The following is a 72,089-nucleotide window of genomic DNA, read 5'->3' as shown; positions in this document are numbered from 1 at the left end:
AAACCTGATATTTCATACTCGCAAAATATATATTTAAATCGATTTTCATTTTGTTTGAGAAAAAATTATTTGTAAACAACTACTCATTCAGTACATTCCTATTAAAGATCAAGTGGTTGCTATTTTCATCAAAGATCTTACTTCTCATCGATTTGCTCTTTTACGTAGCAAATTCACGGTTTGTGCCTCACCTTTTCGCTTGAAAGGGAATGAGAAAATATTAAACAAATGATAGAAATCATTGATTTATTTCCTATTAATTAGGCTTATATGTTAATTAATTTCTAAGTTTTCTCGTATTAGTTATATCTTTTATTACTATTATAAATAGATAAACTATTATAATATTACTCACTCATTCAATCAATAATATTGTATTTGTCTTTCTCTTCCTGAACTCAATTCTGGTTTATATTATTAATTTTTAAAATCAAACTTTTTCCATAAATATTTAATAATGAAAATGTTAGGATCGGGATCGCCAAAGGAGACTAGGGTCTCACAAAGGTGAACGCTTACACACACGTCGGTTGATAATTACCCTGTTAGAGGTTAGTATCGGTCTCTATTCTTCGCAAGTTGTCACAAACTCTTGAATCGAGTTCAAGCGCGGAAGTGTTTGTTTCAACTTGAACAAGTAATCGGTTTAGAAAATAGTAAGGGAAAGATGACACAACACAAGATTTATGGATGTTCGGAGATAAACTCCTACGTCACCCCTTCTTCTCATGCCTTTGAGAAGGATATTCATTAGAATATTAAATCCGTTTACAACGCATACACAGACTTAGTCGAATAACCGAGGCTTAGTAGCTGCTCGTTTTCGACATCTCAATAAGCTCAATCTGTTGAATAGAAACAGATTCTGTCAACTTACAATACTCACCACTCACACAGAATATGTAATATTGTAATACACTTGGGTTTCTAGCACACACTAGTTTGAAAGTTTGAGCGATTTGATAACAAGGATTCGGGTTGCAAAAGTTGTAAGATTGAAAGGTTAGTTGGATAAAAACTGTAACGTGTGCAAGGTGAAAACCAAGGTGCTGAAGCGGATGACTTTTGTCTTCTTAAGTAGGCAAATACATCACCGAATATATTTTCTTTTTCAATGGATATATTTTCTTCTTTGTACTCATTTCTTGATCGTGATTGGTTGAGGTTCAAAGTGGTACAGTAGATGTGATATCCTTTGATCTTGTTTGTACTCTGATAATCAGTCAACATTACATTAATTGGATTAATGATTTCCGATGAGCAATCAGCATACAATTTTGTCTTCTAATGATTTGGTTGTCTGGAAAAATATGGCAGACAACTGCTCCCAATAGACTTCATCAGACTTACAACAAAATCGCAATTTAAATTAAGTTGGCAAACATTTGCTCCCAACAAGTTTTCAGCAGACTTGCACCGAAATGGCAATAAAACAGTTTAGACGCGTGAAGACTGCTCTCTACAATTACTAGATACGTTTTGCATAGCACTGATGTGGAAACTATCGGCTGCGCCTTGTATAAAACTATTTTAACATATTATCGATTCTGCTTCTTGAAGTAGAACCGAAATATACTACCGTTAGATAGATGTTACCGAACATATATCCGATATAGAGGAACTACCGATTCTGCATATGATGAAACCGATGTAAGGATACTATCGGTTGCGCTTCTTATATAAAATCGAAGACGCTACCGATCAGACCGGCTGTGCTTCTTTATAAATAATTGAGCAGACTACCGATCAGTCTACCGGTTGAACTATCGGTCAGACTACCAGTTGCGCTTCTTATAAATAACCGAATTGTGCTTCTTATAAATAACCAAAGATGATATCGATCAATCTACCGGTTGAACTACCGGTCAGACTACCAGTTCCGCTTCTTTATAAGTGTTTGCTGATTTTTAAAGACGTCTATAAGGAAAAACTAAATAGTTTTAATTCCCGATTTTCTTTATCCTACATAAAATTAACTTTGTTAAGTTCTTTATTAATAATTAATTAATCTTAATAATTGATTACCTATTTTATCTAACAGAAAATTAATATATTAAAATAATATATATAAATTATATATATAATCTTTATAGATTATAAAGATAATTATATAAAAAAAATTTAATAATTTAAATATGAATATATAATGATATAAATTATTTTCATTAAAAGTTTAATAATGAAAATGATAGTAAAATAATGAAAATTATTATAATATAATAATATTTTGATTATATAATAGTAATTTTTATTAAATTACTTAATAATTTTCATTATTAAGTTTTTATTATATTACAGTAACTTTTATTATTATGTTTTTAATAAGAAATAATTTATATTTATCTTTATACATTATTTCATTATCATACTATATTTTTTTTTATCTTTTACTATATAAATAAAGACAACCTTAGCCGAGATATACCAAGAAGATATTCAATTTTATATTTCATTTATCTAAAAAAAATTATGAGAAAGACTACTCTTACCATGGCATTCATATGGTTCTTCTAGGTAAATTCTTTTTTTTTCTCTAAGCTTGATAATTATTTCTCCTATGAATAAGTTTTTATATATTTTAGTTAGATGAATTTATTAAAATAGAATATGATTTAGAATAACATCTAATTAGTTATCTTAATCTAATTCATTTATAATTTTTCATATAATTACAGGACTTCTATTCTCATAGACATGTCAACAATCAAAGAATTGTCCTAGATATCAGGTTGGTTTTCCAATATGTTTTGATGGAAATTGTCAATGTCTTGATAAAATGAATGAGATATGTAACCCTAACGATTGTTTACCATGTGCTTCTGGTATTCCTATGTGTTTTGAAGGAACATGTGTATGTAATATAGGAGTGTAATTCAAAATATTATCTTGAAAAATGTGATTACTTTTTGTGGATTATGTACTTGATTTTAAGAGAATAAATTAGTACAAAAATAATTGATCCCACTGTTCCCATTTTGATGTGCTCCCCCGGTTCCCTCTCACATGAGTAGGGGCAATACCGTAATAAAAGAAAATACTCTCCCCAGATGAGAGGGAACAATGGAGCACATCAAAATAAGGATCTTCTTCCAAATAATTGACTAATTATTTTATTTTTTCTTTTAAATATTTTTATAAATTTACAAATCTTTTATATGTACATGTGCAATATTTGCTAATAGATCATAAATGATTTTAAAAAACCAATTATGAATTCAATTATAACTCATAACCATTTAAATTGAGTGGATATTAAGATGGTAGGGATATAATTGGATCTTATATAAAAAAAGATCAATAAGTGTAAATTTTAAATAGCCACAATGAAACTAAAATTCATTCACATGAAATTTATTGAGTTAAATAAATATATTTATAAACTTTTAAGAATTAAATGAAAAATAAAATCAACAATATTATTTATAAAAGTCTAATAATTATATATATATATATATATATATATATATAATAAACTATTACACAAAAGATATATTTTAAAATTAATATATATATATATATATATATATATATATATATATAATCTATTAATTTTTATTTATATATAAGGATAAGTGAGAAAAAATAATATTTATTAATATAATTTATATAAATCTTTATTTTTTAGTGTTATTATATATATATAAATTATATATATAAATATATATATATATATATATATATGAAATTATTGGTGAATAAATTAAGTTACGCAATTTAGTTAATTAGAAAAATAAAATAATTTTTATATATTTTTTATTGTCTCACATTTTTTCTTTCTATCAAAATATATATATATATATATAATAAAATAAATAACGATAAAAAAAATATTTATATGATAGAAAGATGGAATATATATTTTTATATATGACGAGGAAGAATACGTAAATATTTATATTTAGAGATAATTTATAGGATTTAAAATGATTATATTTATATATTATTGTTTGAATTATGACACACTATAAATATAAAATACACTAAAAGTTCAAAATGATTGTATATATAATATGCATAAAAATAAAAAATAAAATATATTATATATATATATATAATACAGTGTTATTATATATAAGAAATATAAATTAATAATAAACATAATATGTATTTATATATATATATATATATATATATATATATATATATATAAAATGAAATATAAAAATTATATATAAAAATGGAGAGAAAATATATTATAAATAAGAGAGAAAATATAAAAAAGAATTATGAAAGAATTTTTATAATAGTATGAAGGTAAAAAACTCTCTTTTCATATATATATATATATATATATATATATATAGAATTATATATAAATATATATGTCAATTAAAATAAAAAAAATTAATTAATATATATTGAATGATATATATATATATATATATATATATATATATTTCAGAGGATAAAATATATTTAAATATATATATATATATATATATAATATATTTAAATATATATATATATAATATATTTAAATATATATATATATATATTATAAGTATTATATTGATAAATAAAGAAAGAAAGATAATATTTATTAAATTATAAAATATCTATATATTTTATCCATAGATAAAATAAGTGAAAAAAAATACCATAGATCAGTGTAAGTTGAAAAAAACAATATATTTATATTATATCAATATTTAATATATTTATATTAATTAATTAAGAAAGAAAATTCACATTATTCTACTTCAATTCATATGGGCAGTCTCCGTATATATATATATATATATATTACCATACTACATTAATTTTCGTTATTAAATTTCTATTAAAAAATAATTTATATCCTTAAATATTTATACTTAAATTGATTAAAAAAGAATTTATATAATTATCTTTATAATCTATAATAAAAAATATGTTTATATATATATATATATATATATATATATATATATATATATATATATATATATATATATATATATATATATATATGTTTTTTATTTATTTATTACCATACTACATTAATTTTTATTATTAATTTTTTTTAAAACACATAATTTATATTATTATATTTTGAAAATTAAATGATTAAAAAAAAATATATAATTATCTTTATACTTTAGTTCATTACCCTATTATATCTTTATCTTAAACATGTTAATATTTTAATTTACCTAAAAAAAAATTATGAGGCATTCATTATGGTTCTTCTAGGTAAACTCTTATTTTCTCTTGGTTTAATACTATTTACATATAATACTAGAAATAAATTGTTTTGTATGTATTTTATTAAGATGCAATATTTTAAAATAGAATTTGATTTATATTAATTTCTAATTAGTTATTTTAATCTAATTCATTTATAATTTTATCTTATATGATATTTAAAGGATTTTTATTATCGGAGAAATTAGAATATCAAAAGTGAAATGATTGTTCTAGATATCAAAATTGATGTTCCAATATGTTTTGTTTTCTGTATTCGAATGTGCCTTGTAGGAAGATATATGTGTTTGATTTAGGAGTGTAATTCAAAATATTAGGCTTTGCTTGGATTGAAGTTATTTAAATAATTTAGAGAGGGAAAAAAATAATGATGAATGATGATTTTGAGGAAGTGATGATTATTTTTGGTAAAATGACTTAAAGGGCATTGATTTATATAAATAAAATAAAAATTAATAATTTTAAATAAAGGGTATTTTAATATTTTGGTTAATGAAATGAGTGATGTGATTGGTAGAAGTGATTGATTGAAAAATTGGTTTTGTATAAATTATTTAAAAAATCTAAGAAGAACAAGGCTTTATATTTCATGTGAAAAATGTGATCAACTTTTTGGGGATTATTTACTTGATTTGTGTGACAACTAATTAGCACAAAAATAATTGACTAGGTTTTATTTTCTTCATAGATGTTTTATAAATTTACCAAAGTTTTTATATGGTTAGTGTAAGCATTAAAAATTTATATACCTAATTTATAAAATTAAAATAATTATTTTAATTTATTTTTCGAATAAAAAAAAATTAAAATAATTAACTCAAGATCAAAATTTAATTATAATTAATTATATTAATTATTGTAATAATTAAAATGTAATTAATTAAGAAAAATGACCGAAACAAAAAAAAAATATTTAGAATAAATGTTGTACTAATTTTATCTTAAAATAATTTAAAAAACTTAAGGGATTAAAATAAATAATTAAAGATGAAATAAGGTACTCATTTCATTTCCAAAATTATTTATTTAAACATAAAATATACAAAAATAAAATAAAATAAATTGACAAAAATTGTCATATTTATCTTAATATTTTGTGTATTTGAAAAGATCAAAATTAAAGCAAAAAGGTTGAAAGAAAAATCAATTTCAAACAAACTCTTAAGGTTTTAATTTAAAAAATAAGTCAGTATTTGGGTGTAGTCGAAACTTGGAGAGAAAGGTACAGACGAAACCACATACGTTGGATGGGTGCTGGATTGTCATCCAACGCCTTAGATGCACCCGCATAACCCGTTGTAATCGAAGGAACGCGCGTTCGCACCTCACCATATCGGCTAACGCCCGTTAGCTAAAACGCTAACAAAGTGCCTGATCGCCAACATAATGCGATAGGGCGCTCACAGAACGTTTCGCATTCGTCAACAACACCCAAAACGACGTTTTTTTGTCCTCCATTATCTTCTTCGTCGTGATCGCCGAATAGATAAGGATGAAGTCTCATATTTGATTTCTTAAATATGGAATTCAGTTAATAGTCAACCAAATCAACTTATTCAAAATGTGAAATCATCACCCTACCACATTGATCATTTCCCCTAAATATTTAGGCATGGTCAATGCCTATTCCGGTAAGTTGATCCAAGAACAATCAAAACGCCATTAGTGTATGTTGGCTTATTCAAACCACTTGAGACCTCAACTAACTCAGGAAGGCTATAAATATCTTCCCTCGACACTTTCAAAGTCAAGAAATAACATCTCAAGCCTTAAATCGGAATAAATCAAAAGCCACCATTAAAGCACAAAGCTTCAGATTTTTTCAAAAGTTTTGTGTGAGGATCTAAAGCTTGGATCCATGCATCCCAAAAGTTATCTAAGGTCTAAGGAGTATTCTTCAATCCTTGGTATGCTTTCAATCATCCTTTAATTCATACTTCCAGTTTGAAATTGAAATTTTATGTTTTAATTTTCATAAGTTTGTATATTGACTAATTGTTGGATTTTAGAATTGGAAATAGATCATAGGATCATTTTCAAGATCTATGTTTATGTTAGAATACATCAATCAACCTTAAACAGAAGAACCCAAATTTTAATTTTAAAAATCCAAAAATTGAGTTTGTTGTTCTTGTGTTAATCCTCAATAATAGCAGCTCAAAAGGCTTCCCAACATTTTTCTAATGATGTTGGGTAATTATTTGAATCATGTTTGATCCATCCCGATCATGTATGATCAAAATAAAAAATTTCATAATAATTGAAATTTTTGAGTTATTGAATTGGTCCAAACAAACCGTTAGTGTTCTTATTTTAGTATCAATCAAGTATATGAAGCATAAGGAAGCTATTGACTAGCTCTTTACACTTCAAAACAGCTTTAAAACCAAAAACTCGATTTTTGGGTACAAACTATTTTGAATGAATTGATCATCACCCAGATCAGTTGATACATTGGGATGACGTTCTAAATGTTCCTAGGAGCCTTGTAAAGCTACATAGGCCCTTGGATCAAAGAATCCAAGCCCCTATCAAAATTGCAAAACCTACAATTTTGATGTTCTTGAGGACCGAGAAATCTAACCTAGGACCGACAAGTTCGATTAGTGTTCTTCATCGAGGACTGAGAGGTTCGACCGATGTTCTTCAGCTATGACTAATAGGTCCGACAAAGAATTATAGCACCCGACCAAGAATTTTAGCCCAAAACCGAGGGTCCTTAGCACTTAGACCGAGGCTTTTCAGCTAGGACCAATAGGTCCGAACGAGGATCTTGAGTCCCGACCGAAGGGTATAAACCTAAAACTGAGGGCCCTTAGCCCTCGGCCGATAAAATGAACCCAGGACCTAGGACATCGGTCCTAAGGCCTGTTTGGTTCTCATTTTCAAACTCCAAAATTAATTTTTGTAATTTTGGAACCTCGGAACATTTTTAAAAATTTAGAAAAATTAGAAAATGGTTTCAAAATATTTTTGGGATATTTTCACAAAAAATATTTCGAAAAAAGCTTCTTTATAATTTATTTTTAAATCCTAATGCCTTCTAAACCAATGTTCTTCAGATATTTTCCTCCATAGTCATCATTAGCAATAGGTACCAATATTTAAATAAATGTTATTAATATTCTTTAAATGACGTTAAAACATACGCATGCCTAGGACTGGTTGGTCAAAATAAAATGTTATATAATTGATTTTCAAAAAACAAATTTATAAGTAGAGACCATTTTCAAAATGGGTATAGAGGATGAAACGTAAAAGCCTTTCCAGAGTATCACCAAACTACGAACTAAAAAAAACTCTAGCTAAAAATATGTTTGTACACGTATGCCATTTTTATTGATTTTCAAAAAATTAATTGGCGACTCTGTTTCAAATAAATTATCTTTTAAATAAATAATTTTTAATTAATTTAAACAACGAATTTCTAAAAAAATCAAATTGTAATTTGATTATCGCAAATCCCAAGATTATTTAAATTTGTATCAAAATTGATTATTTTTATAACTAATTTCAAAAGTTGTAAAGAATTATTAAAAATATTTTTAAAAAATGTTTCATTTTATAAAAGATTCATGACCCACAAACTGAGGTTGAACTTCTCGAACCTCGAGCTTGCCACAGAACAAAAGGGTTTTTCAAGGGTTGCAGCCATAGTTGTTAATCATAATGGATTCTACCGATTATGATAATTACTAATCATAATGAATTATATCGGTTATGATGATTAATTATGTATATCATAACAATCTATGTATATGTTTCAAACTTGCAACCTAACAAAATAAGTAAATAAGTCCATGAACTTGAAACGATTTAAAATAAAATTAAAAATGTTATATGTATGTTTCAAACTTGCAACCTAAGAAAACAAGTACAACACTTTAACCAACTAAGCTAATAAGACTTTATATTTAAATTCAATATCAAATTTGATAAACGTGCGACATTCATAACAATATAAGTTCAAATTTTAACTAACTAATCTATATATATAATCATGCTTAATTTGAATTTGTTTAGTTTGCTGGGTCAAGAGCTGTGTGCTTAATTTGAATATATATGTAAGAGTAAATGGATATTTATGTTGGATTGTGAGTTGACCAGCCCATAAACTTGGAACGGTTAAAAATAAAAATACTAGGGCTGAAAACGAGTCGAGTCGAGCTCGAGTAGAGGTCTACTCGAACTCGAGCTCGAAAAAATTTCAACGGCTCGAACTCGAGCTCGAGCTCGATCGAGTATCAAAATTAAAGCTCGAGCTCGAACTCAAAACAAGTACTCGAGCTCGACTCGAACTCGACTCGATTAGCTTGAATTTTACCGAGCTCAAGAGCTCGGCTCGAGCTCGACTCGATTAGTTCGATTTATAGCTCGAACTCGACTCGAAACCTACAAAATTAAAACATATCAACTAAATAGTTTCACACTTTCAATATATCAAAAGATCACAACAAAATGAATAAACATATAGAATTATTCATTTCACCTAAAACATAAAAACATTCCATCAAAATCAAATAGAATACACAATATTACACATTAAAACATTCAACTTAAAACATAACCATTCTAACTAAAAATATCTAAAATCCAAAGTCTAAACATACAATATATTAAATTAGTTCAACATAAAACAACCAAACTTACTTAATCAAAACTCCAAAGTTCCCAACATTCCATATTGATAAAAAAAGACTTGTTTTTTATGCAGTTTGTACTGTGTCGCAAAAGACTTGTTGTAGACCCTTTACATATTGATAAAAAATAAGAGCAATGCTTGCACTTTGCCTTTTTACTTCCATCCGCCACTGTAACAGATTCAAAATCATTCCAAACACTTGAAGTTTTTCTTTTTTTATTGATACGGAAACCTTCTTTCTCATGTTCTTCTGGATCTTGATTTTTTTGTGATTCTTTCCCAGCATGCGAAACAATTGTTTCATCTTGTTGAAGTTCATCACCAATTTCATTGCTCTCAATTTCATCTACAGCTGCTACACCATCTACGGACATAATTGATCTAAAAGCCACCAAAAAATTCATAATATATGATGAGTTAGAATTATATCATATGACAAGGACGTAATGCAAAAACATACTTTCTAACTGTAAATATAAACGAAGCAGCATGAGAGATTACCTGTTGAAAGACCGAATATCTGTAAAAGGAACCTCACGAATGGTGTAAAGATTCTTATCTGCGTAATATTAGAAAATTTCATTAAATGCAGTATTACAGACATTAAATGCAGTATTAAATGTAGTATTACAGTATTCATATTAGCAAGATTCCTAAATGCAGACATTAAATTGAAGATAACTCATACCAATTTCGTTCAACCTTTGATTTGGGACAGTATTACAGTATTACAGAAGTGGTCTTTAGGGATTTAGGTATTACAGAGTACAGACTTAAATGCAGTATTACAGTATTCATATTAGCAAGATTCATAAATGCAGATATTAAATTGAAGAGAATCTAGTTCTTTGTTGACAGATCGGAAGTATAACATATCGAATCTATGCAAGATCGAAAGAGAATAAAGAAGAAATTGAAATGAAAATAAAAAAGGGGAAAACGATGAAAACCTTTCGGTGCTTTGCATTGAGCTCCTTGGTGACGTTTGCTTTCTCGTTTGATGAAAACCTAGTTCTTTGTTGGCGGCTGTCCGAATGAACTATGGAGGAGAAGAGGTTAGGGATTTTGGAGGAGAAAGGTTAGGGTTAGGGATTTTGGACTTTGGAGGAGAACTGGAGAAGAATGAAGAGGGAGGGTGCCCGTTAGGGATTTAGTCATTTAGGGTATAAATTTATATTTTATATTTTAATACTCATATTTTATATTTAATTAAAGTATTACAATTTTTTATATTATAAATATAAAATATAACATATAAAATATAAAATATAAATTAAAAAATATATATAAAATATAAATTATAAATTAAATATAAATTATATTAATATAAATTATATATATTCGAGTAGCTCGTCGAGTACTCGAGCCGAGTATATAACTACTCGAACTCGGCTCGATTATATAACGAGTCGAGCTCGAGCATGCTCAAGCTCGAGTTTGACCGAGCTCGAGTCGAGCTTTGACCGAGCTACTCGCGAGCAGCTCACGGGCAGCTCGTCTCATTTTCAGCCCTAAAAAATACTATATGTGTGTTTCGAACTTGAAAGCTAACAAAACAAGTACTACCCTTTAACCAAGTATGACTGGGGTGTGGTTTTCGAGAGATAATAGGTCGGTAACAAATGAGAGTGGTTAAAAAATATGAATCAAATATTTGATTGACCATAGTATAGTGTGAATTAATGAGGTTAAATGTCAATTTATATTGATATTTTATTTTCCTAGGGATAAGAGAGTGTGAAAGTGTGATTGGGATGTGGTTTGCCAAAGGATGAGAGATGAGTAACAAAGGATCATGAGGTCACAATATTAGAGGTCGATTGAGATTTGTGGTTGGTTTACTGAAGGAAAAGAGGCATATAAAACTGTGATTGAGATTGGTGGTTGGTTATTTAAGGAATAACAAACATTTAAAAATGTGATTGAGATTGTTGATTGATTTACCGAGAGATAAGAGGAAAAATATGATAAAGAGACATATAAAAATTATGAGTCATAAGATGGTGACTAATTAACTAATTGGTAATAAATATTAAATACAAAATATACACACATACACAAAATTATAAAATTAATTCAACAATCTCAAGTGGTCTAGCGGTTAAGGTGTTCACATTTCATGTTTAAGACTAAAGTTCGAATCCCAAAAGCTACAAATTTAAAAGTGAATATTATAAATATTTGAGAGATCGATGTTAAAGAATACATTCTTGAGTATAATATATATAGTGGCACAACTTTTAAACAAGGGATAAGAGGCATGTGAAAGTGTAAGATCACAATATGGAGGTCGGGTGGTGGGTGGTTTTTAGGTGAGGGGATAAAGTGGCATATAAAGAAGTGTGAGTCACAAGATGATAGTCAATTGAGGGTTAGTGGTTGGTTTAACGAGATATAAGAGGTGTGTGAACAATTGGTATTTGTATTAGTTGTTGATTTATTGAAGTGGGGTAAAATAGGTCGTCTAAGATTAGTGATTTATTTGTCGAGGGGCTAAAGAGGCATATGAGGGAATAAAGAGACATACGAAAAAATGTTAGTCGTAAGATGATGGTCAATTGGGGGATTAGTGGTTAGTTTGATGAGGGATAATATGTGTGTGATTGATTAGAATTGATTGTTGATTTGTTGAAGTGGGGGTAAAAGTGGTTGACTAAGAATGGTGGGTGGTTTACCGAGGGGATAAAAATGTATATGAAAAAGTGTGAGTCACAAGAGGTCGACTAAGATTGATGGGTAGTTACCGAGGGGATAAGAGGTGTGAGGTCACGAGATGAAATGTCGATTGGGATTTTGTGGTTGATTTGCCAAAGTGAGGGTAAATATAAGAGGTCTTTTTAACAAATTAGATATTAGTGGTTAAAAATATATGAATGAGATGTTGATTGACCAGAGTGGTCGATTAGGGGATTAGTTGTTGATTTATTGAAGTGGTTTGCCGAGGGGATTAAAAGGCATATGAAAAAGTATGAGTCACAAGAGATCGACTAAGATTTGGTGGGTGGTTTGTCGAGGGGATAAAGAGGCATAAAAAAAGTGTAAGATTTTGATGAATTGAAAACAAACAGAGAGTATAATATGTTTTTCACTACTGCTCTATTACAATTGCAACTTTCAATATATAGAGGTTATACATAGTGGGCAGTTAAACTAATTAGTGGGGAATAAATAGTGGGTAGTTAAACTAATTAGTGAGAAGTTAACATAATTAGTGGGAAATTACATTACCATTACTGATAACTACATAATATTTACACTCCCCCTCAAGTTGGGAGGTACAAGTTGTACATTCCTAACTTGTCACACAAGTCTTCAAATGTCGACTTCGGTAAGGCTTTAGTGAGTATATCGGCAATTTGAAGTCTTGACAGAATATGAGAGATTTCAACTATCCTGTTATTAAATTTTTCGGATATGAAATTTCTATCTATCTCAATATGTTTTGTTTTGTCATTTGATTTTTAGCGATACTAATGGCTACAAGATTATCACATAGAAGTTTGATTTTATCATTATCAATAAAGTCGAGTTCAATCAAAATTCTAGCAACCCATATTCCTTCACATAATCGAAGAGTAAGAGCTCTGAGTTTAGCTTCAGCACTACTTCTTGACACGACTGATTGTTTCTTACTTCTCCAAGTCACGAGATTACCCCACACATAGGTAAAATAGGATGAAGTAGATCGTATGTCTGTGATATCTCTAACCCAATCTGCATTGTATAAACTAATATATCTCGATTGTCGTTTTTTAGAAACATTAATCATTTCCCTAGAGTACCTTTTAAGTATCGTAAAATTTTATAAACGGCATTCATGTGAGTTTGAGTAGGACTATTTATGAACTAACTAACTACACTTACCGAGAAGCCAATATCCGGTCGTGTATAAGATAGATATATGAGACGAACCTTCAGTCGTTAATATCTCTCTTTATCAACTAAGATGTCCTTTCTAAAACCTATAACTTTCTAGGGATCCAAAAGGGTGTCAATTGGTTTACAACCTAACATCCCTATTTCTTTCAATAAATCTAAATAGTATTTACGTTGAGATATGAAAATACATTCAGACGAACGACCAATTTCCATTCCAAGGAAGAACTTGGGATGTCCAAGATCTTAGTCGTTCTAACTAAGTAAATAAGGCGGGAAGTCCATAGCCAAGCCATAGTCCTTTTTAAGTTGAGTAATTCCTTCTTGTCATCACATATGAGAATGATGTCATCAACATACACAATAAGAATAGATTTCTTATTTTCACAAGAACTCATAATAAACAATATGTTGTGTGATATGTTCGACTTTTAGAGTAGCCAGAGCTAATAACTGATTTCGTAAACTTGTAAAACCAAGCTCTTGAAGATTGTTTGAGCCCATACAATGACTTGTGAAGTTTGCAAACTTTACTTCTTTGTGACCCTGATTCTAAACTTAGAGGAATTTCCATATAGACTTCTTCTTATAAGTCTCTATTTAGGAATGTATTTTTCACATCGAGTTATTATAATGACCAATCCTTACTCGCAGCTAAAGAGAATAGTATTCTAGTGGTATTTAGTTTGGCCACTGGAGTAAAGTTTCTTGGTAATCAATACCATGTGACTAAGAATAACCTTTTACTACTAAGCGAGCTTTGAATCATTCAACAGACCCATCAGAATTGTGTTTCACTTTGAAAATCCACTTACACCCAATAGCTTTCTTATTGTTAGGTAGATCACAAACAGTCCATGTACTATTTTTTTGAAGAGCTTGTAATTCTTAAAAAAAAATGCTTCTTTCCAACCAGGATGTTATAAAGCTTCATCAACATCCTTGGGAACTTGAATGTTATCATGAGCTACAAGACATGCTCGATAATGTGAAGACAAACTTTTATATGAAACAAAGTTACCAATTGGATGTTGAGTACATTTCCTCCTTCCTTTTCTCCACGAAATAGGTAAAACATCAATATAACTAGGATCAAGTAAATTACCCGAGTGACCTTCTGAATTTGGTTCCGACAATGGCTTAAATGTATGGTGATGATGATGGGTCTTTAGGCGATTGAATCTTTAGATGATTGAAGTGGTGGTGATTGAGGTGAAGAATTATACTGAGGTGATTGAGGTAGAGATGGAGATGAAGATGAAAAGTGAACTCGATCGGAATTGAGAATTTGAGGATCGGATTGTGATGGAAGATCAGATTGTGATGGAGGATCAGATTATTGAACTAGGTTCATTCATAGTTTTAGTTAATATTTAACTTGTTAAATCTAATTTTTTATTTTGTTTATTTTAAATATAAAAATAAACATGTCAATAAATAATAAAAAGTAGGCTTAGTCTTGTTCCTTATATATTGGGTTATTGTCTTTAATTTATTCATACTTTCAATTACAAATTTATATAAATGCTTACCGGGTTGAGAGTTGTGATTAATTTAGATATATATATATATATATGTGAGAGTAATTGGATACTTAGGTCGAATTGTGGGTTGACCCACCCATAAACTTAAAACGGTTAAAAATAAAATTAAAAATGCTATGTGTATGTTTTGAACTTGCAGCCTTACAAAATAAGTACAACCATTTAACCAACTAAACTAATAAAACTTTATATTTTAAATTCAACACTAAATTTGATGAACGTGGGACATTCTTAACAATATAAGTTCAAATTTTTAACTAACTAATCTATATATATATATATATATTAATGATTAATTTCAAAATATCCGGTTTGTCGGGTCGAGAGCTGTGGTAAATTTGGATATATATGTGAGAGTAAATTGATACTTGGGTCGGATTTTGGGTTGACCCGCCTATAAATTTAAAACGATTAAAAATAAAATTAAAATTTTATATGTATGTTTTGAACTTGCAACCTAACAAAATAAGTACAATCATTTAACCAACTATGCTAACAAGACTTTATATTTTAAATTCAACACCAAATTTGATAAACGTGGGACATTCTTAGCAATATAAGTTCAACTTTTTAACTAACTAATCTATATATAATAATGCTTAATTTCAAAGTGTTCGGATTGTCAAGTCAAGAGTTATTATTAATTTGGATATATAAGTGAGAGTAAATTGATATTTGGGTCGGATTATAGGTTAACCCGCCAATAAACTTAAAACGGTTAAAAAGAAAATTAAAAATGATATATGTATGTTTCAAACTTGCAATCTAACAAAACAAGTGTAACCCTTTAACCAAGTGTGATTGAAATATAGTTTGTTGAGGAATAACACGCCGGTAACAATTGAAAGTGGTTAAAAAATATGAATCAAATATTTGATTAACCAAAGTGTGAGGTCATGATGTTAAATGTCAATTGAGATTGGTGGTTTGTTTTCTTAGGGATAAGAGACGTGTTAAAGTGTGATTGTGACGTGGTTTGTTAGGAGATTAGAGGTCGGTAACAAGGATCGTGAGGTTACGAGATTAGAGGTCTATTGAGATTGGTGATTGGTTTGTTGATGGATAAGAGACGTGTGACATTCTTAGTAATATAAGTTCAATTTTTTAACTAACTAATATATATATATATAATAATGCTTAATTTCAAAGTGTCTGGATTATCGGGTCAAGAGTTATGATTAATTTTGATATATATATATGAGATTAAATTGATACTTGGGTCGGATTGTGAGTTGACCCGCCCATAAAATTTAAAACGGTTAAAAATAAAATTAAAAATTCTATATGTATGTTTCGAACTTACAACCTAACAAAATAAGTACAACCATTTAACTAAGTGTGATTGGAATATGGTTTGTCGTGGAATAATACGTCGGTAACAATTTAAAGTGGTTAAAAAATACGAATCAAATATTTGATTGGCTAAGGTGTGAGGTCACGATGCTAAATGTCAATTGAGATTGGTGATTTATTTTCTTAGGGATAAGAGACGTGTTAAAGTGTGATTAGAATGTGGTTTGTCGAGAGATAAGAGGTCGGTAATAAAGGATTGTGAGGTTACGAGATTTATGAATGAGTGAAAAAGAGAATTTAGTTAATTAGGAAAGAAATTAACACATTTTTATTTTAATAATAAATTTAAATAAATAAAATTAATTATTCAAATTTTATTTAAAATAATATTGCAAAATCAACATTAATAATAATTTATTCATATATATATATATATATATAAAATAAACTTTGATAGTGAAAAAAAGAGTTGAGTTAATTAGGAAAGAAATTTACGTATTTCTTTATTTTCTATTTTATAATAAAAGTAAATAAATAAAATTAATAATTCAAAATTTATTTAAAATAATAATAAAAAATCAACATTAATAGTATAATAGTAATTCATGGATAAATTTTAAAAATAAAAATTAATTTAAATATTTTAAAATAAAAAGTATTTATTAAATATTTTAAAAATACAAATATATATATATATATAAGTATTTTTTTTAATTGTTAGACATATAAATTATGAGAAATGATAGAAAGTGAGAAATATATTAACAAGAAAGTGTAGAGAACGATGTGTTATCCCTTAATTTGTTTGAAAATCTAAAAATTATTTCTCCTATTAGATTTTTAATCCAATCAAAGGATGACACATCATTCCCTATACTTTCATATCAATATATTTCTCGCTCTTTATCATTACTCATAAATTATATATGCATACACAAAATTATAAATATAAATCAATAATCTTAAGTGGATGAAGTGTTAATGCTACATAATAGAGACCGTGGTTAAAATCCTGTTAGACACAATTTTTAAACTACTAAAAAAACATTGATGGTTAATATGTGAAATAAAAATATTGGTTTATTAAAGTGAGGAGATGGTTGGATGCGAATGATATTGGTTAAAATTTATGATGATATTGGTGGGTGGGTAAATAACATTCACAAAATTATAGGTCAATTGGGATGGATAGTTAAAATATATGATAGTGATTGGGTAAATGACATTCACGATATACAGTAGAAACTCTATAAAATAATACACTTGGAACGACCAAAATTTATTAATTAAAAGAGTTATTAAATAATCGATAAATTATTAATTAATATTTTATTAATTTATAGTAAAATACTTAGTTTACAAACACCTTTAAGTTTTCACTTAATTATTGTATACAATGCATGTATAGTATATCAAATGAATGACCCAATTTGAAAGAAACTTTCAATCTCCCACCTTATTATGTTTCTTGTGTTCAATGTATCACTTTATGGACATTAAAAATATTTTCTACATAAACAAGATCAAAATACTGTAGGTTAACACAAACAAATCATACACATAACATGGCTTCTCATCTTAAAGGTGTGAAAAAAGCAACAATGATAGACGAGATTCGAAGATCATTATGCAAGCACAACAAGGATAATTCAAGTCTCACTCAAAATCAATTGCAAGAATGGGTTCATAGTAACTATGGTTTGCAGGTGAGTCAAGCGATAATATCGAATACAATTAAGCGGTCTTTAGAGTATCTCTCACTTGCTCCCGAAAGAGGCGATGTTAAGCGACACGAACCGGCAAAATTTCCTGTAATGGATGTCGAAGATGTTCTGACTTACCTAGAAGAAAATGTAGTTGCACAGTTGTTGACTGATGAAGAAATTATTGAAAGCGTTATTGGAATTAATAAAGATGATATCGATGAAGAAGATGATAAAAGTTCTACAATGGAGCCCCCTTCGTGAAACGAAGCTATTAAAGCGGCAATCACATTGAACAATTTCTTGTTGAGCTATGAGAAAACAACACAAGAAGTTCTTACCATGCTAAGGAAAATTAGAGACGACATTCAAGGGGAAATTTATTTCAACAAAAAACAAAAGACAATTGAGTTATTTTTCAAGAAACCTTCATAAATCATTCAAGTAATATGTTATATATAAGGAATTATTAAATTTTATTTTATATGGGGTCCAAAGAAATTATCAAAAATTTATTATCTTATAATTTTAGCGAATTATTAATTTAGCACCATATCCCCGAGTCGGGACCGGCCAAAAATATTATCTTAGAGAGTTTATTAAGTAATAGAGTATTAATTTATCAAGTTTCTACTATAGTTTATTGTTTGTTGATTTGACTAAAATGAAAGTGTAAGGTCACAAGATTAGAGGTTAATTGAGGTGGATAAAAATATGGAATGAAATTGTTGGTTAGTCGAAGTGAGTATGCCACACAATGAGATGTCAATTGGGGATTGGTGGGCCAAAATAGGGGTAAAAGAGATTGGTAATGTACCAAAGTGAAAGTTTAAGGTCACAATATGAGATGTCCGATTAAGGTGGATAAATGTGAAATAAGATTGGTTGGTCAGTCGAAGTGAGAATAAGTAAGTCGGGTTGTTTATTGTAAAATATGTGAGGAGATAGATTATTTGACCGAAATGAATGTAAAGTCTCAAGATGAGAGGTCAATTAAGATTGGTGGGATCAAAATGTGGAATGAGATGGTTGGCTAATCGAAGTAAGTAAGGTCACGCTATGAGAAGATGATTGGAGGATTGATGGGTCAAAGTGAGGCTAAAAGAGATTGATAATGTTGGAGATGGTTGGTTTGACCTATAATGAGGTCACGTAATATAAGAGATTGATTAGGGTGTGAAATGTGGAATGAGATGGTTAGTTATCCGAAGTGAGGATAAAAAAGTCAAAGTGTATATTGTAAATATGTGAGGAGATGGGTCACGAGATAAGAGATCAGTTGGGGATTGGCAACCAAAGTGAAGATTAAAGATGGTTGATTTGACCGAAGTGAAAGTGTAAAGTCACATATGAGATGTCAAATATTGGGGTGGATAAATGTGGAATGAGATGGATGGTTAGCCGAATTGAGGATAAAGTAAGGTATTCGAGAGAATAGAGGTTGACTGTGATTATGGATAAATGTGGAATGAAATGATTTTTGATTAGTCGTAGTGAAAGTAAGGTAAAGAGATAGAGATCGATTGAGAAAGAAATTGATATTGATGGTTAAAATATGCGAAAATATTAGTTGTTTGACCGAAATGAAAGTTAAAGTCACGATATGAGAAGTCCAATTTGAATTGATAGATAAATCTGGAATGAGATGGTTGGTCAGTGGGAATGCTTTAAGGTCACGAGATAAGAGGTCGATTGAACATTGATGGGCTAAAGTGAAGGTCTAAAAAAGATTGATAATGTTTGAGATTTTTTATTTGAGCAAAGTGAAAGTGTAAGATCACGAGATGAGAGCTTCATTGAGAAAAAATATGTGAGAAGATGAGTTGTTTTACCGAAGTGAATAAAATATAGGATGAGAGTGTTCTATTTTTTTATTTTAATATATTATTTGTGATTTATTAAAAAATTTAAAAATTGAATACATATTTTAAAGTTATTATAAAAAAAATGTATGTGCATCGCATGAAAATCTTCATAGTTAAAGTAATGATAGAAAACGAGAATTTGGTGTCATGAAGGATGTAGCAATACGTGATTGAATTAATTTATCTTTCTTATTAAATTTAAGTTTAATCATATGCTGTCACATTATTTCTAACACTATTCATCCCACCAAATTTTCAAGCACTATTAATAACTTTATTAAGTTTGTATTTTTGTAATAACTAAAATTGGCAAACTAACGTTACATTTGATACATCTAATTAATTAAAATATATATATATATAACAACTTTTAATAAGGTATAAAATAGTATAGTAAAACGGTATTAATATTTAGACAAATAATTAAAAACAACCTTATTCTCAAACTCACCAATAAAATAGTATTTAATTTAGTTGGGTGACAACTAAATAACCAGTAATGAAGAGATCTACAAACTATTTCATAATAATCAAATAGTTGAATATGATCAAATTTGAGTGCATCCCAAACCCAAATTTATTTATAAAAATAATTAGCAAAGAAAGAAAATAAATAAATATTGCTTCATTCCCTTAATATTTCAAAAAACCCTATTTCCTAATTTCAAGTGAGAATGAAGTCGGTTTGAGATATTTAATCTTTACACAGAAATATCACTAAACTATTTATTGAATAACACACAATTATTATAGTTTAATTCAATAAACCACACTTTTTTTTAATATCAAATATATATGAATTTATATCTAAAATTTCATTGGGATTTAATAACAAGCCCAATATCAACATAGAAAAAAGAAAAACAAGTGTTGTGAAAGAGGAAAACTTGAGTTCTCATTCTGAAAAAAATTACAACAAACAGGACCAAGAACCCTAAATCAATTGGGCAAGAATGAAAAATACATGATAATTGCTATTAACTGGATTTGACATTTCTATCTTTACATAGAATATGCCATTCCTGTAAGACAGCCGTTTGAAGTGCGCGATGCTCCACTTCCTCCGGTGTTAACTCAAACAAAGTTGTAGGCCCCTTTGTCTTCTTCTCCTTCTCCTTCTTCTTTTCATCGTCTTCTTCTTCTTCTTCAAGTTCAGACTTGGGAGATTTTGGGGGCGGTTCTGCAGCTTTAAGAAGAGCAATTCGTTCCAATGAAATACGCAACCTTTCAGCAGCAGCAGACTTCACTTCGTCTTCAGGCATATATTGAACACCTCCATCTGTAAGATCATCAATCCAGGCCTGAGGGTCTGACTCTATTTCTCTGACGATTGATGCGTCAGAAGCCCGTACAACAAATTTGCATATCATTGCACTTGTCTCGTCTCCTAAATCCACATCTCTGCTCACTTCGCTTGCACCCGATATCATCAAACCAACAAAACCTCCAAACCATGTCTTTGCAGCAAAGCTAAGCTGTTTATATAGTTTAGTTTAGTTTAGTTTATCCCCATAAATAAAGACCTATTCAGAACAGCTAAAATGATAGTGTGTCAGATCTGGATCATTATCCAGAAAAATCTACATTTGTTCCCAAAACTAGTATACTAAATGAAGCATAAAATCACACTTCAATTTGGATCATAATCTAGAAAGCAATATACCAAAAAAAACGCTTTTAGTTTGAACTTTGGGGCGAATTTTCAATATGATTGAAATTTAGACAAAATACCAGTAAATAAGGTCAAAATGTAGTTAATTGAGCCCTCTTATACATTATGAGATAATGTACTGTACTGTACTGCTACATTTTCTTTTTCTTTTATTTATAGTTATCGCGAAGATGAGTTCTAATAATCCGATCAGTTTCTATACCATTGAAGCCACATTGAATTGATGCCCTTTCTAAGAAGTTAACACATAGGACTGGGCTCAAGGGTTAGCCAATCCGACGGTGGAGATAGATCAATTGTTACAAGTTGTTACAGAAAATATCAAATAAGCCCTTGAAGTTTATGATGTTAGTTATTATTTTATCATAGTTGTTAGTTTGTTAGAACAGGTGGTAACCTCTATAGCCTATAAAGGCTATAAACTATTTAAATTGTCATCTCTTTCTTTGAGTCAATCTCATTTCTATTGTACAACCCTACCCCTTTAAATCGAATCGTTCCAAATAAGGTTTATCTGGATAAAGACGAGAATGCACTAATATTTTTAATATGTGCCTGATTAAGTTCTGTTTTCAAATGTGATCTCGTTTGAATCCATATCTACATGAAATATTTGACACAAAAGGTGTTCCCAAAGTAACAGCAGAATTTGAAGTTTATGATGTTAGTTATTATTATATATTAGTTTGTTAGAATGTACGGCAACCTCGATAGGTCTATGGACTATGAAATTTCTCAATGGCTTTCTCACTAAGGGCCTAGGGCATTCGAATTCTCATCTCTTTCTTTGAGTCAAGCTCACTTCTATTTCAAAAAGTACAATTTCAAAAAGCTCACTTCTGTTTCTAAATACCCCTATTTAGAAACACTTTCTGTTTTTGGATCTGAATGCAGATTGAAATGAGAAACAGCAATGTTTTTTCCAAATGTGATCTCATCTGGATTAAAAAAAAAGTTTTACTGGGGAAGATCCAATGGAAAGAGAAAAACAACAGATTAAAATAAATCAAGACATGAAATAAAGGGAAACACTGACCTGAAAGCCAGCAACAGTGCGGATTATATGTGAGCAAACTTTATGGAAGGGCTTGTTTGACAAGGACTTGAGTCCACTTAAAAAGGGAGAAGACCCATATTGTTGTGCTGCAGTGGCTTGAAACCCACTTCCTTGGTATGTATATGTGCCCGTGTACTCAGCTACTGCAGGCAAGCTAGGCCATAAGCGGAAATATTCAACAGGAGAAATCTTGTGGGGTAGGAGGAGGTCAGTTAAAGGTATATTGTATGGCTGACATCTCAAGATCACTGGCTCTCCCAATTCTGGTCTTAGACTTCGTTTCTGCCTAATAATCTGCGGATCTTCATCTTCATAATCCCCAGTAAATTCAAGTTGACCGCCACTTCCATAGAAAGGGTAGTACAAGACTTGGACCCATAGGGCACACCTCTCAAAATGAGAGATACCCATTGTCACACTGGATAATACTGGATCCTGAAACAAACAAAAACAATTGTCAAAGTTCCTGCCCATACTCTTCTCAAAATGCTAAACAAAATGATGATTTGTTATTTCTATTTTCAGGGATATGTTTGTTCACCTAACAAAAAGATCATTATGCATTTCTCTTTTAACTGGATTATGAATCGGAAAAATCTACATCATCATCATCCAAAAAATCTCTATACCAAAATGAGACATAAAAATCACAGGATCATGATAAAAAAAAAAAATATGTATACCAAATGAAGCAAATAATTGCACACTATAATCTGAATCATTGTCGAGATAGAAGCTTATACCAAACCAAAAAAATATCACTTTCAATTTTAGCTTCGACGTTTTCCCAATGGAAACGTGATTGACAAAATAGCGTTTCCAAAATAGGCTCCACCATATACATAAATAATATAATAGGACATCATAATTTTCTTTTCTAGGAATTCTTTTAGTCAAACAGAAACAAATTTGAACTTGTGTGGGTGATAAAATAAATTGAGATCCAAAACTATAAAAGAAGCTTGAAAATAATTGAAACTTGAATTTGAGAACAATAAATTTTACCCAAACAAAACACAAATATCAAAGCCTTGTTTGATGTAACCCATGATCCAATCGATCATCCCATTATTCAAATCATAACCAAATATCAAATTACCCTTACTTTATTTTTCTAACAATTTTAAATATTAAGTAATAACATTTTGATCATTCTACGCAAATGAAACAAACCACCCAGTTCTTACACCAAAAAAGGTTATTTGGAAATAACGAGTTGATTATTCAAATAACCCCATATCAAACAATGCCCAAGTTATCTACAACTAGTGGTTACTTCTCTAATTTTCTTTACCTGAGAAAAGTTGACAAGGTGTGGTGATTCATGTTACCTACATTTTCTCAAATGTACAAAAATTTGAAGAAAATGGAACCTAATTACAAGATAAGGATTGAGAAGTCCGTGGAGTCGGTTGGGAAGCTCATCGACCTTCTTGAGGATCTTTGTGCTCGTTAATCTTTTGATTTTTGTGGCCTATTTTGGTCTTTATTTTTCTCTCTTGTTTATTTTTCATAGATTTTAATTTTCACTTTTTATGGTGTCATACGCTTAGTTTCGTTGTGCTTAAATGATTCTCATTTTTCATAATACATGGATCATTTTAAAAAATTACAAGATAAGGGAGATGGTTCACATAAATATGTTTTTATAATCTCAGATTGAGGTGGTGCAGCACTTAGTTATCTGAAATGAAAAGAAAGCTAAAATTAAGACAATAAATGATGCACTATTATTTAAATGGTTGGAATCAATCAATCTAGAAATATTAGTAGAAAGTTATTAAGAGAAACTAATGATCCTGAGACAAACGTAATTTATCCACACAAATTCAAATCGGTGCAAGTTCATCTTACTATGTTTATTCAGCATAGTTCATAGTAATGATGACTAGATCTGAAAGACCTCAGCATATGTTGCATTACATTTAATATAGTAGGAGGATATGGGTAAGTTTCTATCTCCTATCTTAATTGACTCATTTGCAAAAAAATGGAGGCTAGATTGCACGCTACTCATGTCTAATCCACCTTGAATGAATTTGCTTTTGTTTTTCCATGACTTGGCACATTGGATCTACAGAAATATCTAGTCATGTAGGCACTTTTGGTTTCCCTTTTTGTTGATAACTTATAGTTTTACTTCACTTTTGGATCTCAGCATGCCAAGTTTTTTCCATTATTACTTCCTCTTTTGTAAGTGTCATTGGGGAAATACCTTTCCCAAAAAACAGAAAATCAATGTCAAGAGAAACAACTAGGTTTGATCTTTGGTGTGGGTAATTTCTTATCTTTTGGCACAAGAAGAACAACTGGCGGACCTACATATATAAATTACAGCCACCTGATTGTTTCAGGTTAGCTCCTATAAAACATCTATTGATCAACAGTGGACAATGAATAGTGGATAATCATATAGAAACCAAAAAAAAAAAAAAGTCAGAGAAAAACAATTGAAACCTGTGAATTCACGTTACGCAACTGCCGCACTGCTTGGGGTAAACCATCCATGAAATATAACGCACCAGATAGCCCCACTCGAATATCTACCCGATTTAACTCAATTTCAGTTAGATTTGAAACCTGCAAGAAGCAACCAATATTCTGATGAGAAACTACTCAATCTAAATTACCATGTCACTTTCATCAGTAATAAAGAATGATAAAAGGAGACTCTAAGTTGGAAGAGACAGTAAAGGGAAAATGTGAGAATAAGGCTCCTAGTTTGGGCCGCTGATAGTCAAGGCACCAAACAACTGTAGTTAGAGGGAAGTAATGGCTGATGATGATCCTGTGAAAGATCTAATTCTTCTCGTTACACCTTGACTCCTTGTTCCAGGGACAATATCATGATTTCCATGAATAAATATGCATCCTGTTATATAAATCTACCACTCATCATGTACAGTGTCAACAAAACTGCTTTGTTGGTCATGGTAAGCAAACAATTTTCCATTAAATGAATAAGAAACCATTTATTGGATGAAGCAAGTTTCTTTGTCTGAATTTTCTTCCATATTTTCCACATTGACAAACACCAAGGCATGCTGGTTATTATTGCATTTGCTTCTTTTAGTAATATTTACCCAGCTGAACAACATCCAACTCTTGATGCAAGAATTCTAACTAAAACTTAACTACTCCAGGTTCATAAAAAAAAGGGAAAGAAGCCCATTTTGCTTTCTGAACTTAATCAAATGATAGTACTGTTTCTTGAACTAGCATTGGGCTCATTTTGTTTACCACTCAAATTACTTTGCACCGTCATTTCTGCAATAATTCATCTTTACATATTGTTGTTGCACCTTAATCCATTCATTGAATAATATATTATTCTCTTTCTATAGTGCATTGCGTTGTTAACCAATAAATAACAGCAGAAAGTAATTTGAGCCACTTTTTATAGTTCTGGAAGCAAAATGAGCTTATTTCCTAATAAACTATGCACTTCTCATATGAAGCGAAAAGGAAAATAGGTGTTGTACATATTTAACATGTAAAAAAAGACATTAAGAAAATAACTTTAACCTTCAAATGTAATGTGATCCTCCCATCACTTGAATCAGTCAAATGATATGCTTCAACATAACAAGGATCACTACTACCAGTCAAAGTGTAAGCATTGGGTGGGACTCTGAGTAGAGGAGAATCACTCCCATTTGTTAACAAAAGAGTTAATTCACTAGGCTTGGGCTTCCACAGTTCCAAAATGGCTTTGTGAACTAATCCTTCCAATTTTCGATCTTGAGCCGCAGATGCTTCATAAAACTGAACAGTCAACTTGTGGTGGCTAAAAGGATAATCACCTCGGGCTTCCCCAACACCAGGCCATCTGGAAGACAAACATTGATATAGTCATTTTGTGTAGAGTAGTGCTAGCATCTTGATAATCATAAGTTTAAGAACCAGAAACAAGATTGAGAAAGTATCTGAACTTCATACGTAATAAATGAAAGGAAAAAAAAAACATAATTATATGCTAAGCAAGGAAGATCGGGCCTTGTTTGACCTAGGGTTATTTGAATAACCAAGTGGTTATTTCCAAATAACTTGATTGATGTAGGTTATTGAAGATTAGGTTATTTAGAGTTGTTTGAGGCTATTTGGATCAGAAGACATTAGGGATATATAACGAATAACTTTTATTTAAATAGGGGGTATTTAGTATTTTGGTAGATTATTTGAATGACGTGATTCATGTGTATTTATTAGATAGTGGGTTATTTCAAATTATTCTCAGATAACCTGGATCACAATATTTGTCCTCAATATAAAAAGCTAAAATGAGGCAGGAAAAAAAATTGTTGTTACTTGCTATCTGGATGACTTGTGGTATATTTTATTCTCTGAAGTATCATTCTACATTGATGCTTGTTGACAGAATCTGCTAAACCGTTGTTTCTGAATTCCTCCAGCTCCTTAATTAGCAGCTGTCCTGCCCTAGCATGACGTGATCCCATACGCTGGGCACATAGAAGAACAGCCTGAACATCCTGAAGCCTATTTGTTGTAGTCGGAGATGCATCAATGTTGAACAAAGCTTTGTGCATATTTGACACAATAATATTCAGTTGATCGTCAGGATCATCAGCAAGAAGTGGGTCCAAACCTTCTAAATCAATGTGTTCCGAAATGGCCCAAATAAGGCGGGCAGAAATTCTAGGGGTGTTCACCTGAGACAAATTCAAATTGTACACATGATGAAGAAGAATATGGAAGAAGAACGAAAATCAGGTCAATTTATAACCTCTCGCAGATCCTTCACAAGTTGACGTTGCAAATTCTGTAGCCGTGTTTCATTAAGAATCTGATCTTGAGAGGCTCCATCTTTAACTCTTTTGACACCTCCTCTAGTATCATAAATGTGGCAAAGTCTCACCAACAATTTTAGATAACAATCAATTGCATATGTTCGACCCTCACAATCCCATTTAACACATGGTCTGCACACTTCCACAACCTCCAAAGCGGGTTCTGTCCAGTTCAATGCACCATAACCTGTTCCATAAGCCAATGCTCCAATGACTCTACTCTCCATGCCGGTATTCTTCTGTTCAGGCAACGGTAAGGACAACTGAAAACAGCTTTCCACCAATGTAGCAACTAACTCTTCTCTGAATAAACTTTTACTAGTCACGCTGTTTAGATCATCTTTTATCCTCACTTCTTCAAAAAGAGAAGCGATATCAGTTCCAGGAAGAGGTTTCTGTCCTCTACGAACACTTTCTTTTGCAAATAGGTCAACACACAGGGCAGTCCTGCAAATGCAGGCTAAAGCATGCATGCGGTCTGATTCAGCTCTTAAGTTTCTCACCATTAGAAGCAGCTTTTTAAACAATGAAACCTGTAAGAGGGAAAATATAGATTATTATGAAAATGAAACAAAATGTCAAAAGAAGATTATTAACATCCTACATTCAGACAAAAGAAGATGATTCTATTTCTAGAATACCAGCAGTGCGGCTCTAATAGTCTAAATATTTTATTGATAGGCATAACCGCTTTCTTTATCACTAATCACACAGAAGTAAGTTCGATGAAAGTTTCCATACCTGCATATTAAGATCAAGGAGATGTATATTTGTGACAACCGCTCTCACTATGCTTTCTCGAGCAGATGAAAACTCTTGCCTGTCCCATAACGTAAGCATTGCTATAATTGATTGTGAAGCCCATTCTGGTTTCCCTCCAGGAACATCTGCCAAGTAAAACATGTTAATTCCCACCTCAAAAATCAATGCTGGATCCAACGATGATGCCAAAAATGGTTCCAAATGCGAAACGACATCGGATACTCCAACAAACTTCTCAGCGTTGGCCGAATCCAATGTGCCACTACCAACAGATTTAGAAGATTTTGATAGTTTTCGAATGACCTCTACGGACCCTGAGGCTACTGCTTTCACTGCATACACAAGAGGAAACACAGTAGCTCTGAAATTCTCAACAGGTAGAATTAACGACCTGGCCATCAAAGCATTTCGTTTCTTCCAGACGAAATCAACCATTGATGAAACCCAGTTAGATCGAATAGCAACAGAATTCTCGCTATCCACAAGTTTGTCACCTGCCAATCTGCTCATCCTTTTCGACTCGAATTCCTGGAACAACCTACCGACAGACTCGAAAGCAACCTTTGATACTGAATCTGATCGATCAAGCATGTTCTGCGCTATTCTAGTCCACCAAATTGACACTCTATCCAACAAGTTCATGTTGTTCTCGCATAGCGTGACGAGATCGTCCCTCGCCAGGATACAGCCGAGGGTCTCGGTAATAGAAAATCGCAGGTTATCACTGTGAGAATCGAAGCAATTGGAGATTTCTTTGTTGCAGTCTGAAATGAGCTTGCCTAGGCGATAGGAGGGAATAGCGGCCAGGATCGACACGGCGGCGGCAGTTACGTCTGGGTCAGGGAAGTCAAGATCGTTGCGGATGCCAGTGCATACAGTTTCCCACGAGTCGACTGTGAGGCGAGTGGAGCGAATTAGGTCGAAGGCGAGTTTCTTAGACACGGCGGAGGCTGGGGAGGCGACGATCTCTTCGACGGCAGACTTGGCGATAACGGATATATCGCGACCGGCGGCGGATTGCTGGAGAGCTTGGAGAAGAGCACCGGATTGGCGCAGGGAGTCATTGGATCGGAGGTCTGCTTGGATCTGAGCAAAGAGGATATCCATTTCATACGGTATATGAGAAATTTCAAGATCTTAATGTTTGCTCTTCTATAGCTTTTGATGTTGCATTATAGAGTGATATGCTATTTCTCAGTCCAATCAGAGATGGGGTGACCGCCGCCGGAGAAAGCTGTTAGCCGGTGGTCATTGCTGCAGTTGATAACCTCTTTGTTTCAAATCGGCAAAATTAAAAAAAAAAAATATGTACTCAAAAAGTTCAAAAGCTGCTAGTGTTGTGCTTCTTTCTTTTTATATATATCTCAAAATTGACTTATTTTATGTTTTTTATTTATCATTCATTCTTTCTATCAATTTTACATTTTTAAAATAATCTCGAACTTATATATATTAATTTTCTAAAATCATTTCATCTATATGATTGTTGCATGGAATTGATAAAAATGGGAAGCCACACTACACTAGTGCCCGACCTTTTTTTTTTTTTTTTTACTTGAGGTTCTCAATGGCTACATCAAATCCAGTCCTCTCCGAGGCGAATGGCCGCGAGAAAACATGGATTCACATGGCCCTAAGCCACTGATAAGGAGGCCACAACTTTGCAATTTCACCTTTGAAGATCCAGCTATCGATCGAGAATGGTGTGGTCAAATGGGAACTCAATGTTAGTTGCTTAGGACTATTCTCACAACTCTATAGGAACCAGTTGTATTCGCTTCGCATTATGTGCCGATTTGGTCTGTAATTAAACTTTATCTTTAAAGTTTGAAGTTTTTTATTTTTGTTGAATTACATTCATTGGCTTATTCATGTTTGAAATTGATATTGTTGATAGCCTTTTGCATGATTTAGTAGTTATTTATTGTTTCCAATCTTGCTAATTTGGTTTACAATAAGAGTGCCCCAAATCTCATTTTTTAGATTGAGATTCAGGTAAGATGTTCTTGATAATGAGTTTGGGATTGACTTGGGATCAATCTCGGGTCAGTCCCATTAATTTGAGTATGCAATGCGTCCCACTTATTTTTATGAATTTTGTTAAGATTTTGGATTTCAGTTCATAATTTAGTTTAGCATGCTTTAATTTTGTTTTGGCTGACCTTGGTGAGTTGATATGGAGTCTGGAAAGGGTTTAACCAAAGAAAGATGGATTTTTGACCGGTGTTTATGTAATTTGTGTCTTTCGGCCAACTTAGATTTTCCGATGAGCCTTCGAAGAGGCTCTTACACAGGGGCGAAGCCAGGATGAAAAATTACATGGGGCTGACTCCAACTTGCACCTCAGATTTAACTTTTTATGCTCCGTTTTTTTTTCTCCATGTAATTGATACAATAAATTAATAAATTCAAACATATAAAATAAAAGATGGATGAACATTTACTTTATGAAATTATGAAACAAAACAGTACATTCAAAACATTTAGCATACACATTATTGAAGTTGTGCCATTCTATTCTTCTTAAAATAAAATTATTTAATTATTGTATCATTATCAATGTTTTTAGACAGCTCTCGTTCAATATAGACGATCATAGAATCTGTTAAAAACTTCTTTTCCATCTTGTTACGAAGAGTTGTTTTCACGAGCTTCATAGCTGAAAATGTTCGTTCCGTTGTTGCTTTAGAAACGAAAAGAGTTAAAACAAGACAAATCAACCTGCCAATTAAATAAATATATTAGTATAAGTAAACAATATAGCTATATTTCATAAATTATAACAAATGATAAAATTACTTATCAATCAAATTGTAGGTTTTTGACTTATTTGTCTCAACTAATCTTCGACATAATTCAGAAATAGTTGATAAATTCAGAAATCTTTCATTGACGGGCATGTCAAGCTCATAGTGAGCCAATTGTGTTCTCAAGTGGTGCAAATCTTGTGCATCAAAATCTAGATGATAGAATTTCTCAGAAAGTTGATAGATGTGATCAACATTAAGAAGTTTAAAGTTGTCTTTAGGTTCCAAAGTACCACTGAGCTTAAGAAGTTCGACTACCTCGTCCTTGAATCTATTATTGAGCTCTTCAATTTGAAAATCTATTGCAGCAATAAATACATCAAATTGATAGTGATGCTTAACTGTAATTGAATCCTTTTGTCGACAATAACGACTTCTACTAGATTTATAACGAGCTTCCATCTGAGGTATCTCAATGTCATACTTTGTAGAAACTTCTTCCACGCAACTGTGTAAAATATCAAACCCTTGCTCTCTCAAAACATGAATCAAAGTTTTAGTAGTTGAAACATGATCCATTGCATTTAAAATATCTAGAGATCTCTCTTACAATGCTCGACAAAGTAGATTTGTTAATCCCATTATCTTTTTCATTAAGTGTAGAATGAATATGAAATCAAAAGACTTCATCGCAATCAACAAACCACTAGCTTCACCACGAATGGAGTTAGAAGACCCCTCATCCACCATATTTTCTAACACAGTGATCACAGAGCCATACATATCAACCATGCTACAAAGTGAGTCAAAATTAGAACTTCAACGAGTCTTCCCTAGCCGTAATAAATTTCAATCTGATTACAACCTCTACTGGTATCACATTCACCAGTAGCTACCATATGTGCAATTTCATTTCTTTGAGCAGAATGTAACTCGGCATGACGTTTAGGAGATACATTAATAAGATTACATATGGAATTCAATTTCGAAAAAAATAACCAAATAGATACCTCTTTTTCGACAGCCGCAATTAATGCTAGTTGAAGTCGATGAGCAAAACAATGTACATAATATGCACATGAACATTCTTTCAAAAAAAGAGCCTGAATCCATTCCAAGAGCCACACATATTGCTAGCACCATCGTATCCTTGTCCCCTCATGTTATGGATATGCAAGTCATAACGACCAAGAACATCAGATATTTCTTTCTTAAGTGTTGCAGCAGTTGTATCATCCACATTTACAATGGCAAAGAACCGTTTTCATAAAACCCCATCAATATCCACAAATCTTAACACAATAGTCATCTGCTCCTTGTTAGATGCATCTCTTGCTTCGTCAACTAAAATGCAGAATTTGGCATCCCCAATTTCTTGGCGAATCTTTGTTCTCACTTGGTTGACAATAACATTCAATACATCTTTATGAATATTCAGAGAAGTATACTTTGCATTTTTTGGAGCTTTTTCTAAGATAATGTTTCCAATACTCTCATTCAATTTTCCCATAAATTTTATCATCTCAATAAAATTTCCACGATTATTAGAAGATGGAGACTCGTCATGCCCTCTCAATGCACACGTTTGCAAAGTGAACCACCGAATGCTTTCAATAGTTGTTGTAAGCCGTAATTTGTTCCCCATCATTAACTCGCTTCCAATATTTGAATCCATCTATTGTAAATGTAGGTTTTTGGGGTTGCTTATGTTTAAAGAGAAACATGGGAAACAAAAAGCAGCATCTTTCAAAGGAGAGTATTCTAACCAAATAATTTTTTTTGGTTTAAAAAATGAGTTAATAGTTTTTCTTTTAGCTTCCATAATTGATAGTTCCATTATAACCCTAACAAAATTTAAATAAAACACACATAATATAATTTGAAATATAACATAACAGATTACAGATAAAAGAGATTAAGAGAATGAAATATTTAATGGAGGAGGAGAGTTAAGCCGATCTTGCAATGCGTAACATTAGTTCAACTTCCACTTCCTCCGGTAACGATCATCGATCATATGTGCTCGAAAGATTTGATAGATGTGTTAAACGTTTAAGAGAAAGAGAATAATTGTGTGCATCTTTATAAGGAAAATATAATATAATATAATATATTATAGAATATAATATAATATATTATATTATATAATATAATAATATATCAATATATATATTATTATATTATATAGGATGAAAGAAGTTTGATCATTTTTAAAAAGAAAGATACGTTTTATTTTTTTTTATTTAATTGGAATGGATCCCACCATAATCTAAGGATTATTGCCCACCCTAGTCTATGAGTGGCTCCGCCCTTGCTCTTACATGTTGAATGATAACTTCAAGTCAGGGCCAATCCGTTCCTCTAGTCATGAGTATTTAAATATAAGGTTAAGGGTTGGGATAAAAACAAGAAAAAACAGTTTTGCCAATATCGTCTTGTCCGACTGGAGATTTAAAGACGACCAGGTGACCGCGTCTCTCCAGTCTCGTGACCGTTGGACTGTTTTTCGATTGAGACGACTGAGGCTGCCTAACCCCAACCAAGAAATCTCTTCCCCTGACTTGATTTCTGACTGAGCAATTGACCAAGGAAATTCACATGCGCGCCTAACCTCCGACTAGAGATAACAATGAGGCGGATCAAGATCAAAACGAGAAATGCGTTTAGCATCCGCCTCATTCTATTTGGAGAATTCTTTTTTACTATTATTCTGTGACGTTTGGTTTCAAGAATCTCCGCAGGCAATTTATACCTTATTATCTAAAAAAAATAAAAAAGTTTTTTTTATAAAATTATATAAATAAATATTTTAATATTATATATTATAATATATTGAAATTTTATATTATTATAAAAAATTAATTTAATTTTTTTATAAAATATAAAAAATATATTAGTAACGTTTCAACTATGTTTATTATTGTTTGAAGTCGAAATAATGACACAAATATCATTCCTGCTTCATTTTCGTTCAGTTTCCATTGTTCCATGTGTTTCCTTCGGCGTGCCTCGTGATCGGAGAGGAGGCCAGGCATCAAACCTGTTTTTCAGCCGAGACTCCAGCTCCTACGACCGAGGACTCCGACCGCTCTGGTCTTCCTGAACTGTGATCGAGCCCTTTAACCACGAATGGATCGCGGTCGGTCCTTTGACTCTTAAATCGAATCGACCCGTCCACGGCCCCTTTAAAGCCTCTTTTTCTTTGTTCCTCTTTATTTTATTTTTCGGATTTAAATAACCAAATCCTCTGTTGACACATTTTGTTTATTTTCGAAAACCTACCAAATATGAAATTAATTACTTTATTCATAAAATCAATGTGTGGTTATAAAAAATTATTGTTGATTGTTTAGATTTTTTTTCGTTTTTATATTTTTTTCCCTATTCAAGGTATTTGTGCATTGTAAATAATTTTATTTTTCTAAAGATGACCAAAATATTTAAGTAGTGACAGTTTATTTAAACGGGTAAGTGAGACATAACACAAAAACTATTTTTTAAGTATAATCAAACATTGAACCCCTAAGAATTTTTTTTTCGAAAAAATTATTGTTTTATATGACAAAATATTTATTTTCCTAATTTGGTGAGAAAAATTAGGTACCAATTCTTAAATCTATAACTTATTTTTCCAAATTTCAAAAGGTTTATATTTATTTTCTTTGAAATCAAAAAATACGTTAGGCGGATTTTAAAAACATACCAGAAGTTTTTTAAATAAAAATTTAATTCTCAGTAAATTAAAATAATACAAAATCAAAATTAATAATTGATGATCTATATATCAAATTGTATGAACAATTTACAAAAATAAAAATTTTAATAAAAAATATTTAACGATCATCCAGTTTGTTGAGAGTCACTCGAAAAACAAACTCATTTAAGTTCTTAAACGATGAGTGTTAAAATAAAACAAATCGAACGAATTAATGAAACGGTATCGAAAGAAACTCTACCAAATATTTTAAACTCCAGTTAAAATTATCCTTAGTCGAAAGTTGGTAAACAACAACGAAAAATGTGTACTAGACTTTAAATTTGGGATATTATATATATACTAGGAAGATTTTCTTGCGATGCACACGGATAAAAATATAAACAAAATAAATTAAATAAAAAATAATAATAATATGTAGTCAATGTTTAAAATTCTTAATAAATCACGAATAATATATTAAAATAAAAAATAGAACGCTCTCATTCCATATTTTATTCACTTCGATAAAACAACTTATATTCTCACATATCTCATCACATATTTTTTCCGAATGAACCTCTAACCTCGTGACGTTACACTTTCACTTTGATCAATCAAATATTTTATTCATATTTTTTTAATATTTAACATCGTGACCTCACATTTTGTTCAATCAAATATTTGATTCATGTTTTTTTAACCACTTTCAATTGATACCGACCTATTATTCATCGGCAAACCACATTTCAATCACACTTGGTTAAAGGGTTGTAGTTGTTTTGTTAGGTTGCAAATTTGAAACATACATATAGCATTTTAAAAAAAATGAGAAAACAACTTAGTGTCATTTCATTAAAAAAATCTAAAAGAGAATTTTTTTTTATAAAAGTTTAAGATCAGATCTAGACAATTTCTAAATTTGACAATAAAACAATAATTGAATTACAGACAACAACAACAATCAATTAACGCTTATAGTGTTCTTACTTTGATTCTACTTGTGACTTTCTCAAACGAAATATCTCATATTTGACAGAACATTTTATTCTCTTTATTCCTTTCGATTCCTCACCAAGATTGAATGAGTGCATTTCCATCTGAAGTTATATCTCCCCAAATATCTTCAGTAGTTTTACTTCTTCCACTATGAGTTCTTGAATTTCTTTCTTTCTAGATATTGTAAATTACTACTCCAAAGTAGCATTTCAGCATACTTACAGAGAAGAATATTCATTTTGCTTTATTTTTCATTCACTCTTGGATTTCTTCCCATGTACTGAAAAGTTGGTGATGTTCATGTTTGCAGCATACCTCCTCCATATTTGTATTACAAAAGAGCATTTCCCAAATAAATGGTTTATGTTTTCCTCAACTCACAAACATAGGACACAGTTGATATCAGAAATATTTATGTATTTTTGAATTATGTCTTTTATTGTCAACCTTTTCTTGTATACTACTTAGAGAATAAATTGGTGACGAGGAATAATCTTTGGAGACCACACCACATTATGACAATCTACTTTTTGTCCTCTTGTTCTAACCATTTTCTATGCCTTTTTTGTAATGAACTTCTCGTTGCATTCTGTTTTTCAGCATATTTAATCATTTCTTTTATTGAGTTTCTTCTGCTTCATTAGGTTTAAGATTTTATCACCTTTTGGAATACGCCTCAAAAGTGAATCACATTTACCTTCATAGACGTCTCTAAATGAGTACTTGATGTATTCTCTTCTAACTCTACTTCCTTGCATTTCTTCTTTGAATATAATGAGAATATTATTCAGCCAAGGATCATGCCAGAATAGTACCTCTCTTCCATTTCCAATTATGGTTAGCACCATGTGAAATACATCTTTTCTTGTTTTAAGGATCTTTTTCAATGACTATGTCATTCTTTCATTGATGCTTCGTGTCCAGATACTCTGCTCTTCTTTTATAAATCTTGTATGCACCCATTTGACCCACAGGGATTGTCGAGTCAAAAACTTTTCTAATGTCAATTTTGAAAGCCACACGTGGCGATATGTTTTTCTCACCATATTCATTCAATAAACTCTGCATGAGTAGGATGTTATGGGAAATAGAGCATTTAAGAATAAATGTTGATTGCCATAATCCTACAAACTTATCAATAACTGTTTTCAAACGTTGCGAAATAATTTTTGAAATAATTTTGTAAATAACATTGCAGCATGAAATAGGACGAAAGTCCTGATTTTTTCCGGAATTGAATTCTTAGGAATCAAATTCAACACTGCGACGTTCCATTGCTTCAACATTTTCCTATTTTGGAAGAATTCCAAAACCCCGCCGCTTACATCTTTACCCACTATTTTCCATCATTTTTAATTTTATTTTTAATCGTTTTAAATTTATGGACAGGTCAACCCACAATCCGACCCAAATATCAATTTACTCTCACATATATATTCAAATTAACCACATCTCTCAACCCAACAATCCGAACACTTTAAAAATTAATCATCATTATATATATAGATTAATTAGTTTAAGAAGTTGAACTTATATTGTTAAAATGTCTCGCGTTCATGTAATTTGGTGTTAAATTTAAAATATAAATTGTTAATAGCCTAGTTGGTTAAAGAGTTGTACTTATTTTTTTAGGTTACAAGTTCGAAACATGCATATAACATTTTTAATTATATTTTTAACCGTTTTAAGTTTATGGGCGGGTCAACCCACAATCCGACCCAAGTATCCATTTACTCTCATATATATATCCAAATTAACTATATCTCTCGACCTGGTAATCAGGACACTTTAAAAATTAAGCATCATTATATATATATATATAGTAGTGTCCACAATTGCATTTTATGTGTAAAATAAATTCAATTTAAAGTCTAGTACACCTTATGGCACAAGGTTGAAATAACTGATCTCCTCCCCGAAAAATGTCATGCACCATCTATATTATGCCCGAAATTGTGAGAAACTTATAAAATAATGTGAGGATATTTATAAGAGGGTCTCCATATGAAAAATCATTTCTAGTAACTCTTTATTGAAAAATAAATAAATAATTTGAAATCCGATTATTTCGTCTCATTTGTTGTTAAGAGGGACATAAAGGAATTTGAGAAATGATCACCAACACAGTTAGTGTATATGAGTAGCAAACGACTCACCAATGGTTGAGATTATTATTCTGATTATAAAAATTTGAGACAAAAAATATGATCCAACTAAATAAAATCCGCACTGAAGAAAACACGTTACAAACTTAAATTTAAATAATGAAAAAGAGAAACAAAACATCCACCGTCCAAACTACTTTTCGCCTTTCCTAAAAAAAATCTATGAACAAGAGAAGGGAAATTTGAAGAAATGACCCTAATAATGTGTCAAATTCAAAAAATACCCAACGTTCATAAACTTTGCAAAAATGATATTTTTGTTTGCGAAATGTCATTATTGCCCTTAAGGGTCTTATACCCCTAATCGGTCGGGCATTCCCCTTTTCATATCCCCATCTTCTCTCCCTCTTCTCCCTCCCACTCCTACAAAACTCTAAACTCTCCAACTCAGTCGCCACAGACTCTCCCTCAGCCTTAAACCCTAATCCCCATCCCCACGACTCTCTGTTCGGTTGAAGAAGAACCATCACATTCTCAAATGAGTATGTTAATGTACATTTGTTATAGATAGTTGATTTTCTTAGTTAGTGACCTAATTTTATATAGTTAGGATCCATGTTTTGTTATGAACATTATGTTATATACTATAATTGTAATGCCCCTTTGATATTGCAATGATCTTATTCTGGTGGATCTAACAACTGCAATCACCCTCTAACGTATTGCAATCATATTTCTTTCACGCGTGAAAGTGATTGCAATACGCGTGAAAGTGATTGCAATACGCGTGAAGTTGATTGCAATATGTGTGAAGGTGCAATCAGTTTTACGTGTATTGCAATCACCCTCACGCGGATGTGGAAAAGGAAGATAAGGAGTAGGGTCTTTAAATTGCATATATAACTAGTAGGATTTCGTTATTTAATTTCCATTGTAGATTTGTATTTATATTATTTATATCCTAAAAGAATGACCCATTGCAAGTTGCAACTTAAGTTAAGCTCTTGATTTTTTTTAGGTGGCCCTTCTAACCAGGAGAACTAGGAAACTTCATCACTGGACCATACCACCTTTTCCAAAAGATAATCGGATGAAAACTTGGTTGAGCACTTGATTTCTCTTTGCTAAAAATTTCAGATGTTCTAAGGAGATGGAGCTTCTTGATTCCAGCACAGGTTGTAGACGACGATCGTGGCTAGCTAAAGAAAAAATGATACCAAATACTTATTCTATAGTTCATTCACTAATATTGTAGTCTTTGTGAATTGATTTCTTATTGGGCTGTTTTGGTATTCATATTTTTTCGATCATAATTAAAACAAAATTAAATCTACATTTATGTTTACTAAGGCTCTTCTTGGAATGTTAAGGACATCCAAATAAAATTGAAATCAATGTATTGTGTTGTGATTTCATAATTTAGAGAAATGTAATCTTTATAAATATAATTCAATGACTTCGTGTATAGATTGACTTTAAAAATATATGAAATAGGTTATTGGGAATACGAGTAAACATATAGGAAAATTAGGATGACTCATTTTGACATAAACACAAACACACTATAAAAGCTAACTATAGTCATCTCAATGGACAATCGATAAACTATAAAATAAGACAGAAGATACAATTTCATCGAGAAATTTTAGATATTGTATTGAATATATTGCTGAAGTTTTAAAAAAATACAAAGAACTTTTTTTATTATTTAGAAATGATGATTGAGAAGAGACTCAGAGACAACATTTATTACCATACATGTTAATGCTTATAGTTATTGACAATGCTTATAGTTATTGACAGTTATCGACTAAGGGAAAACAACTCATTGAGAGTTGAATATATATTGACAGTTGCAAACTAGGACAGTAGATTAAGAAACATTCTTCTCCGATTGCAACTAATTATCTGTACTCTACTGTTGTTGTCTCAGCTTCACAAGCTCTTGCATCAACACATTATTGTCCCTTTTAGCCTCTCCACTTCTTCCGAAGGACTTTGACCACGTGACGACGGTTGTTGGTGTGGTTGTTTGTTAACGTTTGTATTTGCTTGTGCATGTTTTTTTTCTATTAATATTTCTTAGGAGATGTTTTTGACCTCTAAGAAATCCTTCATTTGCAAATGTCCATTTATCTGGATCAATCTTCCGAAAACCCTACTTGTCTAGAAAATAAAGGTTAAAGTTACTAATAAACTATACAACAAATAAATATCAACTAATTGTTTATATATTCACGTATTTCGTATGAATATATAAACAATTGTGTAAGAAAAAAAAATAATTAATGAAAACAAAAACAAAAAATATTTTGGGATTACTCACGAGAGCAAAGAAATTATCAGAAAAAATTCAACTTCTATCTCAGCATGTGAAGCTAAAATGCTAAGAGTAATCGTGTTAAATTCTAACCATACACATTGCTCTTCCAAGTACTTCCCGTAAAAAGGACAAAAAAAAGTTTAAATACAAAAACAAAGGAGAATCATTTCATATTTACACGTGAGGGTGATTGCAATACGCGTGAGGGTGATTACAATTATTAGATCCACCAGAATAAGAACGTTGCAATATTATATAAGCATTACAATTATAGTATATAACATAGAGTTCACAATAAAGCCGGAATCATAACTATACAAAATTAGGTCCTAACAAATGTACATTAACATACCCATTTGAGAATGCCGTGGTTATCTTCAACCAAACAGAGAGTCGTGATGATGGGGAGAACAAGAGGGAGAGAAGATGAGAGATAAAAAGGGGAATGCCCGACTGATTGGGGAATAAGACCTTAAGGGGCAAAAAGAACATTTCGCAGGTCGAAAGTATTATTTTTGTAAAATTTATCAACGTGCCATTTTTTGAATTTGAACCATTATCCGGGTCATCTCGTTAAATTTCCCAGAGAGAAATGGTTACTTTACCTGAATGGAAATGATTTGTTTATTTATGAAAATTGAATATACACTCTTAATATTAAATTTAAGTACATATCTAATTATTAAGTTATATTTTTGTAAAAACAATTATTTAATTTAATATCATTTTATCTTAATGCCTTCTTAATGAAAATCAAGCATGCACTTTTACCGTGAGTTAATTAGTAAGTTAAAATTATAAGAGTTTATTTTAATTTAAAAAAAATATTATAAAATATTATAATGTAAGGTAAATATAATTAAGACAAAAGAGTGAAGGTTAAAAATAACAATTATCTTCTTTATTTTTTCTTGGATTCTTCTCCGGTGGCGGTTCTATGGAGCAGCAAACCTCTCACTGACAAGCATTTCTGCAACCGCAGCTAAAATATCTTCTTCTTCTTCTTCCTTCACCAATTCAACATCTTTCATCATCTGGCTGTAACCCAAAAGAGATCTCCGATTGTTTTCGGTCAAACTTCCAATAACGCACTCCATGGATTTGATTTTCCTCCCACAGACCAATTGCATCTCTTCTCCGATTCGTCCGACTCCCGAACGCCCTATCTCCCTTCTTACCGCGGGTTCTCTTCTCTTCCGCAGGAGCACCAGGAATTGCAGCTCAATTACTCACAAAAACTACTTTTGCGCAGCTTCGAGTTCAGACACCGTAGTTGCCGGTTCTCGTAATGAAGAACGTAAGGTGTCTAGTAAGAAGGAAGACGAGGTCACTGACTTGAAATTGTGGATGCACAAAAACGGTCTACCTCCTTGCAAGGTTGTTCTCAATGAAAGGCCATCCAACGATGAAAAACTTTGTCCCATTCATTATGTTGCTGCCAGTGAGGATCTTCAGGTCTATTTCATTCTTTCGATGTTATTTTTTATTTATTTATTTATTTGAGTATATGGGTATCCATAAATAATTGTCATTGTCCTCTACAGGCAGGGGATATTGCATTCTCTGTACCAAATTCGTTGGTTGTGACGCTTGAGAGGGTTCTTGGGAATGAGACCATTGGTAAGCCTTAATGGTCTTCTTACTTATTCACATCCCTAAAATATTTGCTAACAGAATATTTACTTATTCAGAAATGTATTGCTTAAAGGCTGACAATGACTTTATCTCATGTTGGGTTTGATTTAGCGGAGCTGCTAACTACAAACAAGTTGTCAGAATTAGCTTGCTTGGCTCTTTATCTAATGTATGAGAAGAAGCAAGGAAAGAAGTCTTTCTGGTATCCATATATCAGGGAGCTTGACCGTCAAAGAGGAAGGGGCCAGATGGCCGTCGAATCGCCTCTCCTGTGGTCAGAAACTGAACTGGATTATCTTACGGGTAGCCCCACCAAGGTGCGTTGGCCTCCTAGGATATCATTTCTTGTGACTCGTACTACAAATGCTTAATTTTGAAGTTGAAACAAAGTATTGATTAGCTGATAATATAGGCTGAAGTTCTGGCAAGGGCAGAAGGGATTAAGAGAGAGTATAATGAACTTGATACTGTTTGGTTTATGGCTGGATCTCTCTTTCAGGTCTGCATTTCCTTATTTAGATCAAAATGATATTGAAGATTGTCTTTTCCATTTTTCATTCATTTGCAGAATCTATGTTTTTCTGATAGTTGGATTGAAGTCCATATGCTAATGCATTCTCTTCCAATTGTTTGCTTCTTGGCACCCTTTGTAAACTTCTTCTTTTTGGCTTTGCAGCAATATCCATATGACATACCAACTGAAGCTTTTCCTTTTGAGATTTTTAAGGAAGCTTTTGTTGCAGTACAGTCTTGTGTTGTGCATTTACAGGTAATATTATCCCATGACTTCATTTGTGTATTTTCTTTTCTTTTCTTTTCTTTTCTTTTCTTTTGTGATCGGAACTAAGAAGTCATAGTCAGATTTTTGTCACTATCAGATTCCTCTTGCTTCAATTTTTTTATTTTGTTGAACATGACATTTACAGTATCAGTTGTCATTCACCTTGCTTAGATTGCCTACTTTGATAGTGGTGACTTGTAAACTTTGATACTTGGCTAACAATAAAATATTCCAGGTACATACTAGGGATTCCAATTTGTTAACCATGTGTTTTTCTTTTAATTCCAGAAAGTCAGTTTGGCTCGTAGATTTGCATTGGTTCCTCTTGGTCCCCCATTGCTAACTTATAGAAGCAACTGCAAGGCAATGTTAACTGCTGTAGATGATACTGTTCAATTAGTTGTTGATCGATCATACAAGGCCGGGGAATCAATTCTTGTCTGGTACAACATCTGCTTCTCATGATTATAATCTAGCTAGAGATGTGAAAGGCTGCATTAACTTCCATGCCCTGGTAGTCTATTTCTATTTTATTTCATTTATAGACGGTGAATCTGTTGTATCCCTAAATCATGTTTCAGGTGTGGGCCACAACCAAATTCAAAATTGCTTTTAAACTATGGCTTTGTTGATGATGATAATTCATATGACCGCTTGGTAGTTGAGGTAAAACTTGTCTTTCTTCTCTACCACTCAATTTTTTTGTATCCAGTTGATTTCCGTTGAGTTTTAACTGCATGATTCCTTATATTCTCAGGCATCATTAAATACTGAAGACCCACAGTATCAAGAAAAGAGAATGGTTGCTCAAAGAAATGGAAAGCTATCTGTACAAGTGTTTCATGTAAATGAAGTTATTCTGATTAAAAAAATAATAATTAAAGAACTTATCTTCATTAGGAGCACCTTACTGAATTTATTTATTTAATTATGGTTCAGGTCTATGTGGGAAAAGAGAGGGAAGCTATTACTGATATGCTTCCTTATTTAAGATTAGGATATGTTTCAGATCCTTCAGAAATGCATTCAGTTATATCATCGCAAGGTCCAGTATGTCCGGTAAGAATATTTTGTTCAGTTCAATTGATATTTTCAACTTTTGAGATTGGCAATGTAAGGTAAAGCAAAAACAAAATTAAAATTTTCCCTTTCCACAGGAATAGGTTATTGATTTTACCAAAATGGATTGAGATTTCTGTAAATCTTTGTGGTTCTTGTGGATCTATTGATTCTTCAGGGGAAGTACTTATACAGAAAACTTCACCTGGACCAAAAATATAGTTAACTTTTTTTTTAACTTAAGCGGTGATGTCCCAAGTTCGATTCCCACTGAAAACACCTTGATTGAAGTGGGGGTCATGGCGGGGGATACTATGCCAGCCTGGAACAAACCCGGGTCTAAAACATAATAATTTCTTGTTTACAGCATTCCTATCTGTGAACCTTTCTTTATTGTAACAACGTACAACATTGTGTAGGTGAGCCCTTGCATGGAACGTGCAGTTTTGGATCAACTTGCTAACTATTTCACAACCAAACTAGGCAATTACCCAACTACTCTTATTGAAGACGAATTGTTGGTGAGATATTAAATTGTTCAATTTTCATATTACTAATAAAAGCCATCTAGTTCTAAATGACTTTCTGGTAATGCCACAGCTGGGAGATTGTAATTTGAATGCAAGAAAGCTAGTTGCTACTCAGCTTGTCAGATTGGAAAAGAAAATGCTAACAGCATGCTTGCAGGCAACAGTTGACTTGATTAATCAACTACCTGATAACACTTTATCACCATGTCCAGCACCTTATGCCCCCAAATTGAAATAGGTTGAACACTTTTCTCTCTCTCTTGTGTTATATAAAATACATTACCATGACCCCATTTGAAAACACTTATAATTTCTGTTTCTGTATCCGGATTGTACGAGAAACAATCAATACTCTTTTGAATGTGTCTTGACTAAGTTTAGTTTCCAAACATATTACCAGATTCAGATACAAAAACAAAACTAAAAAGTGTAACCAAATGAGGCCATGTGTAATTTCATTTTTCCCTGTCAATTTGTGTGGTCATGCTACTAATGTAATGGGCTTGCACTCTGCAGAAGTTTCCAATTTCCTCATCTTCTTTTAGATGTGTACATTATGACACTGATTGGATATGGAGGTTATATACAAGGTCAGTTAACATTCTCAAGTCATGTTCATTATTAATTTCTTGTAGCAAGTGTAGACATTATTATTTCAGATTGTCTTTCCAATGCTTCATTCTAAAGAAGATGCAAAAGCCTTTGCATGTCAAAGGTGAAATTATGTTCCCTCGTGTCATGGGTTAAATATATAATATCAAGAGATATAGGCAGATTTGTTAGGGCAGTAACAACAAGCTAATTTTTATACTTCGTTTATAGTTTACTTAACCAAATAGGTTAGAGTTTATGTTAGTGGCAGTTATTTAAGAAATGTACAAGTGTATACCTCTCCATCAAAATGACTGAATAATCACCTTGACGTTTATAATTTTTCTATGTTAGTCTAGAGTAATTTCGACTTTTTTTGCAAGTACAATAAGCAATATCAATAGCAAAATAGGCATTACCATAAATATAAGATGGAATCTGATTTGCTGATGAATCTTTCTTTCATTTTCTTAACCTTTCTTCACTGGATGGTTTGTTGGTATTTTGCAGGTAGATGATCTATAGTAGAATGAAATCGTTTCTTAAGTGAAAACCACACTGTCTATCTAGATCTCACCTACTAGCTGGTATGAAAGGCATCCATCAAATGCTTTATCCTTTTGTCCATGTTGGAGCTGTAAAGTGACTGCTATATAATTGTGTTTTTCTTTTCTCTCCTATCTTTGTGGCAGCCCTTGTATGGGAGGAGTTGGCCATTCTTTGTAAATTGGTTAACATTAATTGCGTTCTCCCTTAACATCGCAATGAACAAAATCAGGAATTCAATAAGAACTATGAGTCTTCGTTAAGCCTCTATAACAAAGTTTCATTTTTCAGCATATCAAGTGTGTCCAATGATTATGAGCCATCCTTCCATCATGTAAAGTTGTATTGTATGTGTCTTATGGTTCTTCCAAGATTGTTGCAGCTCCATTAACACCCCTTCCTTCTCTATAGGCACCATTACAAAAGCATTCTATCATTGTCATGATGGCAAGAAATCTATAATATTTTCATATTGAATGTTAAAAAAAATGTTTGTGATTGTTCTAGAATAAATGAAACAAAGCTGAATAAACAAAAAAAATTATTCTTCTAATAAAATATCAGGGCATGCTTGGTACGTGTTTTTGTACTTAGGAAAGGGAATGAAATGAGATGTTTGGTTGGTGGTTTTGATTCCAAGATATTGATTTGATTCCCGGATACTTAGGAATCATATTCAATCCTCTCTAAATTAATTGGGAGAAATGAATCCCATTCCGGAGCAATACATTTTCTCTCTCATTATATCCACTCTCCTATTTTCTCTCTTATAATTATAATTATAATATCATATATATTTTATAATTATATTATACGTTATTTTATAATTAACATAATAATAAATTTTATTTATTTATAAAAAAATAATTTCAATTATTTAAATAATATTAAAGAATCATTTAAAATAAAATTTTAATAATAATTACAATAACTAATAATAAAAAAATAATTTTATATAATTAATTTTAAATATTATATATTATTAATAAAATTAAAATAAATTAATTAAAATATAAAACTAAAAATAAAATAACAATTTTATATAAAAAAATATTAAAAAATTAAATATGAAATATTTTAATAAAAATTATTATTAAAAAAATTATACCATATTATAATATATTATTAAATAAAATATTATATTTAATTTATGAAAAAATATACTTAATATGAAAAAATATTAGATGTTTATATTTTATTAAATTATGTCACTTAAATATTTTATATATTTTAAACAATTATGTTATAAAAATAATAATATTTTATATTTTTAATTTAATAAAATAAAATTAAAATTAATAATAATTTTAATAACAAAATTATATTTATAACTTTTCTCTTATAAATCCAAACGTTATCAATGATAATGGGAATGATTAAAACTCTTAACGAAGCACTATACTTCTATCAATCATACCCATTCCTATTCCACACACCTATTAATCCCAATCCTATTCTCATTCCTTTATTTGAACCAAACACCCCTCAATAGTATAAATGGTGGTTGAATTGGATGCAAATGGAGTAAAAAACCCATCCATATAACCAAAAAGAAGAAATAAATAAAGAAAGTTATGATTAGAAATGAGTAAATATTGAATTAGTTGAAAAAGATTTTGAAAAACTAAAAATTTGGCAATGACTTGGAATAGTTATATTTCTAAAATTGCCCAATAACTTAGCCTTTTAGGCTTTTCTCAAAGTAAGAATAAATTTCTCATTTTTGTACTTCTTTTTGTCAATTAATTAGTCAAAACTGCCCGTTAATTTACAAAGAAAAAAACAATCAACCGCCATCCTTAATGTAATTTTTATTGCAGTTTAAGGCCACTTTCAATTGAACCATTAACTTATTAATGCAATTCAATGGTTTTTTTTAATTGTAGTCATGAATTTCACTTCAATCAAAACCTTACAACTTGAACTATTATAATATAATGGATTAATTAACAACTTAATATGTTATTTTGAATAGAAAGAATATTTGCATAAAAATATAAGTTTGATTTATACTTAAAAAAAATTATAGTAAGAGTATGAAGGTGAGGAAAAAAATGTTCAATATTTGGTATAAATCGAATATACGACCGAATTCGTATTCTCTGAATTCAAATAAATCAAATTCAAATTTCATTTTTGGTTTTCAAATCGAATTTTAAACCATTTCAAATTCGGTTTTTGAATTAATTTTCGAATTTCATTTTTGATTTTCAAATCGAATTTTAAACCATTTCAAATTCAAATATGGTTTTTGAATTAATTTTCGAGTTGAAACCTTGACTCGAAGACCAACCCGAAAGCGAAATTCATTTTTATTATCTATTTTATTATATATTATATAATTTAGAGGAGTGATAGTGGGAGAGAATTTGAGGGAGGAAATGAGGGAGAGAATGATGTGTCACTACCTCACTAGTTGGAAAAAAGATAAAATGTGAGGAGAAAGAGAAAAAAGATAAATTTTGTTATTTTTTTACTAATCAAATTGCAATTGCGCCACATCATTCTCCCACCCATTCACTCTCTCAAATTTTCTCTCCCATTCATTTCTCTATAATTTATTAGATATAATTAAATATTTTATTATATATTAAATTAGATCTGCCATCTTCCTAATCTCTAACACTTTAATACTTAAAATTTGTTGATACAATAAAAATAAAATAAAATGTAAATGCAACTATGTAATAAATAGTCTAATTGTGGTGAATTCACCGAATTTGAATTTCAATATTTGGTTCTTTTCGAATTGGCTTACAAAAAATAAAAATTTGAAGACCCGAATCGAGATACTCGAATAATCCGAAAATCGAACCGATGAACACCCTATTCAGAAATTGTAAATTATTGAATTAAAATAAATCAAATATTTATGTTTTTTTTTTATCAAAATTTATTATTATACTTTAACAAAAATATTTAGATTTATTCATTCATTATTAATTATATTCATACAAATAGAAGTTTTTTTTTTTTTTTTTTTTTTTTTTTTTTTTTTTTTTTTTGTATAGTTCAATAAACACATCCAAACAAAGCTAATATTGCATTTTCTTTTTCTTTGCAGATTGTGGAAACCAAACAAGGCGTTATGGGGATGTAATTAGGTTAAGTGATTTAAAAGAAAGGGGATTGATCCTAGTGTGATGCTGCAGAAACTTGGATAGAGAGACAAAGTCTGATTGAAGGATGGCGGAAGAAGCAGTTCTGGGCTTCCTCGAAAAGAATGAGGAAATCTCAGATTCCGGACAATTCGCATCCGAACAAGGAATTGATCACCAGGAGCTGACTAACGTTATCAAGAGTCTTCATGGTTTCAGACTCGTCGTGGCTCAGGTATTGGATTGGATTCTTCTGTATTCTAACTGACCATTTTCTAATGCTGGACAGTTCCAGATGACTGTTATGACTAAAATTCTTCCAAATCTTATACTGGGAAAAGAACAAGATTGCATTTTTACTTGTTATACTAGACAAATAACAAATGAAAATGAAAGTCAGCTATCCAATTGGGAAAAAAGTTTAGAGGATTAAGAAGAAAATAATCCTGGGTTTAAAAAAACCCAAGTAATTGGTGTTTTACATCTGCTTATTTGAAGTCATGCAGGATATTAAGCGGGAGAGATGGGCACTTACTAATGAAGGAAAGATGTATGCTTCATCAGGCTCACCAGAAGTACAAGTCTTCTTGGCGATACCGTCAGAAGGCATCTCTCTAGAAGATTTGCAGGTTATAATTCCCTTCAATTTCATTAGGTGTATTTATGTTATATGGCCTGTTAAGCTGCAAATAGTTCAATTAGTTATGCTTGATCACTTTTGACTTTGTTAAACATACATTATAATATGTGTTTTTGTGCTTGCAGAAAAAAATTGATGCATCAGTCTTTAAGATAGGTCGCTCACAGGCTATAAAGAACCAGTGGGTGGAGATGGGAAAGCAACTTGTTACTAGAAAGGTGAATATAAACGAGTACAATGATTACATTGTTGTGAATTAAGCTTCATTATCTTTAACTTTAGAGCTTGGATAATTTTATTCAAGGGTTTGCATATGACCAATTATTCATCTGACTTTTCCCCAATACGAGATTTTTGAATGCCTATATATCTCTCCCTGCTTTAATTAGTGTGTTAAATTAGTCTCAGTTATGGGACTATTTTGCTTGCGTCTGATTCTTTTGAATATGTTTGGTTTGTTCATTTTAGTTAATTGTGCCCCTAATTGATTTCCTCTCTGGTACATTTCAATTGTTGCAGGTCCATCATGTGGAAGACAAAGTGAAAGATTTACTAATACTAGTACAGGATGAGAAGGTGCATATATAACATTTGTAGTTTATAATTTGTTGATAGTGATGTTTTTCATTGATTTGCTTCGAGTCTATGAAGAAATCAATGTGTTACCTAGAGTAATTGGTAATAGATTAATTTGGTTTAAGTGGAAATAGTGCCACTTTCTATTTCTGTGGTAGCTTTGCTAACATATATGGTTGAGGTGTTTGTGGAGAGAAATCTTAAATGCGAGCATTGTTCTTGTATCTTCTTCCATTGGTGATTTGTTGTTCTCCATTATTTAGATATTACCTTTACACTTTGTAATTGTGATTGTGCAGGTGATAGACCCAAAAGATATAGATGCTCTCAAGAGAAGAAAGCTAATTACTTCCCAGTACTTCCTCTACTTCTTCTCATTGTTTATTTTTTTGCTGGCATCTGAAACACTTGCTTGATTTTGTTAAGTAAATCTTAAGGTGCTATACAAAGGCTAGATTAGTTTTCCTTTGTGGGCAAGGGATGCGATCCTTGAATGCTCTAGCGGGGAAATGATTATGAATATAGAGAAATTAAGTCTAGAATAACATCTCTCATGCTCTTAGTGTGCTCATTTTTTTTATTTACCTTTCTTTCTAGGACTTGGAAGGGCTATTCATTACGGAAAGGTCCTTGTTATGCTCCTAAAAGGAAGAAATTCGCCACTGATTTGACTCGAGAAAACTTGCAAAGGTGATCTGGATACTTTGGTATTTATTTCTGGACCTCTGGTGGATGTATCTATATATGCTGCAAACTGATGTTTTGTTTTATTTTTTGAATTTTTATGCTGCAAATGGACTATGCTGAAACAATTGAGCATTGATGGCTTTTGGCAGGTTGATAAAATGCTTATCTACGGACTTATGCTTTTAATGCAAGTCAAGCAGTTTGACTTGTACTCAAATAGGATAAATAATTTTCTACTTGCATTTGAGATCTACATGCTGAATTCATTATTGGAGTTTGTCACAATAGATTTGTGATGATATTTTAAGTGATAGGGTTGGTTGTGGGCTGCAGAAAAGAACTTGAGCTATATATTTTTCTTATAATGAGAATGTTTACAGTTGGTCCCCTACTGGTTGCTTTATAACGACGAGTGTTGATAGTAAAAATGCATGATACTTAACTGTTATCAATTGAATTATGTTGTTGCTTGACTAAGGTGTATGTAGAGACAAACAAACAAGTTATCTTGACTTTCATGCATTGTGATAGTTCATGGATTTATTGTAAACTGGGTTTGTGTCATTTTGGGGATTGAATGCTTGTTGCAATGCTTGGTTTAAAGGGATATGAAGATTGCTTTGCTAGGGATGATTATATGTTAATCTGCTCCTTGAATATAAAAAAATTGCTATGAATATATCCATTGGGGTGACTTTGTGTAGCTGACAATTATCTGTTAATTTGTTACCTTTTTTCTTTATTCAAAGGGGTGAATGGAAGGATCTGGAATTCAAGGAATATAACTTCCTAGCAAAAGGTCAGCCTGTTGATGGTGGCTGTTTACATACATTGCTCAAGGCAAGAAACATACATACCACTCCTTCAAAAAATGAACAATATATATACTTATAAGTTCATCTGTTTGTTTTTTCATTTATTTGGCAAGGTTTATCTGACTACACTGTTTGGCCTATAAAGATATTGGAAATAACTTGTGTGTATCTGGTTTTTATCGTCAGTTATTGTTAAATTCCCTCTAAGAAAGCCAATAGTCTCGGGGGATCCATTCCATAATGAGAGCCTTGTCTCTATGATCAAGAATGTTTGAGAAACATGTGTTATTCAATTGTATACTGGTTGAGGCTCTGTTCAATTAAAATACACCACTATATCACATTGTACAATAGCTTCCTAGTCTACTATGTGACTTGAGCATTTTAGAGATGCAACTGCTGGTGGTCCCAACGTAAAACAGCACCAATATATTTTGGTTGCCACATGTTCCGAATCATATATGTAATAAGACTTTTAATGGCTATGGAGGAGTAATTAATTAAGCACATGTTCTTTCTTCTAATGAGATAATGGGAAGGCCATATACCAAAAAGAATTATAATATTGACATAGTTTTACATTTTTCATACAAAGCACATTTTAAAATATTGATCTACATAAGTTATTATTGTCAAAGTTCAATCAGTTTTGTTTATAAAACCTTTTTCTGAAAATTCATATTTCAGGTACGTCAGCAATTCAAGATGATCTTCCTTCAGATGGGGTAAGGTTTGCTGGTCTTTGTGGTAAAAAACTATCATTTAAATGCATATATGGGCTTTAACTATGACAGTAGAGTACCCACCCATAGTAGCTCAAGTGGATAAGGTTTAACTTGAGAGGTTGAGGTCTCAAGTTTGAATCTCACTGAAAACACTTTGATGGTAAAGTAAAGGGAGGACCAGAGCAGCCATATAGGGCTGTTTTACATCGATAGCGGGTAAAGACAAATAGTCAGACCTACCAATCTAGTTAAGCAGGGATAATTGTAGTAGAAAGGACAACTGCTCTCGAATCAGCAATGCCACATCTGACTCAAAAAGGATCGATAAGCCTTTGCACATGAGAAGAGGATTAGACTGAACGCGAATAACCTCTTTCTTAGGGAAGTAATGAAGATTGAGCGCGGTCGTTATATTCGATTGTGTGCAGAAGTTGATCTTACTAAGCCTCTTTTATCTAAGTTTCGTTTAAATCGCACTGTGTGGAAAATGGAGTATGAGAGCCTGAATATGATCTGTTTGAATTGTGGCAAAGGCAAATATGGCCTTTACTTTTTGATGATAATGAAAGTCTATGGAGGTGGCATGTTGTGCTAGCCTCCTCTAGGGATTAAACCCTGGTTTAGAAAATTGTGACAGTAGAGTGTATGCACTATTTCCTCCATGAAAAACCCTTCTTGACTTCTTCATGAGACATGTTAGAACTTAGGATCATACGAGGAGATGAAGTCTTAATCAACTATGAGTTTTCACTACATTTAGAGCGCTATTAATATGTGATGTTAAAAGTAATACGTTGTCAGAATGTACCATAAGCAAATATTGCATGTTTGTGGCCTTTCATTATGAAACTCATTCCACATGAGTCTATTGAATTGTTTGATGTCACTTTCTTGCCCACAGGGGAAGTTAGAAACTAATTATTTAGTTTTTCCAATCAAATGATGGAGATTGATTGATTGTGCAGGTTTGAGGAGATGCCCACAAACAATTTTGTTGAAAGCAGGTTTCTGTCTCCTTTTCTCTCCTTTTCCTTTCATCCATTTCCACAAACTATCAGTAAATTTGCTGGAGATTTGACATCATTACTGTTGTATCCGATATTCTAATTGTGATCATATGCAGATTACTAGCCTTAGCAAACTCCTGAATTACTAAAAATTGATGCATGTTTAGCTAGATGGTGTGTTGCGTTGCCTTAACATTCATTTGCCTTTGTAATTTATTCTGAAATAGTGGCATGAACTAGAATGTTACTTTTTTCCGTTCATGAAGAAGAATAAGTTGTAGAATGTACTATTTTCTGTTTCCTTTCCTTATAACTCAGGATATAATGTATATCCAATGCATAACTGTTGTTAATGATTGAAGTTGTTACTCATCAAGATGCAACCTGAGAATGATTTTTTCTTTTCACAGCTTCTGGAATTTTGACGCACTTTTTCAGCCACAACAGCATCCTGCTCGTGATTCTCATGACACATTCTTCCTCCAAGGTCAAGCTATCTTTATTTTATATAGACAACTCATAAGAGGTGGTCTACTGAAGTTTATTATGCCTTTTGTCTTCATCAGTTCCTTCCACTACAAAGACACTACCAGAAGATTATGTTGAGAGGGTGAAGAACATTCATGAATCTGGAGGACATGGTTCAAGAGGGTAAGCTGATAATCTCTTCCACTTTCCTATTTTGGCTAAATACTAGTCTTCTCTCGAATATATGACAGTAAAAATGTCCTTCAGTTATGGATATGACTGGAAACGAGAGGAAGCAGACAAAAACCTTCTAAGAACTCATACTACAGCTGTTTCATCAAGGATGCTTTACCAGCTTGCCAAGGTATATAAGTTGTTTAGCTTTTTGAGACTCTATTTTCACTTTTGCCATTTTCTTCATTTTAACTTTTAACAATAAATTTTTTATTTTAACTCAGAGAGCTAATTGTTGTTATGCAGCTGTGCATAGTTTTCTCTCCAATGTATTCAACCTATATAGCTGGAGTTTATCCTTAGTTGCCTTTAGATTCTTGATAACAGTATCACATTTTCTCTGAATCTAGTTTGGACAATGATTGCAGGATGGATTTGTTCCGAAAAAGTACTTCTCCATAGACCGTGTTTTCAGAAATGAAGCTGTTGATCGAACTCATCTTGCAGAATTCCACCAGATAGAAGGTACTGGAAAATTGCATCTAGTTTCTCAATATTTAACTGATTACCCACTCAAAAGCTTTCAAATTAGCAGTCTTTTAACTAAGTGAAGGAAATACACAATCTATCATTGCCTGATTTTCTAAAACTGATTATAAACGGCAATGTGAACTGGGTGTTCATTATAGTTGACCTATTTTGTAATTATGCCATTTTAGGTTCATGTATAAGATGGCTTTGTTTTAAGATGCTAAATTGTAATACACCAGAGAAGCCAAATGATTATCATTGTAATTTGGAACTGGAATTTTCTGTTGATCTATAACCATATTGACAAACTTTGCCCTCTCTAAACAACACTGGACTTGTGAAATTCCCATTTCTTTTGAATGATTTCTTGTAAAGGCGAAAAAGTGCTTTCATTATTAGTAGTTTAGTACATATAGTTCTCGTTTCTTCTATTGGTTCCAAAAAGAAATGACGTCCATAATTCAGAAGACAATTGAATTTTCTGTCTGTGATAAAAACGGCCCTACCATTTCCTGGAAGATGCCATTTTTCTTTTGTTTTGAGATGTCTGCTTTTATGGTGACAGGTCTTGTTTGTGATCGAGGTCTTACCCTCGGTGATTTGATTGGAGTTTTCAACGACTTCTTTAGCCGACTTGGTAACTGTTATTTTATATTTTAAATTATGTGGGGAAACACGAATCTTATTTGATTTGTGCCTCATCTTCAGGTATGAAGAAGCTGAAATTTAAACCAGCTTATAACCCATATACTGAACCAAGCATGGAAATCTTTGGGTAAAATTCTATGTTATAATAAAAGCTTAAGGGAGGCCCTTCCCAATTAATTTTTCACATTAAAGATTAATCAATCTTCCTCCTCCTCCTCTTGCATGTAACCAGTTATCATGAAGGCCTAAAGAAATGGGTAGAAATAGGAAATTCCGGAATGTTCCGACCTGAGATGTTGCTGCCCATGGGACTTCCAGAAGATGTTCGCGTTATAGCCTGGGGCCTTTCCCTAGAAAGGTTAGATACAATCACCAATGTTTTTGCAGTTATTCATTCATCAATGACTCGGTATATTTCACATGTTACTAAAATGATCAAATGTTTACTGTTGTTTCAGACCAACCATGATCTTGTACGGAGTTGATAACATTCGGGATCTGTTTGGACACAAGGTATAGACACTCATCTATATATATCTTTGCGTCAGTATGATGAAGCTTTAATGGTTTGTCCTTATTAATTATTATCTTGCAGGTTGATCTAGGTCTTATCAAGAGAAACCCACTTTGTCGAATTGGAATTGAATAGAATGTTGGTTGTGTGTTCCTGACATTTACTTTCTTTGGTTAATTTAACTAGTAAATTAAACTTGTTGATCAGATACAACTCTACTATATTATTATATGGTTTATGGAGTTCAGAACATAAAAGAACTCAGTTTTGATTATTGACATGTCCTATCCTATACATGTCTAATCTTGAAAACCTAAAGTTGCCAGGATTCATTAATTTCTAGCTTTTATTTTTGTGGTGGGATCCTAAAATATTTTTATATTGGGAGAGTGGTTATAACTAATAAGGAAAAATATTAATGACAACAAAATATATAGAATAAAAAATAAATAAAACAAACAAACAAAAGATCATCACAACAGATAATGAATGTCCCATTAGTCTGGTCCTTCCTATGATGGCCCTCTTTAGTATCCTTTAGTAAGGAAACATAAATATTGTTAGGATATAAATAATAATTGACTTGGTTTGATTTATCATATTATTTTTTTTATAAATAAAATATTTACTCCAGCTTATTTTTTTACTTGACATAACTAAAATTTGTTTTGTATTATTATTATTATTATTGAATGTGTTTAAATCATTACACTAGTAAAAAAAAAGCTTCAATAGCGACGAAAAATGCTGAAGAACACCGTTGGTATATAATATATCAATGCCAACCAGACCAGAACAATAGTTGTAGGTATTTGGGGTTTAATAACGACCATTAAAAAGTCCTCGGTATTTGGGGCTTTATAACGACCACTTAAAAAGCCCTCAGGATTTGGGCCATTATAACGACCACTTAAAACCCTCGTTATTGTAACCACTTAAATAAAATGTAATTTATTTAAATATATCAAATTAAAATAATCTCTATCAATTTGTTGAATTATCATAATATTTTAAATTGTTTATCGATCTCTTTAATACATATTTTTGATTTCATTAGTCACTATTTTATTTCACAATTTAAGTTATATATAGTATAATTCATTTATATTATTATTTAAAAAAATTATTTAAATAAAATTACTTATAATTTAAATTAATTAATATATATCCAAATCACAACAATTATTCAGAGACATTAGGATTAGGAGTTACATCTAATACTTAGAATAATGAATTTATATTAGTTCATTCATTATTTATATTTCAATTTTCATAATGCTTGTTTATTGAACACATTCATTATTTATATCTTTTGCAAAATATAAATTAAACGTTTGAAAATTTAATACCCAAAGAATGACATAAATTCTTTTGAGAAATAAGAGAACTGAAGTTAGTTGAAAAAAAAATCACACGATATTAGTGAACATATTGAACAATAATTAGATAAATAAAATATGAATCATGATTGTGTTTTCATTAATCTAACTTGTTTTTTATTTATTTACTTTTGCTAAGAGAGATTTGATTACTTATTCAATTTTCAGTAAGTTTAAGAGAAAATTTAAAGATTGATAAAAGATCATAAGCTGATTTAAATGGTTTATACTAAAATTAAAAACAAAACAATTTTAGGTATTCAATTCAGATTCAGCTCCTTGCTCCCGCCTCCGGTTAATTCTGTTCACAGTTCCCGCTCTCCGTTCCTCCTGCTTCCAATTGTTCCTCACCCTGGCTCCCCTCTCCCGGCTGCTCCCACTCGTAAAGTTATATTGATGTTGTTAGCAGTTAGATTTTAGTATTGTTGAAGATGAACATGCTTTATGTGTATGTCAAGAATAACACACCCCACAAATTACTCTTTATGAAAATCGGTGTATAAAAATGACACACAAAACCACTTGCATCCACTCAGTATGTCCAAACACTTAAAGAATCTGCAATTGAATTAGAACTCCACTTTCTCTATTCATCAACATTATCTTAATGATCATCATCAGAAAATCAATTAGATTACTATCATGGTTTGTAATTTTAGAGTTATGTTTTTACCATTTCATTATTGTTTCCCAATGACTGGATACTCCTTAACCAAACTAATACAATATAGTATATAATCTCTATTATGTATTGTTTTTCTTATTCCTCTCATAAGATTAATAATATTGTATCTAAAAGATGGTTACATTTCAATATTTAGCTTTCTCAATTATTTTCACATGTTGGTAGCACCTAAAATTTTAAAACTAACTCAATATTACTGTATGTTAATAACGGTAACTTATATGATTGTCTCGTAGTGAAGTATCAGAATTTAAACTCAATTACATAACATGTTTTATGTGTAGGTTTGAATTAATTCCCTAGATAGGTAAGGTAGTGTCTATATGTTAGCATGATCATTTGAAAATATGATGAAATATGTATCATGAATCCTGATTTCTAGAACTCTTATAATATAATATGCAATTATTAGTTAGTTTTAGTTAGTTGAATTCATCTTTGTGCATGAATAATGACATGTTCTTTATTTCAAATCTACAAAAAGCTTCTTAAAGGCTCCGTAATCATGAATATTCTTTATCAACTTCATCCTTTCAGCTGAATTTAGTTAATAAGAAAGAGATATTTGGAACTGTGAGTTGTTTGGCTATCGCCACTGTTTCAAAATGAAAAAAGAAATCAGGGTATTTATCATCATTTTTGTCGTTGATAATTTTATTGATTAAACATTTCTTATTTGTTCTTCTCACGCCATTTTGTTTTGTCATTCATAAGTGGTTTTTAATTATTTATATTTATTAATGTCTTAATAGTATTTTAGGTATTCATCTCCATTCTTGTCGTTGAAAAAATTTCAGAGTTTTCGCGTGTTGAGATCATTAATTCATCAAATATCAGGTGTCAACTTTTATTGTGTTATCTTTCATTTGATAGATTTAGGAATAAATATGATAGACAATTGTTGATCCACATTACAAAGCATGTAAAATTTTGTGTTATTTAACGTTTTTTTATTAGATTATTTTTTATAATTGAACTTTTAAAATTAACCCATATTTTCAGGATAAATTTGACAGTGAAAATATGTATAGCTATCGCAATGCCATATTGAAACACGTGAACGATTTGTGGGATAATTGGAGATGCGAAATAAATCTGAAGCATATCAAGCCCCATATAGGTAATTTAGTAAGAATTAAGGCAAACAAACCACATTACAAAAGAATTGAGATTGGTTAATTACACATCGCTTCTCGACCGATCGTTTCAAGGTTATTTCTATACTAATAATTTTTATTATAAATAATTTGTATAATTTATAAAATTTTATTAATTTCAGAAAATGAGCACAACTAATTCTAATAATAGAAAAAGTGTATTGTTTGTGCATCATTCTGGGAGCAAACCTTTTTCACAAGTACAACGTGAAATGGTAAGACATATACTTGAAATTTATTTTATAACTTTTATAAAGAAGATAATTTACTTATTTTGATGGTATTTAGGAATTAAGGTACGAATATCCTCCAACTTTTGAAGACGTATTTCTTGAGACTAGGAAATAGAAGGACAAAACCGTTGATCCTACTGTACAACTCAAAGTTGTAAGTATTTAATGTTTTATTTATATTTATTATTTGATTTATGTTTTTAAATCAATATATATTATTGAAGGATGGAATGCGTGCGGTGAGAATAGAACATCCGTCAATTTCAAATATTAATTTAGCTGACATGGTATTTGGGCATCAAAAGTATGGATCTGTGATTAGAATGGGAGGAGGAGTCCTTCCTTCACAATTGAGAAATAAAGAATCACAACAAAGCTTCCACCAAGAAAATATTGCCCTTAAGAATGAATTACAAAAGTTAGCCGATCATCAAAAAGGCATATGAAGCTAGAACTGAAGCCAAACTAAAAGCAGTTCACGATGAAAGATTGGCTGATAAAGCTGAATTTGAAAAAAAGTTGCCAATTATAATGTCATTTATGTCACTCAATGCATCAATACTCAATGCATCAATGCCTCCCACTTCATCAATGCCACCAAGTGTATCACTTCATGATATAGGTCAGACTATTATGTCATTACATATTTTATTGTTTATATTATTATGAAATACTATTTTGGTTATTTTAACTTGTTAACTATTTCATAGATGGGTTCATTTTGGATGATATTCAAGAAGACAGTGAATAATTTTCATTGTTCAATGAATAAACATGTATTTGTTTTTGTAATTTTTTTTATTTTAACTTGTTATATAAATTTTAGTGATGTTTGCATTATTATGTTGGTTTATTACAATTATTTTTTCTTATTATTTATAAGTACTTCAAATTTATAAAGATGGATTTTTTTTGAAAAAATATTGAAGACTTTTCTTTTTGTAAGTTGTAGATTGTAACTTTTTTATAACATTTTATATAAGAGCACAGTTATAATAGAAATCTCAATTGACTCAAAATGGAAGGGACATGATTACTTTGCTAGGTGTCAATGGTGTATTGCTCTCTTTTCTCAGGTTTTCTCACATCTCTTTTCTCTCCTTTGACATATATTTAAAATAGTTGATCTTTATGGTTCAGAATCGATCAAGTAATGCTATACTGATATTAAGATTTGAGATATATTATGTATCAATATTTGTATATGAATATTATATAGTTGATTTTTATGGTTTAAAATTGAACAAATAGAATGATCATGAAGGATATACTGATATTAGGATTTGATATTATTTATGTATCAATATCTTTAAAAGGAATATTATTAGTTGATATTTGTGGTTCAGAATTGATCAAATAGAATGATCTAATAGTTGTGTAAGATTTGTGCATAATTCTCTTTTGTTTTTGGTTCAGGTGGATGAAGTAAATCCAATTTGTGTGCTTTAAGGTGGATTCATTTTGAAGTGTAAAGTGGAACGGATGAATTTTCTTCTGAAACTTTCTCAATTGTCTGGCTTGAAATTAGTCATTTTGTTAAAACTATAAAATAATTTTAATTTCTTTTTGTAGTAAGGAAATAATTGTGACCTAATTATTGTTCAATGCTAAGTTAAGAAATTGTTTATTAAAACCTTATAACTAAATATTTTATAATATTCTATATGTTTGGTTTATGTTTTAAGAATTTATTTAGTTTGTTTTAATATTTTAAAAATTGACACTATAAATAGGTTACTCAATGGTGAGGGGTAAGAGTTGTCATGATAGAACATTTTATGACGACGGTAAGAGTGGTCGTCATAGAGTCTTTAATGGAGACGGTAAGAGTGGTCATGATAAAGTCCTCTATGGCGACGACAAGAGTGGTTGTCATAGAGTTTTCTATGGCGACGATAAAAGTGGTCGTCATAGAGTCCTCTATGGCGACAATAAGAGTGGTCGTGATTGAGTCCTCTTTGGTGATGGTAAGAGTGGTCGTGATAGAGTCTACTATGGCGATGGTAAAAGTGGTCGTTATAGACTATTCTATGGCGATGGTAAAAGCCATCGGCATAAAGGGCTTTATGACGACGATACTAAATTGGTCGCTATATGTGTATTTGGGCAATAACGACAAGGGCAATGCCGACGGCTGACGACTGATTTTTCACCGTCCCAAATTATTTATACCGACGACTTATATCCCAATACCGACGACCCATACCATCGTTATTGAGCCTTTTTTACTAGTGTTATTATTCCAAACAATTTAATTGCATAATCAAGAGAGGTCATTCATCTTCTTTTCCACTCTATTTCAGTGTGAAGATTTTATGAACCTATCATAGTAGATAGAAGATGATGACTAAGCTCCGATCCAAATAAGGAATTTAGAGGATCATTAATGGCTTTGTAGAAGTTATCGTTAAAAATAACGATTGATTAGTTCATAGAAAAAACAATCAATCAGTAATTTTTACTAGTCAGTTCGATCCAATATATTCTTTTATAGCCGGAAATTGATCAAAATTGGTTTTTGATCAAGTCTAGTATTATGCAAAAAGGCGCTTCTGACTTTATCTCCAATTCGGTTTCATCTCAAACCCGGTAGTTTGCACTTCGGTATTTTACAAAGGCGTAACCGATAGTTTGCACTTTGGTATTTTACAAAGGCATAACCGGTAGTTTGCACTTCGGTATTTTACAAAGGCGTAACCGGTAGTTTGCACTTCGATATATTACAAAGGCGTAACCGGTAGTTTGCACATCGGTTTTATGTCAACACATATCCGGTTATTTATCAAGTCTGGTATTATATAAATACGTATCCGGTTATTTATCAAGTCTGGTATTATATAAGGCGTATTCAGTTATTTATCAAGTTCAATTTTATTGTAAACACGCGTCCTGTAGTTTACAAAGTCAATTTTTACAAAGACGCGTTCGGTAGTTTGTGAGCCTCCGGTTTTATATTAAGATCAGTATTTTACCAAGAGGCACACCCGATAGTTTATCCAAATCGGTTTTCGAATAAACGTATCCGGTATTTTATCATTCGGCTTAATGATAAATGTATCCAGTATTTTCCAAAATAGGCATTTTGGGTAAAACGCTTTCCAGTTCCCAATCAATCTAGGTTCCAAATTAAGCATTCGTGATGGGAAGTCTGGCAAATCAACATATCACCAATTCGTGATGGGCAGTCTCGAAAAGCAGCATATCACCAATTTGGGATGGACAGTTTGTCACAATAGTAGAGACAGACTTAAAGAAGACTGTCACTTACCAAGATTATTCAAATCCTTTGCAATGAACATTCCTCATTCATCGTAATCCCATTAATGAATTTTGGCTTACTCTCATCAAATACAGACAAGATCAAAGAATATCTTCTCTGATGTACCATTTTGAAGCTCAAACAATCAAAAGAGGACCGATGTCCTTTAAATCAAATATGTCCGTTGGTGAAACAAATCTGACCATTGCCGATTGCCTATTTAAGGAGCAGTTGGAAGTCAAGATGACATACGAGATTTTTAATCAATCATACGAAAGTCACAAGAAATATCAGTGCAATCATTCTCAAAAATCTCACACGTTTATTAGAGTGTTAAAATTGTATTACAAACTGCCTATTCTGTGTGAGTATTCAGTGTTGTAAGTTGATAGAATCTGTTTCTCTTCAAAAAATGTTGTGTGTGCTAGGAGTTCAGAAACATACAGTGTTTAAGTCTTGGTTGTCCGGCTGGGTTTGTACAAGTGTTGTATTAAACCAAATTTTCTAATGAATATCCTTCTCAAGGTTGAGAAGAAGGGGTGACGTAGAAGATTTTACTCCGAACATCCATAAATCCTTTGTGTCTTGTGTTTCTTTCTTTCATTCCCACTCACTTGCTGCTTCAAGTCCAAACAAACATTTTCGCATTTGAACTCGGTTCAAGAGTTTGTGAAGACTTGTGTAGAATATATACTTGATATTAACTTCTAAAAGAGTTAATGTCAAACGAAGTGTGTGTAAGCGTTCAACATAGTCAGACCCCCGTCTCTATCATTGATCTCGATCCTAACAAGTGGCATCAGAGCAAGTTGTTTCTATTCTCAAGCAATCAAATATCATCATGTCTTTCTCCAACAAGCCCCCCATGTTAAAAAAATGAAGAGTACATTGATTGGAAGCTCCGCATGCAAGTGTATCTGGCCTCCCAAGATGACGATATGTGGTATGTTATCACTGATGACCCGATAAAGATTGATAAGCCAAGATGCAATGGACGTCTGAAGATAAGAAGATGAACAACATGGATAATGTCGCCAAAAATATTATGTACAAGTCGCTGGACAAGAATATGTTCAAAGAAATTTGGGAGAAGCTGATCCAACTGTGTCAGGGCAACGACCAAATAAAGGAGAAACAGAAAAAGTAGAAGGATCTGATGGCTACTGAAAGCAAGGGAAAATGAGCCGATAACGATTCAGACGACTCATTATCCAGCGACAGTGATGATAAAGTTGTTACCTGCTTCATGACTAAGAAAGAATCTGAGGTATTTGATTTCTCCTTTGAAGAATTTACAAGAGACGACTTAACTGCTGCACTTAATGACATGGTCATTGAGTACAAGAAGTTGTCAGACTCTCTCAATGAAATGAGATTGAAATATGAAACTAATAACTCTTCTTCACCTCAAACTTCTGAACCAAAAGATTTGGAAAACAAAGTGGTTGAGCTCTCATCTGAGAATGAGAAGCTCAAGGAAAATGTTCAAACACTATTTTCTGAAAACCAACGTTTGACATATGTAGTCAGTTACTGGTCGAGGTCTAAAGATGCAGTTAGATAGAAGATTAGTCTACTGGGGCCTTCCGAATGCAAACCGGTTTAGAATTTGACAATGCCAGCCAAGACAAGTCTTGTGAAAAGTTAAACCCGACAAAAGACAATCTTAAGAGAATAAGTTTTGTCAGGGGTAGTTTAACTGATAAGGAAACTACTAAGTTGTTTTTCCCCCCCCTAAAAAAAAACTGATAAGGAAACTGATCCAAGCTGTGATGATTTGACTTCAAAGGATGAAGTGATTTATGTTAAGCCAACAAATAATTGACTGACACCTGAGAGAAGGACAGTAAGTTGGTATGGCAAGGAAAAACTTGATAGGAAGTTAAGAAATGTTTACCAAAAATTATCCTTTGAAGCTAAAGAATCATCATCAGGCAGTAAGAGATCTGCCAAATTTTCCACAAACGCACACAATGGGAAATCCATAAGCATAATCAAAGTATGGATTCCCAAGGGACTAATAAGCCACAGACATAAAGAAAAATGAGTACCAAATTTGTTATTTTCTATGAATGCAGATAAAACAAGACTATAACGTGGAAGATTATGCATGACATCTGGACAGCCGACTGTTGACAAACATAGCATATGAAGACAACACACATGAAGTGGCTAACATCCTCATGAAGCCACTTCCCGAGTCTAAGTTTTCTTACCTTAGAAATATTTTAGAATTGTTAAATTACGATAATTCCTAAACTGATTTAATTATAAACTCGCCTGATTTGATAATTTACTTTAAATAATCAAAAAAGGAGAAATTGTTAGAACGAAGTCACTAGTTTTGATAATTTATTCTAAACAATCAAAAAGGGAGAAATTGTTAGACTAAGGTTCTTAATTAACTTAAGATAATTAACATAATCGATTTTATAAGTTATAAATGATTTCACTTAGTTTTGATAATTTAGTATAAATAATAAAAAATGGATAAATTGTTAGATTATAATTTAAGAAATGGTTTTGATAATGAATGGATAAAACTAAGTTCAATTATATATAATTTAAATTATATATTATTGTTAAGTCATATCAAGTATATTAATATATTTAAAGATAACAACAATGTGTTGTAGTACAGTGGTAAGTACTCCCTCCTGTAGTTTTATTATTTCAGGGAAGCTACACGCATCCGGCTGAGAAAATTCCGAAATTTCCAAGTAGGCGCATCCGGTTGAGAAAATACCGAAACTGCCACGTAGGCGCATCCGGATGAGAAAATACGATATTTAAGAGGCGCTTCCGGTATTAAATGACTTCGGTATTTAATTAGGACCGGTGTCCTCTGAAGCAAATACGACTATTGCTGTGTGCCTTGGATATAAAAGAAGATCAAAGGAAAAACGAAAGTAGATTTCAAAGGCTCTAGACTCTCTTGCTAATTAAAAACTCTCTCTACAAATAAATATTCAAGCTTTTGCCTTATCAATTTTTCTACGAGAGATTGTTCATACCGAAAATCACTGTATCACTTTTCTATATTGTGAGCTCTTTGTAAGTTGAATAGATAGTATCTATTCAACAAGTGTTATATACTAGGAGTTTGAAAATAGGCAGTGTTTAAGTCCTGGTTGTCCGACTGAGTTTGTATAAGCGTTGTATTCAAACCAAAGTCTTCTAGTGAATATTATCCCTAAGGTTGAGAAGAATATCCTTCTCGAGATCGAGAAGAAGGGTGACGTAGGAGTTTCTACTCCGAACATCCATACACAAATTCTGTGTCCCGTGTTCTTTACTTTTTGTATCTTCAACCTTTATCTGCTGTTTTAAGTCAAAACAAACACTTCTGCACTTGACTTCGTTCAAAAGTTTGTGACGACTTACGTAAAATAGAAACGAATATTAACTTCTAATAGAGTTAATATCAAATATAAGTGTGTGTAAGCGTCCAACATAGTGACCCCGTCTCTATTGTTGTACCCAATCCTAACAAGGATAACTCTGAGCAAACCGGTCGGTAAAATATTGATCAACCAACCGGTCAGTCAAATCTTGACCAAATAACCGGTCTGTCAGAAAATGTTTTGGGGACCAAACTTCAAATGGAACAGAAATCATCCTTCTGAGATAATCATCCAATGAGCCCATCAATCAAGCTTGATAAAGATGAAGATGGTCAAAGCATATATATCACTGCCTATCGTGGGATCATCGACTCTCTACTCTACCTAACAGCAAGCAGGCCATATATCCTATTCGTTGTCGGTGTTTGTGGGAGATTTCAGGCTAATCTTAAACAATCTCATTATGTATATGCTATAAGAATTTTAAAATATCTTAAAGACACTCAAAATGTGGGATTGTGGTATTCGAAGGATTCTAATTTCAATTTGATTAGCTACTCGGATACAGACTATGTAGGTTGTAAGATAGACAGAAAGAGCACCAGTGGAACATGCTAATTTCTTGGTGACCGTCTCGTCTCCTAACATAGCAAGAAGCAAACCTCCATAGCAACATCAACGGCTGAAGCAGAGTATCTTGCTGCTGGTAGTTGTTGTGCTAAGCTACTATGGATCCAACAACAATTGAAAGATTTCGGTATCCAGGCCAAGGAATCCCCAATTTTTTGTGAAAACACCAGCGCCATAGTCATAACATACAATCCGATGTTGCACTCGAGAAGCAAGCACATAGATATCAGACACCACTTTATCCGAGACCATGTGGTGCAGAAGCATATTCGACTAAAATATGTCTCAACAGATCAACAAGTGACTGATATCTTCACTAAGCCACTCCAAAAGACTAAGTTTTCTTAATTTAGAAATATCTCTGGTCTCGTGGACCTTAACTAAATTTTTTCTAAAAACCACGACATGTATTTAGGGAGAAGCCTTCGCTTCTCAAAAATACTTTTATTTGCATTTAAATACCGGGCATGCATTCAGGGAGAAGCATTCGCTTCTCAAAATATCTTTACTGTATTTATTTTCATAAAAACACCATGCATGAATTTAGGGAGAAGCTCTCGAAACCACTTCCCAAGTCTAAGTTTTTATACCTTAGAAATATTTTAGGATTGTTAGATTACGATAATGTCTAAACTGATTTAGTTATAATCTCTTCTGGTTTTGATAATTTAGTTTAAATAATCAAAAAAGAAGAAATTGTTAAAACGAAGTCACTAGTTTTGATAATTTATTCTAAACAATCAAAAAGGGAGAAATTGTGACTAATGTTCTTAATTAACTTAGGATAATTAACATAATCGATTTTATAAGTTATAAATAACTTCACTTGATTTTGATAATTTAGTTTAAATAATTAAAAATGGAGAAATTGTTAGATTATAATTTATGAAATGGTTTAGATAATGAATGGATAAAACTAAGTTCAATTATATATATAAGTTAAATTATATATATAATTGTTAAGTCATATCAAATATATTAATATATTTAAAGATAAAAAAGGTGTTGTAGTACAGTGGTAAGTACTCCCGCCTATAGTTTTATTATTTCAGGGAAGCTGCGCGCATCCGGTTGAGAAAATACCGAAATTGCGACGTAGGCGCATCCGGTTGAGAAAATACCGAAACTGCCACGTAGACGCATCCGGATGAGAAAATACGATATTTAAGAGGCGCTTCCGGTATTAAATGACTTCGGCATTTAATTAGGATCGGCGTCCTCTGAAGCAAATACGACTGTTGCTGTGCCTTGGATATAAAAGAAGATCAAAGAAAAAACGGAAGTAGATTTTAGAGGCTCTAGGCTCTCTTGCTAATTAAAAAATCTCTCTCTACAAATAAATATTCAAGCTTTCGCCTTAGCAAATTTTCTATGAGAGATTGTTCATACAAAAAATCATTGTATCACTTTTCTATATTGTGAGCCCTTTGTAAGTTGAATAGATAATATCTATTCAATAAGTGTTGTGTACTAGGAGTTCAAAAACAGGCAGTGTCTAAGTCATGGTTGTCCGACTGGGTTTTTATAAGCGTTATATTCAAACCAAAGTCTTCTAGTGAATATTCTTCCCAATGTTGAGAAGAATATCCTTCTCGAGGTCGAGAAGAAGGAGTGACGTAGGAGTTTATACTCCGAACATCTATAAACAAATTATGTGTCCCGTGTTCTTTACTTTCTGTATCTTCCAACCTTTATCTACTGCTTCAAGTCGAAACAAACACTACCGCACTTAACTTCGTTCAAGAGTTTGTGACGACTTGCGTAGAATATAAACGTATATTAACTTCTAACAGAGTTAATATCAAATAGAAGTGTGTGTAATCGTCCAACATAGTCACCCCCGTCTCTATTATTGTACCCGATCATAACAAGGATAACTCTGAGCAAATCGGTCGGTCATATACTTATCAACCAATCGGTCAGTCAAATCTTGACCAAATAACCGGTCTGTCAGAAAATGTTTTGGGGACTAAACTTCAAATGGAACAGAAATCATCCTTCTGAGCTAATCATCCAATGAGCCCATCAGTCAAGCTTGATAAAGATGAAGATGGTCAAAGCGTTGACATCACTGCCTATCGTGGGATCATTGGCTCTCTACTCTACCTAACAGCAAGCATGCCATATATCCTATTCACTATCGGTGTTTGTGGGAGATTTCTTGCTAATCCTAAACAATCTCATTATGTAGCTGCTAAAAGAATTTTAAAATATCTTAAAGGCACTCAAAATGTGGGACTGTGGTATCCGAAATATTCCAGTTTCAATTTGATTAGCTACTATAATACAAACTATGTATGTTGTAAGATAGACAGAAAGAGCACTAGTGGAACATGTCAATTCTTTGGTGACTGTCTCGTCTCCTAACATATCAAGAATTAAACATCCATAACAACATCAATGGCTGAAGTAGAGTATCTTGCCGCTAGTAGTTGTTGTGCTAAGCTACTATGGATCCAACAATAATTAAAAGATTTCGGTATCCAGGCTGATGAATCCCCAATTTTCTGTGAAAACACTAGCGCTATAGCTATAACATACAATCCGATGTTGCACTCGAGAAACAAACACATAGATATCAGACACCACTTTATCCGAGACCATGTGGTGCAGAAGCATATTCGGCTAGAATATGTCTCAATAGATCAACAAGTGGCTGATATCTTCACTAAGCCACTCCAAGAGACTAAGTTTTCTTACTTTAGAAATATCTTGGGTCTCGTGGACCTTAACTAAAATTTTTCTAAAAACCACGACATGTATTTAGGGAGAAGCCTTCACTTCTCAATAATACTTTTATTTGCATTTAAATACCGAGCATGCATTTAAGGAGTAGCATTCGCTTCTTAAAATATCTTTACTACATTTATTTTCATAAAAACACCATGCATGAATTTAGGGAGAAGCTCTCGCTTCTCAAAATGTTTTTATTGAATGATTTCATAAAATATTTGTCTGCATAAATTTAGAGTGAAAAATGACTTGATAAAACAACCAAAAAGATAAACCGAACGGTTTTCTCATTTTGAAACCGACCAGATCATTCGACCAAAACCCGTATAGATCAAACCGAACAACTTAAACAACTTGCAACTTAATTCAGTCAGTTATTTATAATTTGAACAAATACAGCTCGGTTAAATTTTCACTTAAAAGCGGAAGCGATTTTTCTTCAAATTAAATAACCAAACACTTGCTGACAACTATTTTTGTCTACTTATATGAAAGTTTCGGTAGTCTCATCCTCGGATCAGAATGGGCCTACTTTGTCATTATCTGTCTATGTTTATTCCCTCTTAGAAATTAAACAGTCATACCTCAAATAACTTGATGACACATGTCTATCAATGTTAAAAAGTATGACTAACATAAGTAACGATTACTTTTCCTTATCCAATGGATTTTAGAATGGATTCTAAATGAACCCCCCTATTTAATGACATCCTTATTGAGAGTAACGTACACATCTGAAGCGTCCCAAAATTCCTATAAGTAATTCTAAGTGTTATCTTCCTTTGATCTATAAATCCCTTTCACAAACAAGAGTCATTCCCTTCCATAAAAATCAAGAAATGAAAGCCTTTGCCCGCAACACTTTACTCATAGATTTCGAATCTGTGTCTTCCGTCATGGATGAACAAATGATCTCCATATTCGAATCCCTCGAGGATTCAAGTTTGAAGAAATTTCTCGAAGGATCCTTTGTGATCTATGAAGATGTCGTGTTCGAATTCTTTGAAAATGCAAGGGTAGTTGATGATACAATTATCATTTCCGAAGTTAGAGGAGAAGAATTCTTCTTCTCCGAAGAAGATCTTGCCCAATTCTTCGAACTTCCAACGGAGGGGTTCTCCGATTTTCTTCCATCTCCAAGTGACATTATCTATAAGATGTCACTAATCTTTTCTACACATCTGTTCGTGTTGAAACCCACGGGATTAAGTCTTCTCTAAAGCCCAAATTCTCACTTCTCAACGACATAATCTCCAAATCCCTTATGGCTAAAGAGTCCACAAACATCTATTCCAAAAAGACCTTCGAGATGATGGTGGCTATTACCCGGGGAATACCCATCAACTTGTCAAAGGTTATTTTCGACAACTTGAAGAAAATGATCTCTTCTCCAAGAATGCTAACTGGCTATGTTGCTCAACTTAGCTCATTCTTCTTCGATTTCGGTATTCGTGTTGGACCCGAAATTCGCATTAAGCCCTCCTATGTCTTAACCAACGACCGTGTCTATAAGTATGTAGCTAGGGTAGAAAGAGAAAAGGCCCCTAAGATCTCAAGGAAATTAGGAATCTTCAATATTTCCGGTGTCAATGAAGTGGAAAGGGATTTAATATTATGTATTTGTATTTGTGAACTGGTTATTTAAATGAATATTATTAATGAAGTTATGTGCTTTTAAGTAAATCTTAGTTTTATTAAATTCTTTTTATATGGTATTTTTTCTTATGATTTATTAAAAGAACCGTTATAAAATATTAATGGTTAATATAATAAATTAATAATGAACCTATTTTGGGAGTATATGTTATCTTGGCGCCTATTTGAGTTTTAATGATAATGCGTGAGAGGCACGCACCAATCATATGAATACTTGCCCACTATGCGCATTTAATGCGTCCTTTTTGAAATTCGTCCTTTCGGTTTTTCTAAAACCGACTTGCATGCCAAGAATATTATCTCATTATATTCTTGAGATCTCCTATCAAACCCTAACTTCCTCTTTGTTTGCCTTCTCTCTAGAAAACATTCCTTAATTAAAGCTATTCCTCCGTCATTCTAAAATTTCTACTATGGCGAAAGATAATGCATTATCCAACAATATTATGCAGGTGAACTTTGACTCTATTTATGAAGCAGAGATGCCGAAGATGACAGTGATGTTCCGATGTATCGAGGCTTCCGGCCTCAATAAGTTCTTGGGAGGCCCCTTTATAAGCTACAATGACGAAGTAAGTGCTTTCTTCAAGTCGGCGAAGATCGTCGATGATTCTATCTCTGCAACGGTGAACGGAACTGAGTTCATCATTATTGAAGCCTTGTTCTGCAAGGTACATTGGTCAAAGTTTCATGATTACCTTATCCCACGCGAATCGTTTACCTGTAACTATTCAATACCCCTATGAAAAATTGATCACATCGGAACGGTTCCGGGGTCGAATCCACAGCAAATAACATGGGTGTTTTGTATTGTATTAAACCCCCCCACATGGTAGCGATCCAACTAAAGATTTTGATTCCAGTGGGGACAACTATGATCATGGTAGCTGCGGTGAAGTAGGCACGGGTATCTACTAAATAACTTAGTAAAATGGATATAACTGTTATAGATGGTCCAATACTAAATAAAAGAGTATTTCCTCTAGATGGAAGAAGATTCTCTTTGAAAAGCAATTTTGTTCCATCTGTTAGAGCTTGCAGAATCCCCAAAGGCCCCGACGTATTTTGGGCCAATACGTTGTTGGACCCCTACAGATATTTTTCTCACTAACCAAACAATGACTAATACACCTATTGTGATTCCTAATATAAGAGTCAAAATAGGAACAAGCATCCATACTATTCCATACAATTCTTTTAGGAATTCCAATTTAGAAAAAGAATTAATAGCTTCTATTGTATTAATTATCATTTCAACGATCAACTTCTCCCATAATGATATCTATGCTACCTAGTATCGTCATAATATCAGCGACAATGCTATTACCGTCATAATGACGAAAGTGGTCTTTCAGTCTTTAACACTTCAAAAGTCAATAGCAAACTTTCCTTTTTTTAATATAGTATGAGCTCTCTCAATAAGAACGAACGTTTCGGCGGGAATTCCGAAGACCAAACTTCCCTGTGATTTGTTGATTCGCATCGATAGAACCAGTTGTGTGCCACATACATGGCGCGAATCCCGAGCTTCCTGTTACCGATAGGCATCAATCCAAGTCATTGAGGGACCTAACTAAGAGTTCCCCTCTGGACCTGAGAGAAGAGAAGGTTCGCAAACGTAGGCAATTGCCTTATTCAAAGATGGGGCCGGGTGACTTCTCCTCTTCTTCTTGTTCACAGCTACCTCGCCATACTCAAACTATTTGGCTATGGG

General features: G+C 31.9%; 4 protein-coding genes across 5 annotated transcripts; 2 read left to right on the top strand and 2 right to left on the bottom strand.

Moving 5' to 3' along the window:
* Positions 1-20,854: 20,854 nt before the first annotated feature.
* LOC124917817 (protein TPLATE) lies at positions 20,855-29,717 on the bottom strand. The gene is made up of 7 exons (XM_047458121.1): positions 28,386-29,717; positions 27,581-28,177; positions 27,145-27,506; positions 26,362-26,665; positions 25,294-25,416; positions 22,816-23,271; positions 20,855-21,582 (listed from the first exon to the last, which is right to left on the bottom strand). Exons 1-7 carry the CDS (start codon positions 29,511-29,513, stop codon positions 21,085-21,087), a joined length of 3,468 nt encoding a protein of 1,155 aa, XP_047314077.1. The 5' UTR covers positions 29,514-29,717; the 3' UTR covers positions 20,855-21,084.
* Positions 29,718-31,201: 1,484 nt separating this feature from the next.
* Positions 31,202-31,732, bottom strand: LOC124929747. The gene has a single exon (XM_047470145.1). It carries the CDS (start codon positions 31,730-31,732, stop codon positions 31,202-31,204), a length of 531 nt encoding a protein of 176 aa, XP_047326101.1.
* A 9,459-nt stretch (positions 31,733-41,191) lies between these two features.
* LOC124917801 (actin-histidine N-methyltransferase-like) lies at positions 41,192-45,709 on the top strand. 2 transcript variants are annotated; one of them, XM_047458115.1, is made up of 14 exons: positions 41,192-41,729; positions 41,819-41,894; positions 42,021-42,226; positions 42,322-42,408; positions 42,586-42,678; positions 42,979-43,133; positions 43,272-43,356; positions 43,448-43,534; positions 43,630-43,749; positions 44,169-44,270; positions 44,350-44,517; positions 44,796-44,869; positions 45,381-45,457; positions 45,563-45,709. In XM_047458115.1, exons 1-11 carry the CDS (start codon positions 41,370-41,372, stop codon positions 44,515-44,517), a joined length of 1,539 nt encoding a protein of 512 aa, XP_047314071.1. In that variant the 5' UTR covers positions 41,192-41,369; the 3' UTR covers positions 44,796-44,869; positions 45,381-45,457; positions 45,563-45,709. The 2 variants fall into 2 exon arrangements, with proteins under 2 accessions (XP_047314071.1, XP_047314066.1); XM_047458110.1 differs by having other exon boundaries at positions 45,381-45,709.
* A 2,829-nt stretch (positions 45,710-48,538) lies between these two features.
* Positions 48,539-55,568, top strand: LOC124917792 (phenylalanine--tRNA ligase alpha subunit, cytoplasmic-like). The gene is made up of 18 exons (XM_047458100.1): positions 48,539-48,749; positions 49,021-49,143; positions 49,280-49,372; positions 49,674-49,730; positions 50,030-50,085; positions 50,328-50,420; positions 51,167-51,257; positions 51,920-51,957; positions 52,923-52,961; positions 53,375-53,451; positions 53,531-53,615; positions 53,700-53,796; positions 54,035-54,131; positions 54,703-54,774; positions 54,846-54,912; positions 55,018-55,143; positions 55,244-55,298; positions 55,381-55,568. The coding sequence occupies exons 1-18, from the start codon at positions 48,603-48,605 to the stop codon at positions 55,432-55,434; spliced, it is 1,467 nt and encodes a 488-aa protein (XP_047314056.1). The 5' UTR covers positions 48,539-48,602; the 3' UTR covers positions 55,435-55,568.
* The last annotated feature ends 16,521 nt before the right edge of the window (positions 55,569-72,089 follow it).

The sequence above is a fragment of the Impatiens glandulifera genome, chromosome 1 (genome assembly GCF_907164915.1).
Source record: "Impatiens glandulifera chromosome 1, dImpGla2.1, whole genome shotgun sequence".
Classification (NCBI taxonomy): Eukaryota; Viridiplantae; Streptophyta; class Magnoliopsida; order Ericales; family Balsaminaceae; genus Impatiens; species Impatiens glandulifera.
This window is presented reverse-complemented; position numbering and strand designations above follow the sequence as displayed.

Coding starts and splice junctions, on each gene's coding strand:
- LOC124917792 (XM_047458100.1), top strand. CDS start 48,603: ATGGCGGAAGAAGCAGTTCTGGGCTTCCTCGAAAAGAATGAGGAAATC. Junction 50,086..50,327: donor AGAAAGCTAATTACTTCCCA/GTACTTCCTCTA, acceptor CTTTCTTTCTAG/GACTTGGAAGGGCTATTCAT. Junction 53,797..54,034: donor TGCTTTACCAGCTTGCCAAG/GTATATAAGTTG, acceptor CAATGATTGCAG/GATGGATTTGTTCCGAAAAA.
- LOC124917801 (XM_047458115.1), top strand. CDS start 41,370: ATGGATTTGATTTTCCTCCCACAGACCAATTGCATCTCTTCTCCGATT. Junction 41,895..42,020: donor TCTTGGGAATGAGACCATTG/GTAAGCCTTAAT, acceptor GGTTTGATTTAG/CGGAGCTGCTAACTACAAAC. Junction 43,134..43,271: donor GGGGAATCAATTCTTGTCTG/GTACAACATCTG, acceptor ATCATGTTTCAG/GTGTGGGCCACAACCAAATT.
- LOC124917817 (XM_047458121.1), bottom strand. CDS start 29,513: ATGGATATCCTCTTTGCTCAGATCCAAGCAGACCTCCGATCCAATGAC. Junction 28,178..28,385: donor TCCTTGATCTTAATATGCAG/GTATGGAAACTT, acceptor TCCCTCTTACAG/GTTTCATTGTTTAAAAAGCT. Junction 25,417..26,361: donor GGATCACATTACATTTGAAG/GTTAAAGTTATT, acceptor TGCTTCTTGCAG/GTTTCAAATCTAACTGAAAT.
- LOC124929747 (XM_047470145.1), bottom strand. CDS start 31,732: ATGGATCATGTTTCAACTACTAAAACTTTGATTCATGTTTTGAGAGAG.